The sequence below is a fragment of the Nothobranchius furzeri genome, chromosome 5 (assembly GCF_043380555.1).
Source record: "Nothobranchius furzeri strain GRZ-AD chromosome 5, NfurGRZ-RIMD1, whole genome shotgun sequence".
Taxonomy (NCBI): domain Eukaryota; kingdom Metazoa; phylum Chordata; class Actinopteri; order Cyprinodontiformes; family Nothobranchiidae; genus Nothobranchius; species Nothobranchius furzeri.
The window spans coordinates 29,010,475-29,073,723 of record NC_091745.1 but is presented as its reverse complement, the minus strand read 5'-3'; the positions used below and the strand labels follow the sequence as shown (position 1 = coordinate 29,073,723).

Below are 63,249 nucleotides of genomic sequence, written 5' to 3'. Positions count from 1 at the left end.
GAAAAGGGACCTAACTACGGTCACTAGTGGATTGCCCAATTGAGAGTAAGTTAGTCTTTGAGTAGGCTGACTACTTCGTTCAGATCTCCTGACATACATCTCTGGTTGCACAGTATCATGCTCATCCGTTTCGGTTTGATTCTCAACTGAGACAGGACGAAGTGAGCTCTCTGTTTCCGACAGAGCTGATGAGCTATTCTCTAAGACTTTGGTCTTTTCAGATGTATGTGTCTGATCGTGTATGATGGGTTCAAAACTTACATCACGTTGCTGCGACTTTAGGACACCATCCAATTGAGGTAGGTTTGTGTTAGTTTCATCCCCCGTTTCTACGTCAAGTAAGTATACTTCGTTTTTTTTCGTTTTTTCAGGTAAGTATGTTGCTGCTTCTTTCACTCTTTCAGGTAAGAATGTCGCAGTTTCACTCATTCTGTCAGGTAAGAATGTTTCGGTGTTGATGCCTTTGTCAAGTAAGGACAATTCAGCATTTTCATTACCAGCTAAGGTTGGTTCCTTGCGATCCCCTGTGTGTAAGGATAGTGTGTTTTGTTGTTGAATATTATTTACCGGTCCTGAATCTGCTATGAGTTCCCTATTTGGCAAGGTGACCGCTATTTGATAGGATGGTCGGTTTAGCACTTGTGGAAGATCAGAGTAATAAAACTCATCTACCTCTTCGTCAAGTGGCTCATCTGGGTCAGGTTCTAAGGCTGAACTCTGTCTTGTATGAGGTCTGCTAGGTTTCGTAACGCATTCTGTTTCATTTTCTAATGAAGAGAGAAAACCACAAGGCAGTAAAAGATCTCTGTGGAGTGTTCTGTTGGGTCCTTCTCCGTTCTCTGGTTTTACAGTGTATACTGGCAAGTTTTCCATCTGTTTGAGAACTATATACACTGTTTGCTCCCATTTGTCTGCTAATTTATGCTTTTCTCTTAAGCGAAGATTTCGGACTAAAACACGATCTCCCACACCTAGTGTGGACTCACGAATGTTTCTGTCGAACCGTTCTTTGTTCTTCCTCGCTGTTTTTTGAGAGTTTTTTATGACAATGTCATAACTCTGTTCCAGATGACTCTTCAGTTCTTTAACATACTGAGAATGAGTTATAGAGGGCTTGTTCAAATGCGGTAACCCAAAGGCAATATCTATAGGCAACCGAGGCTGCCTACCGAACATTAGCTCGTAGGGAGAGTATCCCGTCACGTCATTTTTTGTACAATTGTACGAGTGAGTAAGTGGTTTTACAAAATCGCGCCAGTGATGTTTCTCAGTGGCTTGTAAAGTTCCCAACATGCTGAGTAATGTACGATTGTACAGTTCAACGGGGTTGCCACGAGGGTGATAAGGGCTCGTTCTGACTTTACGGATACCAAGTAAAGAACAAAGTTCCTTGATTGTACGTGATTCGAAATCCCGTCCCTGATCACTATGAAGACGCTCAGGAAACCCGTAGTGGACTAAAAAATGTTCCCACAGGTTCTTCGCGACGGTGGTGGCTTTCTGATCTTTGGTTGGGATGGACACTGCATACTTTGTAAAATGGTCTGTAATCACTAAGACATCTTTAGTGTTCTTACTGTCTGGTTCTATGGAGAGAAAATCCATGCAAACTAACTCCATAGGTCTGGTGGTGGTAATACTCACCATTGGAGCAGCTTTGTCAGGGAGGGCCTTCCGACGGATACATCTTTCGCAAGTTTTAACTTTGATTTCGATATCACTAGCCATTCTTGGCCAGTAAAAACGGGACCGAATGAGATCTGTCGTACGTTCAACCCCAAGATGCCCCATATCATCATGTAGGCTTTGCATGACTGTTGAACGTAATGAATCAGGCAAGACTAACTGCAATGATGTCTCTGGTCCTAATTGGCGTCTCCGGTACAGTAAATCATTTTGAAACTCAAACCGTTTCCACTCTCTCAAAAGGTTAAGAACCACCGGGGGTTCTGCAATAGTATCAGTTGGCGGTTTATTGTCAGTCATAAGCAGCTGAATGACTCGGCCAATGGTTGGATCTTTCCTCTGCAAGGAGACAAGGTCAGCATGGTTATACTTGGGCACAGCAAAGAAACTGTCACTATTGTCTTCCAACTGGAATAGGTCTGGAATGGCCGCTGCAGACATGGCAAGTGACTGAACTAAACCACAAGGAGAATCAGTCTCATCCAAGACCATGTGCTTTTGGCATGTTGCCTTCACTGCTTCGGCTTGAAGTTGAAGCTCGACTTCTTTGACAGAGGATAAAAGATGAGATCGGAACTCATCTAGTCGTTGGCATTCCTCAGTGAATTTTGAGTTGTCTTCAGGTTTATCATGCAGCCTCCTAGACAGGCCATCCGCGTCAACGTTCTGTGTACCTGCACGGTATCTGATGTCAAAATTATAGGTGGACAACGCAGCTAGCCAACGATAGCTCGTTGCATCGAGTTTTGCCGTTGTTAAGAGGTAAGTTAACGGATTATTATCAGTAATGACAGTGAATGTGTTCCCATACAAATAGTCATGAAACTTATCTGTTATGGCCCACTTTAAGGCTAGAAACTCCAACTTGTGCGCAGGGTACCTAGTTTCACTAGAGCTTAAACCGCGACTTGCATAAGCGATTACCTGTGTGACACCGTTTTGCACTTGGTATAGCGCTGCACCGAGTCCGGTCGTACTAGCATCTGTGTGTACTAGATATGGGAGTTTTGCGTCAGCGTAGCCAAGAACTGGCGAAGTGGTAAGTTTTTCAATAATAGTTTGAAAGGACTTCTCACAGTCTTGGCTCCAACGATTCCCAAAGGGTTCTTTGGGGTTCAAGTACTTTGATCTACATGGTGGCGTTTTAAAGTTTTTCCGTTTGGGTGGATAACCAGCCGTGAGAGATGTTAGTGGCTTGACAATATTTGAGTAATCTTTAACGAAGCGTCGGTAATAACCGGTAAATCCTAAGAAAGATTGGAGTTCCTTCAAAGTCTGAGGCTTCGGCCATGTTTTGAGTGCTTCCACCTTATCTGGATCGGTTTTTATGCCATCTCGAGATACTATATGTCCAAGATAACGCACAGATGTCTGGAAAAAACGACACTTATCTGGTGATAGCTTGAGTCCGTATTCTCTAAGCCGTTCAAGAACGTGAGAAAGTCTGGTTTCGTGTTCTTCCAAGGAGTTGGAAAAGACGATCAAGTCGTCTAGGAAAACTAACACTTCCTTCAGATTAATGTCCTTCATACACTTTTCCATAACCCGTTGGAAAGTGCTTGGAGCATTTGTTATTCCTTGTGGCATACGGTTAAATTCATAAAACCCAAACGGGCAAACAAAAGCAGTTTTAGGTTTATCCTTTTCACACATCTCTATTTGATAGTAACCTGACTTGAGGTCCATCACAGAAAACCACTGTGATCCAGCGAGAGCAGAAAAGGACTCCTCCAAGTTAGGCAGGGCATATGCGTCGCGAATGGTTTGCAGATTAAGCTTTCTATAGTCTATACATAGACGTACCTCACCATTCTTTTTCCGAACTACCACTATTGGTGAGGCAAATGGAGACTCCGACTCTCTTATTATACCGGTTTCCAAGAGGGCTTCCAAATGTTTTCTCACGGCTTCATAATCATGTGGATGGGTCGGCCGAGATTTCTGTTTGAATGGGGTCTCGTCTTTTAAGTTGATGTGATGTCTTATCTGTTGTGTATGACCAAAATCAAGATCGTGGTGCGAAAACACATCGGAGTAAGTGTTAAGTTTGTTGGTGATCCTCCCTTTCCATTCTTCGGACAAGGGCGAAGTACCGAAGTCAAAACTGAGAGGAGGGTTTGAAGGTGAAGTCTGTTGCTGCGAACTACACGCCGCAAGTACTTTCTGATCACTTTTGTCAGGTTCTGGATATGGCATAACACGATCGGCTTTAACTAACTCAGCGATCACACAGTTAGTGGGTAATGTGATGTCATGGTTAGTTTCGTTTCTTAGTACAACAGGTACTTTGTATGGACCATGTGAAGGTAAGGAAATGAGGCAACAGTCTACAATTATACCCCCTGGCAGAGAACCATTGGTGGGTTGTTCAATGAGTGCATAAGGCTCATGCTTGTTTTGGCTGGGTTGCATAAACCCTTCTAGTAACAGTTTTTTATTTGCAGGGAGAACTTCTTGGGTTCTCCCTCGAAGCTTCACCACACCAACTCGTCCATCTTTGCTTTGTTTTTTTCTGACTGCTAAGGCTTTTAGCACGTGTTGGTACCCATAAGAGAGTGCCTTGGAATCAGGTAAGTTATTGGCAGACAATTGCTCATACAAAGGATCGAGTGTGTTTGTGCCAATGAGTAGTGGTGTATCAGAGTTTGAGCTTATATCCGGAACCACTAACGCAAGGGTAGGTAACTCAAGTCCAGACTGATCGAGCTCTTTTGGAAATGTGACACTTATCTCTATGTATCCTAAATAAGGAACTGCTTGACCGTTTGCGCCCTCGACTTCTAACAGATTACTGATGGGTTTAATTGAGAGGTCAGGTAAGTGTTCTTGGTAAAAAGAATTGGCAATGGTGGTTACCTGGGACCCTGAATCCAGTAAACAATTACATTCAACACTGTTAACTGAGACTGTAGCTGTGCATCGCCCACCCACTAATCTTTTGGGAAGTTTTGGCACTGAATGAGCATGAACTGGCTTGCAAAAAAGTCTCTCTGTCCTTTCCTTAGAGGGACTTGGTTCTACTTTAGCACCTATCTGTCCCACGATAGGAGCTTCTACCGGTTTAAAGGAGGAGACTGAGCAATTGGCTTTGACATCTCCCACTCGCGCTGCTTCTGTCTAAGAGCAAGTCTTTTAGTTGCAACTAGTGCTGGATTTGGCTCGTTGCTACAGCTAGAAGCTATGTGCCCATCTTCTCCGCACTTAAAACAGTATCCAGGCTTTGGTCTGGGCACCACTGCTGTTATCTGCTGAATCTGTTTGGGCTCATCTGGAATTTTAGTCCCCACACGGGGTTTTGACTCTTTTTGAGTTTTCTTTGCCTTTTTATCTGTGTTGTTAACCTTAAGCTGTGCAATTTGGCTCCTGAGCTCAGCGATTTGTTTGCGTAAGTCATCACAGTTATCATCTATTTCCAGTTCACAAGTGTTTTTACTCTGAGAGCATGTTGTTTGCACATTTGAATACACTCTAGTTCGTTGTGCCCCTAAGTGTTGTTTCATGCGTGCTGCTTTAGTAGCCTGTTTGTCTTCTTCAGTGCGCAGTTTGAGGAGAAGTGCTGTAAAATGAGGCGGGTTGTCTTTCTTTTGTTCGAGTTGCAGGTTTGAAATCAGCGAGCTGTCCCAACAGCCTCTGCAAAACTGCTTGAGCAGCTGCTGGTCGGCGTCACTGGAGGAAATTCCATTCCTCTGAATAACTAGGTTTAACAAGGTGTATAACCTCTGAAAGTAATCGGAAGGTTTTTCACCACTGTCCTGGTTTGTGTTTAAGAAGCGAGCAAAGAGCTCGTCGCCGTCTTCGACAGCTGCGTAAGCTGAATCGAGATGTTCAAGGTACGTTTCCGGGTCGGATTTTGGACTAAGAGCTTTAACGATGCTCGCTGCTGGGGCTGACAGACTCTCCACGATTCTTCGTACAATTTGGGACTTGGTGAGTGAAGGATCATTTATGCATAACACTACACTACTACGCCAAGTATCATAGTCAGTTTCAAAAGAAGGGTGTGGAACTCGCCCTGAGAACGGTTTTAGTCTGTATTGTGAAGTAGGCGGAGGGATAACCTCACTGCTTTTAACAATGTGTTCCACAATAACTCGCTGAACCTCAGGTGTGTTTAAAAGATTTGGTGGAATGCAAGGGTTTTGTTTTCCAGTCTCTGTAGGTGGACAATTGTCCTTTGAGTTGTTCATATAGTTAACTTCTGGTGTTAAAGGCAGGGAATATGTAACTTGGTCACTATGGAGCATTGGCTCTGGTTCAGTGACTGGTTCAGATGCATGGGTATCCCTTCCTAAAGATTCCCCAATTTTTGCCAGTTCCTCCATTAGAAGGTCTTTAAATGATTGATTGCTACGCGCAGCTATGTCCCTGAGCTCTGACAGATAGGCATCAGTGGCAGATGTGCTAGTTTCTAGACTGTACGCGCTGGCTAGGTCTTGAATATGAAAGAAAACATCTGGGTTCCTAGTACAAGGTTTGTCATAGGGTAAACATTGTTTCTTTAATTCCTTAACAGTGGCTTCATGTTGAAACTCCACAATAATCTGATCACAGTTTGGTAACTTAATGCGCCTGTTAACTGGTCCGAATCCTTCCATAAACCCAAAGACTTCGTTATCAAGGTCTGTATCAGTTAACCCACTGATTAAAACAGCATTTGAAACTTTGACCTTTTCTGTTTTCACAACTTCCATTTTAAAACACTCAAAAGTACCAATAATGCCAAAATGGCAAACCACTGTGACCTCCAGGCACTCTTATGATGTCAGTCAATGGTTAGCTAAGGTAACAACTCTACAATTCTCCTGGCTGGCTCGCCAAGTTTTATGTAACCGGATTACAGGATACAATAAGATAATTAAAAGAAAAAATAAACAAATGGGCCAATAATTAGGTTCAGGGAGAATTGGAGGTTGTTTAAGAATGACTGGAGTCACGGGTATAGCATGAAACGGTTTATATACTAAATTTTAATAATAATGGGAAATATAACACATAAAGATAACACACAAAAACAGATGAAAACAATCGACAATAGTAAAATGCTCGGTATGAGATTTGATCATATGAGTCACAAGTCAGCCGGCGTCAAGTCAAATCCCCACGCTTGGGGTGAAAGTCAGAGTCCGGTGGTGCGATTTTTTCCTACCGCACCGTTGAGATTGTTCACAGAAGAGAGCAGTCTGCTCTTCAGTTACTTTAGATGTCCTGGTTCGTTCAGTGGTTAAGGCTCGCCATCTCCCTCGTCAGGAAGAAATCCAGTTCTCGTTCCAAGTGAGTGATCATAGGAGTCGGGATCAAACCCAAGGAAAAAAAAACCCAGCCTGTAAACAACAGGACTGTTAGCGAGTTGGCATCGACCCTTCTCGTCACATCACAGCATAAAGTCTTACAGACTTAAACAAATGCTTCACTCTATTGGCATAGCCAATCATGTTTGGGTTCACAGTTCAACTAACATAACATCAATTTGATTGTCTATTAAAATAATTCTCAGTAGCTCTGGAAATATAATTACATATGACAACAATTGTTCAGCTCAATAGGCTCAGTTAGATTCTATTACTCTACACTATTCAACAAGAAATACATTCATGACAACAAGGATACATTTAGTTGTGTTTCTATACAGCATTGTGACACCTTGTATATCTGTAACACAATAAATAAATAAACAAATAAATAAATAAATAAATAAATAAAATTTTCTATAACAAAATTAAACAAAATATAAATTCTGGTCCTTTGGTCCACCTTTGTAAAATAATTCCTCCCTAATCAGTTAGCTTTTATTTATTGTTATTTATCTATTTTTTTTATTATTAAATGTTTGGTTAAGGGACGCATTGCTAATTCTATGGCGTTAGCTATAACGCCCCTGAGGACCTTGTACATCTAGGCCGTACCACCATTAACTGGCGGTTTGAGCCGTTAACTCCTGGGAATCCCATATGCCCTACCGCCGTTAACTGGCGGTTTGAGCCGTTAACTCCTATATGCCCTACCACCGTTAACTGGTAGTTTGAGATGTTAACTCCTGGGATCTAACGTCTAGCAGCCCACTGCTGTCACCTCGGTTGCTGTAATTAGCTTTTTGAATTTAATAATTTACTGAATTTAATCTCATTCACTCACCAACGCGCTCCAACGGTTCCCTCCTACAGAGGATTGGTTCACTCTGTCGTCTCCACACAAATCTATAAGAATGGAATTAATTTGATAAGCTATTTAAGTTTCCTTTTTTTTTTTAAGTTGCATCGTTAGCCTTTTCTCTTCTTTTTTCTTTACTCACCGCGTTGGTTCCAAGTTCCTAGCTCTTATTAGAAGGAGTCAAGTCCGCCTCTCCCTCTATCTATGCGGCACCCAAATTAGGGTTCTTCACGGCCTCGACCGTTGTTTTTTTTTCTCTCTCTCTCTCTCTCTAACCGCTCAGTCTTTGCTTTCTGTATCTGCGTGCTGCACAGCCGTTTGTCTCTCCTCTCGCTCAGCTGCGTCGCACGGTTTTATTTCGCGGAGGCGGGACTTATTTCTCTCAGCCAATGAAATTTCAGATTCCCACCTGGACCAATAGTATACAGCTTTCCTCTTCTGTTTCTGTTAGTGATGTTCAAGATTCTTGTTTTAACCGATGTTTAATATTAAACTCGTTATTTTAGTTATTCACCCTTCCAATAATTCATTATGAAATTATCTATTAGTTAATTAGATATCTATTAATTAGTATTGTTAATTTCCTTAATTTATATTTTATATTTTATCTAAATTGAGGATGGATCATATTAGTAAGCCAATTAGTTAATACCTCATTAAGGTTCTAGCTTCTGGGTTACAGATAGATGGATAGATTGATAGATAGATAGACGATAGATAGATAGATAGATAGATAGATAGATAGATAGATAGATAGATAGATAGATAGATAGATAGACAGATAGATAGACAGACAGACAGACAGACAGATAGAAGGACAGATAGATAGATGATAGATAGATAGATAGATAGATAGATAGATAGATAGATAGATAGATAGATAGATAGATAGATGATAGATAGATAGATAGATAGATAGATAGATAGATAGATAGATAGATAGATAGATAGATAGATAGATAGATAGATAGATAGATAGATAGAGAGATAGAGAGATGATAGATAGATAGACAGACAGACAGAAAGACAGATGGATAGATGGATAGATGGATAGATGGATAGATAGATAGATAGATAGATAGATAGATAGATAGATAGATAGATAGATAGATAGATAGATAGATAGATAGATAGATAGACTGACAGACAGACAGATAGCTAGATAGATAGATAGATAGATAGATAGATAGATAGATAGATAGATAGATAGATAGATAGATAGATAGATAGATAGATAGATGATAGATAGATAGATAGATAGATAGATAGATAGATAGATAGATAGATAGATAGATAGATAGATAGATAGATAGATAGATGATAGACAGATAGATAGATAGATAGATAGATAGATAGATAGATAGATGATAGATAGATAGATAGATAGATAGATAGATAGATAGATAGATAGATAGATGATAGATAGATAGATAGATAGATAGATAGATAGATAGATAGATAGATAGATAGATAGATAGATAGATAGATAGATAGATAGATATAGATAGATAGATAGATAGATAGATAGATAGATAGATAGATAGATAGATAGATAGATAGATAGATAGATAGATAGATAGATAGATAGATAGATAGATAGATAGATAGATAGAGAGATAGATAGATAGATAGATAGATAGATAGATAGATACATTTGTTAATACATTTGCTGTGGTATCTAGTAGGAATGAATGCCTTGTTAGTCGTAACCTGGGGAAACAAAGCACTGGTGCACCATTTTCAGAGACTAGATGTGAACCACATCAGAGCAGAGCTTCAGGCGCATGAGTTGGAGTCTTATTTCCTGATATTTGGACATCTTGCCTCGGATTGGCTAACAGCAATGTGACTTTTCCGCTGACTCTTTTTGCTCTGCAACATTGATGTTTTATCTCCACAAATAACACAAGCATGGAGGAGTTCTGCTGTATGGTGGAGTTGCTAATGCTAATGGTTAGCTTCTCCTAGCCAAGATGTTTGCTTCTGTTTCCTGGACGCTAAAACAACACCTGACTCTCCCCTCGTGAGTCAAGATGAGTCAATGAATGTTAAATGACTGTGTGATGTAGATCTGGGATTTATAAATCCTAGAGGTTCACCATCAATTTTCAATCAGAAGCTAATGACTTATATCTTAAGCTTTTATTGTTGAAATATTACTATCTATTTAGTAAACATCCTTGTGAATTCTTACAGGAATATGTCAGCCAACATGTGTTGTTCAGTAGCGTATAACTGAACAGCCTCTGTCCTGATAAACCGAATTGATGTTTTTTAGAAAGCTAGCTAAAGGCTAGCTGGAGGAAGGACTAAAGTGATGTCTTTCAACAGTTCACATTTCCTAAAATCAATTTGATTTTACATCACTGTCATCTTCACATCATTCTGTGGTTATTTACCTGGGATTCTCAGCCTGTTTACATGTGATTCTGTGATTTGTACATGAAAATGTATGGTCATTTGAATTAAATGAAGTGGTTTTTAAATGGAATTTTATGGTTTTACATGGAATTTCTAAGATTATAAAAATGGAATTGTATGTTATTTACCTGGTATTCAATTCAATTCTTTAGCTTTTTACATGGAACTGTGTGACTATTATCTGTGATAGTTCCCATTGAATTCTATGGTTTTTGCATGAAATTCTTTCCACTTACTGGAAAGTCTTTGGTTATTTAGCACTCGCTGAAGATAAATGTGTCTCTTGATTCCAGTGGGATGTTCTTGTTATTCCTGCTGACATAATCATTATGTTATGTGAGATTGATGGAGGTGTAAAGGTTTGAAAAATATCACATGATTCTCTGTGTCACGTGTTGATTATCCTTACCGTCTGAGATGAAGAGAAACTATCGTCTCCTTGGTGATTTATGCAGGACATAAAATCATTCTTCATCAGCTCAATGCGCTCCAGTTTCATCACGTCATTATCTTTCCTATCAGAAGTTCTTGTTTCCCTAAAACTTAGAATCTTTATGTTGCAGTCAGTATTTAACTGGGTTTCTGTGTGGAAAGCATTGTAATATTTTATAATTCATGAGCAGGAATTAAACTGTACCGATTACAGTTGCTTTGGGGGAAAATAACAGCAGCAGCATAATGTTTCATTTCATGAAAGCCTGTTTAGATCTCATCAAACCGTTGGCTGGAAAAACAAATTTCACTCTAATTTCTGCCTTTCGTAACAATAATAAAAAGACGGGAGAAGATGACAAAGCTCTGAGAGAAAAATGGGTCTGTTACAAAACTCAATCTATTTGTTTACTGGAAACCTTGTGAGTGTTGTTATGAATCTAAAATGGACAATGATTCACACTCAGTAATTACAAAAAACATCACAAGGCTGAGTGTTTTGTGAGAGGTTTTACTCAATGCAGAAGATGCAAACAGTTGGTTAAAACTACAGAACAGGTTGGATTTTATTAGAGTTTTGAATCTGGAGGAGCATCAATCTCTTATTGCAACAATGAAATGAATGCATTAGCAGCTGACCACTTATTTATGCATCCAGCATTTGAACAGTTTTGTCATTTTGTGTGCTGTAGTGCCAGTTGATCTTAAATCACACTTTTGAGACTGTTTGGCTTTTAAATCTGGATGAAAACACACGGACGGCTGATATCATTCAGTTTCTTCTCTTTCTTTTTCCTGTGAAAAAACGTCAGAGTTTAAAGCCTTTATCCTCTGTTGCATCAGCTGAAGGACAACTGATTTCTATTCAAACCATGCAGATCTCTGGGCAGCTCAAGTTGAACGTTTCACCAGAAAATAGTAATCCAGTTACTCTTCTCTATAAAATATATCTGATCAATCAAATAATTTCTGTTTAACCAGATTTTGATTGATTGATTTTGAATTTGCCTTAACCCTCGCAGGCTCAAAAATAAGTTCTGATAAAAGGACGAACAACTAAGTACATCTGAGTTAAAACATGCTCATGAATACGTGTGTGGAGCAACCAGGTAGATAGGTTTTAACGTTGCTAAGCTGCAATGCCTGCCTCCAGACAGTTAAATCAGCTGGATTGACTCAGGTTTGAAATCAGCTCCTATTGTCATTATTTTTAAATCACAGTTGGTACAGACAGTTTATTCAAATTGTGGATTATTGGAGTCAAGATGGTTCAACAAAGGTCCAGTCTCCACAAATCAGACCCAGATATGCTTTAAATGTCTAGTCCGACATGTTTATCACTGGTTCATGACATCACAGAGGCTGGAACTGGAATAAGCAAATGAACAAATGTGTGAGATAAATGATGGTAATAACTGAAAGAGGGTGGAATTCTCCCTCCAGAATCGAGTCTCTGGCTCAGATGGAGGAGTTCTAGTATCATTGTTTCTCCTGTCTCTGAGTGATGGCGGGATAGAGGAGAGTTGGACCAATGGATCAGTTATGAAGGTGCTGAGCTGGATTCATCTGTCCTTCTAAACCCTCTCCTGGGCAGGAGTAGGAGCTCCTAAATCCAAACACCTGAAATGCTCTTTCTCAGAAGGGTGGTCAGGCAGAGCTTCATCGTCTGGGGCAAGCTGCTGCTCCTTACTAAACAGAACCAGATGAAGTGGTTTAGGTTTGGATCTCCTTGGTCTCTTCCATCGGGAGGCTTTGTTAGTGCTGAGAGGAGAACCCAGGGATCGGAGCCAGTACCCCTGGAGGGATTGTAGACCCCCTCTAGTCTGGGAACACTCTGGGATCCTCTAGGACAGAGATCACTAATAGGCGGACCTGGGTCCGGATCCGGACCGAAATGCTGTCTGGTGTGGACCCGAGCCTAATGCCAAAATAAAGTTCGCCTAATTTTATAACCGCTTCTGGCCGTTGCAGCTATTGCATTCTTTACGGTAGTATTCTAGCATCCACGAACACCCACAGGCCAATTGTGCGCGAGTTTAGCCAGACCACGTGACACCAACAAGCCAATAACATGTTGCATTCCTGCCAGAAAATACAGGCGATACGTAGCGAAAATAAACTGTTCAGACGCCGGAGAGAAGGAGAGCAGCGAAGAGCAGAAATTCGAACAGAGAAAACGAGAGATTCAGGCGGAGAGTGGTGGAAAGAAGAAGACATTCAGGCAAAGAACAGGAGAGCAGCGACAAGGAGAGATTCAGGTGGAAAGGAGGAGGGATTCAGGCAGAGAAAAGGAGAGCGGCGACAGGCGACAAGGAGAGATTCAGGCGGGTGAGACGGAGAGAAGTAAAAAAAGCAGAAATGGCAGCCTCTAAAAAACAGAAAGTGGACAGCGAAAATAGAGCATTTAATCCAGAATGGACAGAGTCATTTCTCTTTGTTCTTCCCACTGGTGGCACAAAACCTGTTTGTCTAATATGTTCAGAAACAGTGGCACTTAAGCCGGGCGTACACTGTGCGACTTTTTCACTTTTTTGAGCCGATTTTCCAGTCGTGCGAGAAGCCACGACATCGGGGCGAGTTTTGCGCCGAGCGGTCGTGTAGTGTACAGGGGGTTACGAGAGGCGATTAACACCACGTGACCAGCCGCCGATCAGCAGTCGTGAGGTCGCAGGGACTTCTGGTGTGTTTAATATTTCGCTCGTCCCTCGTGAGGGTATCGCACTGTTGAAGCGGCGCTGCGAGCAGCTACGATCCAAAAAGTATCAGAACCGCTCACGGCGCATGCGCAATCCTGCATCAACGCCGGCCGGCCGCTCGCTATTTCCCTAATAACACACGTTGTTCGTTTTTGTTTCTACACGTTTTTTTTACTCACAAAGATTGTCAAGAAAGCGTGTTTGTCGTGTTCATGTCAAATTAAACTGATCACAAAACACAGATTCACTTTCTTTATTTCGTTTCCTCATCCAACCCCCATAAATCCCTGTGTGTCTTCCTGCAGCACTCCCGAAGGACAACAGGCAAGACAAAAAAGTCTGACGTGTTGAGTAAAAACTGCTATTTTTAGCACATTTTTAGGGCCGACGTGTTGCTACCAGACGTACAGTGTGAGCAGTCAGGTCGCATGCGAGAACTGGGTCGTACAGTGTGAGCACACGACTTGTGAGATCTGCTCTGCGAGGAAGTCGTACAGTTTGAGCTGAAGCAGAACGCTGCGAGTGAAAAAGTCGCACAGTGTACGCCCGGCTTTATTAAAAGTGGCAATGTGAAACGCCATTATGAGACAAAACACAAATGTCTTGAAGAAACATATCCCCTCAGATCAGAAGTAAGATCAGAGAAAATACGTAGTCTCAAAGCCCAATATGAACAGTCCACCAGGATCCTGAGCCACACGTTCACTGCTCAGCAACGAGCCCATGAGAGTTCCCTCAGAGTTTCTTGGATTTTGGGTCAGCACAAAAAACCATTTACTGATGGAGAGGTTGTCAAAGAGTGTATGACAGCAGTTGCTGAAACACTTTTTGAAGGAAAAGAAAAACAAGAAGTTTGTGAAAAAATAAAGCAAATCCCCATATCAGCATCATCTGCTACAAAGAAAAGTGAAATACTGACTCAGGATGTTGTAGCCCAGCTAGATGAAGCCATACGGAAGGCACCATGTGTAGGTTTGGCGGTGGATCAGTCCACTGACGTGTGTGATAATGCTCAGCTGATGGTTTATGTGAGGTTTTATTACGCAGAGCAGAAAGCATTCTATGAAGACCTGCTGGGTATTACTCCTCTTCAGACCAGCACAACAGGAGAGGACATCTACCTGGCCATTATGGAGACGTTGGCAAAGAGAGGAATTGAGCCTACAAAAGTGATTTCAATAACTACAGATGGAGCCCCTGCTATGATAGGGAGAGAAAAGGGAGCTGTAACAAGAATGAAGAAAGACAACCCTGACCTCTTAACCTACCATTGCATTATTCATCAATCTGTCCTCTGTGCCTCCCTGTCAGATGAGCATGCTGAGGTGATGACTTCAGTGATGAAAATGATCAACTTTCTTAGAGCGTCCTCTTCCTACCAGCATTGCATGCTTAGAGAATTCCTCAAAGAAGTTGATGCCAATGCTGATGATCTTCTGCTGCACAACAATGTGAGATGGCTCAGCAAAGGCAGAGTTTTAGCACACTTTTGGGCCATTAGGAGGGAAGTAGCATCTTTTTTGGCAGAGCTAAAACATCATAAGGCAACACAGTTTTCTACATTTCTAGAAAATGAGAAGCAGATGGACAATGTTGCCTTTTTGGTTGATATAACTTCACATCTAAACGAACTGAACTTGAGGCTACAGGGCAAGGACAATTCCATTTTTGAACTAATGACAGCTGTCCGTGCCTTTCAGAGAAAACTTGAAATGTTCAAGGAGGACTTGCAGGAAGACTGTGTCCACTTCCCAGCAGTGCAGGAACAGGTTCAGGGACAGCAAGATGTCTCTTCGTTTGTTGACTTCATTGATAAGCTTATTGCTAACTTCAGCAATCGTTTTGATAGCTTCAGCATTGGCCAGCAGCTCACCATGTTCATTCAGAACCCATTCCTCATCACAGATGTCAGGAGCTTCTCAAAGGAAGCCACACAGCATTTTAAATGGGTCAATGTCAGGGATCTTCAGATGGAGTTAGTTGACCTCCAAGCAAACTTGGCCATGAATAAACTGTCTGCCAGGACTGACCCTTCCTCATTCTGGCTCCAAATGGTTCCTGAGACAGCTTTCTCAAGTCTAAAGAAAGTAGCCCTGTACATCCTGACCATGTTTGGTTCCACCACAACTGTGAGGCAGCGTTCTCCACAATGAATATTATAAAAAACAAATATCGGTCCAGGCTCACCAATGAGCATCTCCACACATGCATGAGGATGGCTCTGTCTCCATTCAAGCCCAGGTTCAAAATGTTGGCAGGACAAGCAAGAGCTCACTTCTCTCACTAAGTAAAAATGTGGAAAACATTAACCTAAATATATGTTCAGTTATTACATGTGTGCAGAGTCACATTTTTTAAAATCATTTCAAGACTTTTTAGTTCGCACGTGAAGAGGAAAAATGTAAAAAATTAAGCTTTTTCTACATTTATTCTGAAGTTAGTAGTTTGTGAAGATTCAGTTGCCATGTGTTATTTTCTTGTTGACACTTTTCTACTTTTATTTAGTAAATGAGAGAACATTCCAAATAAATCATTTACATGTTCAACACTTTAAGTGACAATAAATGTCATAAGTATTTGAATTACACTGAAGTATTTCTGATTTGATATGCAAATTAATAATGCAGATGTTGATAAAACTGCTAGGATACTTAAATACATGTCACACTATTGTAGGTCGGACATAATGATCTTTCGGACCTCGGGCTAAAAAAATTCTTTCTGACTGGACCTTTTTAAATAGTATTTCTATACCCCTGCTCTAGGAAGACCTGGTCTGGGTTTCCTACAAACCTGGTACTTCTACAACCTGACCTTGGAGGATGGATGAGGATTTACATTACTGTTGTTGCACCAGTGGAACCAGTGGAACTGAAACCAAAACTCTGATTTCCTCAACGCAGATTTAGCTGAGATTAAAGTTTTTGTCTTACTCTGAAATCCTAAAACTGATCATGATGGTACAATTTTAAACATGCACCTGCACCATAATAAAAAAAACACATTTAAGGATCATTTCTTTACCTCATCCCCTCTTTCGTTCCAACCAGCAGTAACATTTTTATTTTATTTGACTTGGAAGAGAAAACAAAAGCTGCCTCAAAGACAAACCTGCTAAAGTAGGATAAAATATTTCCTCTCTCTCCTCTGCTGTCTGTCATCACCTGCTGATGAAAGGTGTAAACCAGATTGTTCTTCTTACCCTGCAGCCTGCTGCGGAGGTTTATCAGCATCCCAGGGCTCATAAAGCAAATGTATCTCTGAGGATCTCTGATGCAACACATCAGTTGGCCGTTCTCCCGAAATGTGCCAAAGCAACGCTTTTCTGTCATGCCATTATCACTCCTCTCATGCTTTCTGAGTGATGCTGCCGTCAGTCTGGTGTAGTCTTTTCTCTCTCTGAAGGCTGCAAAGATGCAGCTCTCTGTCACTGAAATGACCTCAGCAACAGCAATAATGAAGCCATCTGCTGCCGCAGCACCAGCCAAGAAGACGTTCATGTTTCACAATCTGCTGTGAATTTAGTTAGCATAAAACAACCATGTTTTGTTTTGTTTTGTTCTTCGTGTCCAAACAAGAATGTAGACATTACAGAGATGCTGTGCATTGTGGATGCTTGAGAAGAATATACTGAGAGTCTCACTGGGCTGTGAAGGCTGGTGGCTCATAGGAAACACAAAAATTCAACTGGAATCAGACTCATTTATGTGCTAACAGTTGTGCAATTTAGTTGTATTTAATTTGTTTCTTAATTTCTTCATACCTGGATGTTTAACTCCAAATTGTAATCATTCATCACCAAAGCTCCTCATTTAGGCTGCGGGTAGCAAATTGAATAATTGAACTTTCTGTTGTCAAATGATTGCTTTTGCCTTTGTTGACTGATCACTTTGTCTGGTCATGACTGCCTCTGACTATTGACTCTGATGAAGAAATTCACTCATCCAGCCGGGAAGATTGACGCTGCTGCAGGATCAGACAGCTGGTGCTGCACGAGAGGTGTGTGGAGTTTGCGAGCTCCAAACGTTGGGTTTGATGTTGGTTTAACCTTCTCTGGGACGTGATGGATGTAGAAATGATGGTAAACACCGCTAACGTGACAGACGTAGCGACAATGTAAAAAAAAAAAAGCTGTAAAAAAGAGGCAGATGCCGATGCGTTCTGTATGGAAGTCAAGTGTGCCACATAATCATAAAAAAAGTCAAATATAAAATTTTAAAGGAGATTTATATATTTATGTATAAATTAAAACTTTCCAAATATAATGAAAATTTATAAATAACGTAAAAATACAAAGGCACATCTGTTGGTCAGGCTGAAAAGTTTGGGAACTACTGCTCTAAGTGATAAGTGAATATTATTTTTTAAATATATTTTATGTGCAGTTTTTTAGGGCTTTTATGTTTTCTGTAAAGATCGGTACGCTGAAAATCATTTGATGTTTTGCATGAAGCATGAGGTTTTGGTTAGTACTTGATTGGAAGAATAACAAATGACTGAATTAAATAGTGGGGCGCCTCTGTCAGTGTGCCCCAGGGCAGCTGTGGCTACATTGTAGCTCATCACCATCAGTGTGTGAACGTGTGTGTGAATGGATGAATGATACACTGTAGTGTAAAGCGCTTTGGAGTCCTTACTCTGAGAGGCGCTACACAAGTGGGGATCATTTATCATTTATAGTGTTGATCAGGCAGAGCTTTGTTGCCAGCGTTCCGCTGCATAATGGCTTCAGACACGTATATAAAAGTTTAGTTTTTACGTAAACCATTGAAATTTCACAAACTGACTGAGCCCTAGTTAAGGCGCTTGCAATAGTTTGTGTATGTGTGTGTGTGTGTGTGTGTGTGTGTGTGTGTGTGTGTGTGTGTGTGTGTGTGTGTGTGTGTGTGTGTGTGTGTGTGTGTGTGTGTGTGTGTGTGTGTATGTGTTTGGGGGAGGGTACACTGGAACTTTGCCCTCCCCCCCCCAAATCCTATCTGCGCCCCTGGGTCTGAGTGACCCATGAAGTACAACATTAACCCTGTAAAGGGTTGTTTTAGCACATACTGGCTCAAGGAAATGATTTAAAAATATGAAAAATTGGCATAGTATGGCTTTAAATGAGTCGTGCACTCATTACTTTATTACATCTGATGGTCTCTAGTATAAATTAGTACCTTGTGATTCATTTTCCGCAGAAAAATAGCTCTGGTGCTCCTGTAGAAGTAGAAGTTAACCAGAGGAGTTAAGGAGCAGAAAATGGAAAGATATGGAGTCTTAATCATTAATATTCATAATAGGGAGCCTAAGTCTCCTCACTTTCTGGTAACGGGTCCCCAGAAGAACGAAAAAATCAATGCAAGTCAATGGGGCTAAAAATATTATTTTCTAATCCGCTTTGCCTTATGCCCTGGATCACACACATGTTGTACTGCAATTTAAATGAAAAGTAATGATGGGTGTTCTGACCACGTCAGTCACGTACTTTGAGATTTATTAGCTTGTAAAAGTTCGTAATTAGCGTGACTACACCCCAGAAATTGGCACGTCGCATATGTAAGTAAGTAAGTAAAAGTAAGTAAAAGTGTATTTATATAGCGCCTTTCACAGATATAAATCACAAAGCGCTGTACAACATGATAAAGATCAGGGCAAAGACCTCTAACCAATAAAAACATCAGAAAAACAATAGCAGTGATAAACGTAGAAAATAAAATCATGAGTATAAACAAAGTGAAGGTGTGAACCCGAACAAAGCCATCATTCTGAAACATTTAGGGAGGGAACGCCTGGATGAAAAGGTGAGTTTTTAGATGATTTTTAAAGACCTCTACGGTGTTAGAGAGACGGAGATTTGAAGGTAGACTGTTCCAAAGTCTGGGTGCAATAGTCTGAAAGGCCCTGTCCCCTTTGGTTTTCAGTCTGGTTCGAGGAACAGCCAGGAGGTTTTCAGATGTGGATCTAAGGTTCCGAGAGGTGGTGTGTGGGGATAAAAGCTCAGATAAGTAGCTTGGAGCCTGGTTGTTAAGAGCTCTATAGGTCAGGACTAAAACTTTAAACTGAATTCTATATTCTACCGGGAGCCAGTGGAGGGACTCAGGGCTGGACTGGGACAAAAATTCAGCCCGGGCATTTTGATTGGAGACCGGCCCATCACCTGGGTTTTTGGAAAAGACATTAAGCCTTACGCTGTTTCTGACACACACCAACGTACACTTTCTTATTGGTAATATTTATGTATCAATCTAATAAACGTAAACCTACACCATCCTTCCTATCCTGGTATTCTAAAAAAGTAGGGTTGGGGGCAAATGATTATTTTTAAAGTGATTATTCTGACGATTATTTTATCGAATAGTCAACTATTCTAATGACTATTTAGATGATTAATTTAGCGATTATTTTTCTATTGCACAATTAATAAAAACCAAAAAATCTCAAATAAATTCCTCCAAAAAATTGATAAGTTGTTACTGTAAGAGAATAAACACTACAGGCCTTCCATTTTGTATAACACTGCTTTTATTGTGTTGCGGTTGTTTATATTCTGGTGACGTGTAGATCATGCAGGCTGCTGCCTGAGAGGTGGTTGGAGACGGAGTGTCTCCATGCTGCTTTGTTTTGGTCACTTATGTGCATGAGGCAAGTGGTGTTACGACCCTTCCTGGGGAGTCACGTGTAAAGGGTTAAATTTACCTAAATATTACCTTATTTATTATCTCTTGATGTTATTAGTCCCTATTTCTGTGGTTAATTGACAATAGTTTCCTGAAATGTTTCTCCTATTTTAACTGTAAATCCTTCTAGCTGTTATATTTATAACAAGAAACAGATATTCGGACGGAATATTTTCATGTTTATTCGAATATGATTGTGGAACACACCCAGCATCATAATAAATGAAGTCATATTTATGCCAATTTAAGCCTTTATGGGTGACCAGGACACTGTAATCAATTTTTGGCAAGGGAAATTATCTTTTTTTTTTGTTGCCATTTTTGGGGTGTTTATGATGATACAGTAGACAGTATGAGTACAGTAACATCAACAGATAATACATAAAACCCTTATTTGGTCAATTTTAGCCTCCATGAAAATCTGAGCGATTCAATCACTTTTTGGCAAGTAAAATGCCATTTTAGTTGTCTACAATTAAATCATCAATAAAGAATTTAAAGACATTTTGAGGCGTTTCTTATAGGTAAACAGGAGGGTGTAGTCTCTATTTGGCAAGTGACAATCTTAATTGTATGTGCTGATGTGCTTTTATCTTGTTACTTTTAAATAGAGCAACGTAATGTATAGATAGTAACCTACACAGTGTCATTAAAGCCAAAGCTTGATCATTTTAAATACTTTTTTTCAAGTAAAAATGTGCCCCAAACTAGTTAACCGTGGCTCCATGTCAAGTGGACTAAAGAAAGGAAGGGGAAAAAATTAAATCGCTGGAGAATTGTTTATTTACATTTATTCAACGTTTACATTCAATACATGGTGCCATTTTACATTGTTTATTTATTTTTTTAGTATCAAGGCTGTAACATAAAGAAAGCCAGTTCTTACCACAAACCATCTTTCAATCGCAAATATTGCAAAAAGGATTAATATATCCTCATTGTGAACGTTTAAGACAAATAGCAACACTTAAAACAACTTCCGAACTGGAAAAACTTATGTGGCAAGGTGGAGAAACAATGCCCGAGCGGGATTCGATCCCCAGACCTCTGGGGAGAGAGTCATACGCTCTAACCACTCAGCCAAAGGGACATCCCCTACGCGAGTAGCCAGGGCGCAAGATCAATCGGGACATTGTGACAGGATGCTCACACTGTCACATCTTCCTCCCTCTTTCCACAAGCACGTCCTCGAGCGCCCGCGCAGGGTGCCACAAACACTGCCACACTAATATCCGCGATAAACATCTGTTTAAGTACCGGAAGAGGTTATCTTTGCTTTCTGAATGTCCATATTGCTAGATATGCCGAGTTTTAGGGCGAAATCCTGGGGAATTTTGTCTAGAAATGCAATTACCTAACCGTGCGCGATCCCGCGGTGGCTAATCATTTTTTGGCAGCGAGTCGATTAATGGCACAACACCGGCTCGGGTTTCTCCTCCTCCCTCTTTTCTTCTCCAACCTGTCGCTGGGCTGAGGCTCCATCACTTCCTAAATTGATTTTACTTGAACCTTCACTACCAAACAACTGCGATATTTTAACACATGTGCCAGCATCAGCCTGAAGGGCCAGTTTCTTTTTTAGTCAAATTTTCTCCGCTCCTGCTTTCCGTTTTTTGTTCTCCATTTTGTAAAGCTCGTCTGTCTGTTTACTGAGATTCACAAACAACTGGCGGGTGCATCAGACCTCTGGCTATTGGTCCAGCCCAGAGTGTATTGTTACCAATTGGCCAATCCACCAACTTTTACGAGGCATCGCGTGGGGCGGCGCGGACAAGTTGTCAGCAACAACTAGAGGCCAGAAAAAAAAAAAAAAAAAAAAAACAGACACCGGCCCATAAAAGATGAAAGGGTCGGCCCAGCGGGCAATTGCCCGCTATGCCCTATGGTCAGTCCAGCAGTGGAGGGACTGTAAAACTGGGGTGATGTGAGCTCGTCTGCTGGATTTGGTTAGGAGTCTGGCTGCTGCATTTTGGATGGCTTGAAGGCGTGAGAGGGAGGTTTTGCTGAGACCAGTAAAAAGAGCCTTACAGTAGTCTAAGCGTGATGACACAAAGGCATGGATGATTTTTTACAGATCTGCAGTAGAAACCAGTTTACGGACTTTTGAAATGTTTCTCAGTTGGAAGAAACAAGAGCGGGAGATGGTTTTGACGTGTGAGTCTAAACTTAAAGCTGGATCAAAAATAACTCATAGATTTCTAATGTTGGCCTTGGCTGATGGGCAAAAAGAGGCAATTTCTTGCTCGATTTTTGGCTGAAGTTCCGGGGGTGCAGAGATCAGGGTCTCTGTCTTGTTAGCATTGAGGACAAGAAAGTTGCTGGACAGCCAGCTACTGATCTGGGTCAGGCAGAGTACAAGTGTGGCCAGCCTGTCCAACTGGTGTGGCATAAAGGACATTTAGAGCTGAATATCATCAGCGTAGATGTGGTAGGAGATGTCTGGGAAAGACTGAATGATGCCAGCTAAAGGAAGAATATAGAATGCGAATAGTAGAGGCCCTAGAACTGAACCTTGTGGGACCCCGCATGTTAGAGAGGCAGTATCTGAAGAGAAGGTTTCGGACTTCACTGTGAATGTTCTGTTGGTGAGATAAGAAGAGAGCCAGTCTAGAGCAGAACCTGAAATCCCAGCCAGGGCCTTTAACCTGTTTAGTAGAACGTTGTGGTCTACAGTGTCAAAAGCTGCACTGAGGTCAAGCAGGACCATGACAGAGCATCTCCTTGCATCAGCAGCCACCAGGAGGTCATTATGCACCCTTACTAGAGCAGTCTCAGTTGAGTGCTGCTTCAGAAAGCCAGATTGGAAGGGGTCAGAGATCTTTGACTTAGAAAACCAGGATCTGAGTTGGGTTTCATCAACCTTCTCAAGTACTTTGCTGATGAAAGGTAGCTTAGAAATGGGCCTAAAGTTACTGGTGGAGCTGGTGTCAAGGTTGGGTTTCTTTAAGAGAGGAGTCACTACTGCATTTTTAAAGTAAGATGGAACACAGCCTTGGCTCAGTGAGCTGTTGATTATAGTCAACAGAGATGGACTGATAGAGGCAAGGGACCCGGCTAAAACAGAGGGAGTTAAGATATCTGATGAGCATGATGAGAGTTTCATCTGACTGATTATTGAGGTTAAGTCATTTAGTGTAATTGGGGAGAAGGAGGTGAAAGACTTGGAGCACTGGGGGGCCTCCCCTCCTGAGGGGGCGAGGGCTGGTGGAATGCTGGATCTCAGATTCAGCACCTTGTTTTCAAAAAAGTGGAGAAATCTGTTACAGTCATCAGCTGAAGATAGCTGAGCCTGCTGCAGAGGAGAAGACACGATGCTGGAGATGGTATCAAACAAAACCTTAGGATTGTTCTTATTTTGACATATGAGGTTGCTAAAGAAAGAAGACCTGGCATTTTCTACAGCTTCGTTGTATGACTCGAGAAGTTCTTTAAAATATTCTCGATGAACAACCAGACCTGTCCTCTTCCACCGTAGTTCCACTTTTCTACAGGAGCGTCTAAGATCAAGAATCTGGTTGTTCAGCCAGGGTGAACTAGAGGCACTGGAACTGCGGCTGGTTTTGTAAGGGGCGACCTGATCTAGAATTTTGAGGCAGTGATCATTAAATGAGTTGGTAAGGAGCTATACATCATCAGAGGAATTAGGTACAAAGTCAAAGAGGGAGGAGAAATTTAAAATGGTAGAACTGTTGATAATACAGTGGGGCAAAAAAGTATTTAGTCAGCCACCGATTGTGCAAGTTCTCCCACTTAAAATGATGACAGAGGTCAGTAATTTTCATCATAGGTACACTTCAACTGTGAGAGACAGAATGTGGAAAAAAAATCCATGAATTCACATGGCAGGATTTTTAAATAATTTATTTGTAAATCAGGGTGGAAAATAAGAATTTGGTCAATAACAAAACTTCAACTCAATACTTTGTAACATAACCTTTGTTGGCAATAACAGAGGTCAAACCATTACTATAGGTCTTTACCAGGTTTGCACACACAGTTGCTGGTATTTTGGCCCATTCCTCCATGCAGATCTTCTCGAGAGCAGTGATGTTTTGGGGCTGTCGCCGAGCAACACGGACTTTCAACTCCCTCCACAGATTTTCTATGGGGTTGAGGTCTGGAGACTGGCTAGGCCACTCCAGGACTTTCAAATGCTTCTTACAGAGCCACTCCTTTGTTGCCCGGGCGGTGTGTTTGGGATCATTGTCGTGTTGGAAGACCCAGCCACGTTTCATCTTCAAAGCTCTCACTGATGGAAGGAGGTTTTGGCACAAAATCTCACGATACATGGCCCCATTCATTCTGTCCTTAACAGGGATCAGTCGTCCTGTCCCCTTAGCAGAAAAACAGCCCCAAAGCATGATGTTCCCACCCCCCCATGCTTCACAGTAGGTATGGTGTTCTTGGGATGGAACTCAGTATTCTTCTTCCTCCAAACACGACGAGTTGAGTTTATACCATAAAATTCTACTTTGGTTTCATGTGACCACATGACATTCTCCCAATCCTCTGCTGTATCATCCATGTGCTCTCTGGCAAACTTCAGACGGGCCTGGACATGCACTGGCTTCAGCAGCAGAACACGTCTGGCACTGCAGGATTTGATTCCCTGCCATTGTAGTGTGTTACTGATTGTGACCTTTGTTACTGTGGTCCCAGCTCTCTGCAGGTCATTCACCAGGTCCCCCCGTGTGGTTCTGGGATTCTTGCTTAACGTTCTCATGATCATTTTGACCCCACGGGATGAGATCTTGCGTGGAGCCCCAGATCGAGGGAGATTATCAGTGGTCTTGTATCAATCAATCAATCAAACTTTATTTCAGACAAGGGATATGTCCATAACAAGAATAAAAAATAAAAACACATTCTAATTACAAACCGTATAGGCAGTTGCTCCAATGTTTAAAAAGGACTGAGGAGTACCTCGTGTCACTGTAAGATAAAGATGACAGAGCTCTAACAACCGCGTTAGCTGACAAACTCAGTCGGATGAATTTGTACATGAAGAGCCTCAGAAGCGCATGAAAAGTAGGGATGTTACTCGTAACAAACATGTGACTTGCCGAAGTCCATCTAGGGAGCTTCATGAGGATTCTAAAAGCATCCTGATAAGTCACTTGAAGCTTCTTCATTACTACCTTACTATAGTTGCACCACAAGTGGGCTGTATAGAGAGGAGTACAAAAGGAACGAAAGAGGGACACTTTAACAGGATCTGAGCACATGCCAAAGTTACGTGCCAGAGTGTTAGCCTGCATGTACAGCTTACCGCATTGCCTCTTAATGTCCTCGTCATCACAGAGGTCACTTCTTAAAATGTGCCCCAAATATTTTACTTTGCTTACCACTTCCAGGACCTGATTTGTTAAGTTAAAAGATGGAAAATTAAGCATCAGGTCCCCTTTAGTAGCAGCAATCATAACCACACTCTTTTTAGGGTTAAACAGGATGTCAAATTGCTCACCATACTTAGCTCATGCCCTGAGCAGCTGCTGCAGGCCTGCGCTATAGGGAGACATGAGGACTAGGTCATCTGCATATATTAAATGATTTACCAGTCAGTCACCCACCAAGCATCCAGTCTTACTAGCATTCAGAGTAACAGACAACTCGTCAAGGTCCAGGTTAAAAAGGACAGGAGACAGAATCCCGCCTTGCCTGACTCCATTTGATACGGAGAAAGGATCCGACACTTCTGTCCCCCCACTTTACCTGCATCAGTTGATGAGAGTACCAGAAGTGCAAAATCCTAACTAGGTAAGAAGGGACCCCTCTGTTTTGTAGCTTGATGAATAATTTCTGATGATTGACTCTGTCAAAGGCCTTAGAGGCATCTAAAAAACACATAAAAACAGAAGTATTATGCCTCATGTATTTGCTTACAGTTTCTTTTAAAGCATAGATACACAAGTCAGTACTAAGTTTACCTTTAAAACCAAACTGATTCTCTGTCGTAGTTATAAAATTCTGCAGTCTTTCCAGCAAAATATGCTCAAACACCTTGGACAACACACTAGCCATAGCAATAGGCCTGTAGTTATCAATACAGGAGATTTTTCCAGTTTTCTCTTTGACTATAGGGACTAAGAGAACAGATAACATATGGTCAGGCAAGATTCCATGCTTCAAAAAGCCGGTAAAGCACAATGAGAGTAACACCTGAGCTCTACAGCTAGCGTACTTCATGTGCTCTGCTGATAGTTGATCCGGGCCGCAAGCTTTGTTTAACGACATTTTCTCTATAGCGAGACGGACTTCATCAGCTCTGACAATCATACCATGATTGTAGTTAATGTTGCCAAGATTGAACCTTTCACTATTTACACAGTTAAAAATTCTGCTAAAGTGATTCCTCCAGGCTTCAACAATGTTCTTGTCTCCTGATACCCCATTTATAGATGCAGGTAGCAGCTGCTTACTGATACAGGAGCGTTTTAACTCCTTCCAGAACTCCGAAACATCATTATTCTTTAGTTTGTTCGCTAAGGAGTTTGCCCGCATTGTTTGCTCATTTCTTTTAATATAGCGAACAGCATTCTTGAACTTAACGTTCGCAGCTTCCTTAGACTCCAATACTGAACCGGATTTTGGTTTACCAGCAGCTGCCCAGGCTTTATATGCTGCTCTGGACTCAGCATGTAACGCATAAGCATGCTCACTCCATCCTGGAAGCGGTTTAAATTTTGTTGCTCCTTTTTGGCAGAGGAACTCGCTGGCAATAATCAAGCTGTCCACAATATTTGTATGTCTTCCATTTTCTGATAATTGCTCCCACAGTTGATTTTTTCACACCAAGCTGCTTGCCTATTGTAGATTCACTCCTCCCAGTCTGGTGCAGGTCTACAATTCTTTTCCTGGTGTCCTTTGAAAGCTCTTGGGTCTTGGCCATAGTGGAGTTTGGAGTTTGACTGTTTGAGGCTGTGGACAGGTGTCTTTTTAACAGATAATGAGTTCAAACAGGTGCCATTAATACAGGTAACGAGTGGAGGACAGTAAAGCTTCTTAAAGAAGACGTTACAGGTCTGTGAGAGCCAGAGATGTTCCTTGTTTGAAGTGACCAAATACTTATTTTCCACCCTGATTTACAAATAAATTCTTTAAAAATCCTGCCATGTGAATTCATGGATTCTTTTTTACATTCTGTCTCTCACAGTTGAAGTGTACCTATGATGTAAATTACTGACCTCTGTTCATTTTAAGTGGGAGAACTTGCACAATCGGTGGCTGACTAAATACTTTTTTGCCCCACTGTACGTCTTTGCTTAGCAGAGACTGGTAAAAGAGATTCAGAATTTAGGTTAATATGAAAAGAAACTGACTTATGGTCACTGAACACAACATCATTTATCTGCAGCTTATCAACAAGAAGTCCGTAGGAAAAGACCAGATCCAGGGTGTGGCCTGCTCTGTGAGTGGGACCAGACACGTGTTGAGAGAAATTAAAATAGTTCATCATGTTTAGGAACTTCCTAGTGGAGCAGTTAGATAGATCCTCAGCATAGATGTTGAAATCTCCAACAATGATTGTCCTGTCTAGTTTAATAGTTGAAGATAGGAGATCCTGAAAGTCAGACAGGAAGGATGAAGTAGATCCAGGTGGGCAATAGACCAGAATTCCATAAACTGGTTGAACTTGACCAATTTTAATCACGATCATCTCGAATGAGCTGTAGGAGTTTGAGGATATAATTTGGCACGAAAAGTGTTTCTTAAAGATAACAGCTGTTCCTCCACCGCTGCCTGTGGTTCGTGGAGCAGAGAAGAAAGAGTAGTCTTGAGGACAGAACTCACGGAGATGAGTGACGTCATTTTCGCGCTGCCACGACTCGGAAATCCACAAAAAGTTTAATTTTTTGGTCCGGAACAGATCGTTGAGAATGTGAGACTTGTTGGCGATGGAGCGCGCGTTAATCAAAATCATTTTCGCGGAGGAATCTGGCGATGTGTGTGCCGCAGGCTCGATAATGGCGGGCGGCTGGCGGGCTAAGCTACGTAGCGACTCCAGGCTACGCCCGCGGAGGTTCTTTGTCTCCCACGCCTTCAGGTAGCGTCCCGCATCAGGGGCTCCATTTAGCAGCGAGATCAGCCCAACTCCGTTAAGTTTCTGTTGGATCTGCCACAACACAGCCGCGGAGCAGCGATCAGGCAGAGCTTCGCCTCTCAGGATCTTTCGAAGCTGAACGAAGAAGCCGGCTCTCTTCCCCCGTTTCCTCTTCCATGGCCTCCTGGGCAGCGGCAAGCCGACAGGTAACAGAGGGCCGAGATCTGGGTTAACGCCAGGTTCCAGAGGCGGTGGGAAAGCGGGTCCGGTATCGGAGTTCTGGAGATTGATCATCTCGGACCTGATCGACAACAGTAAGTCTCGATCATATGTTAGCAGGGACTCCGCACCAGATAGACAAAAAACAATAAAAAACAACAAATAACCAAAACAGGCCAGGAGCCTAGCAGACGCACAGCCACTCATGGGCGTCATCTTGCTTGAAGGACCAATGTGACGTCACCACACAATCTCCTCTCCACAAAGAAGCTGCTACTCACCAAATGACCAGATTTATGGTGGTTCTTTCCTCCTGTGGGAAATTTGTTGAACTTACAGCCCTTTCCCCCCAGTTTTCTCCGTGTCTGGTTCGATGACGTCACTTTCATGAAGCACATTTGTAGTCCTGGACTTATTTTCACACAAAACTTAAAATATTGTTCCCCTCCGTTCGAAAATAAGTGCGTTTTTGTATCAAAATGTGTCTTTAAAATTCACGGACATCATATGTGAAATCCATTACACAAAACAAGCAGAATTAGAAAATAGCATTTTTAGCCCCATTGACTTGCATTCATTTTTTTTGTTCTTCTGGGGACCCATGATGCGGAAGTAGATGGGCATGACTTAGGGTGTGTCTCAATGTCAAGGACTACTTACAAGGACACTGCCTTTCCTTGGTCAAAGAAAACAGTTAAATGGAACAGACTTGCATCATGTGACCACGGCTTCCACTGCGGTCACGTAACATCATGTGACACGGGAGAAAATGTTATATTTTATACGTATTAGTTTCAATATAAATATATAATGAGCCTTTTAGTTTTAAAATTGTGTATATATTTGTTAAATTAAATACATAAGCGAGTTACTACCCACTAGCCACCGAAGCTGCAACTCCTAAGCTAACTAACCAACAATAGATAACATCTTTGGATCTAAAAAAACATTTTATATTAGTTGACTTAGGCCCTGTCCACACGTAGCCGAGGATCTGCCAAAACGTAGATATTTTTCTACGTTTTGGCCGGTCATCCACACGAAAACGGAGTTTTTTCACACGAAAACGGATCTTTTTAAAAACTCCGGCCAAAGTGAAGATCTGCGTTTTCTCCGTTTTGGGTGTCTGCGTGTGGACGGACAAAACCGGAGTTTTAAGGTCTGCAACGTCTCTTTCCGCGACAAAAAAATGCTGACATCATGTGTGCGACCTGTGTTTACACTAGCCGGCATCAGCTGCGCTCTGTCACTACCCGATCTATCAATTGTCTAAGCGCTTTTTGCTTGTTTGTTTTTGCAAGCGGAATTACTGCTCCTTGCGGAAGACCACAGACGAAGGACGAGGTTAAGAACGGGGGAAGTACTGCCGCCTACAGGTCTGGCATGTCCTTATCAACGTATTTATCCGGGTACGTGTGGACAGAGTTTGTTTTTAAAACGCTGTGGTGTGGATGCAAGTTTTTGGAGGGGCGGATATTCGTTTTTAAAAAACCCCGGCTAAGTGTGGACTAGGCCTTACTTTTACACTTGAAATTTGCCCCCGTAGTAGCTGCCGGCTTCTGATCTGCCATCCTTTTGAAAATACACATGCAGCTGTGTATTCTGGGTCATTTTTGACCAAGGCTAGGCTACAAGACACCTCATGTGAATCCTTGCTCAGCTAGCTAAAAGGCTAACAAATGGAGAACACACGCCTCAGTAGAACATGAACATTGGAACACGTCTTGGCGGCTCCTGATGACGTATCTCCTAGGCAACTGGGGCAGAACCAAGACATCAAGGTGAGGTTCCTTGGCATTGAGAAACACCCTTAGGCTCCCTATGAGTAAATGTCTCACATTTGATTGGCTGATAGCAACAAAACTCCTCCACTTGCCCCAGAAGCTAAGGAACACTATCATTACGTTTTGTGTCTATTTTTGACTCACTACGTTTCCAAAATACGTTAAACTCCGCAGTTTAGATCGAGTCAGACAGGAAGTCAAACACAAAAGCAGTGTAGAACATTCGAAACTTTCATAAAAAAGGTCATGTGCAGTATGTAATTTCCTGTGAACTTGTGTAAACGATGTAAACAAAACAGAAAATAACCCACTGAACCTTTTTTACACATGCAGCTGTTTTTCTTCTTGTTAATAATTGTGTGTGGACGAGAGAAATCACAAGCGATTTTGCAATTCTCTCGTGATTTTGTGAAGTCACGGGATCAGCTGTGTGGAACGCTTTCACTCCCTTTTCTCATCAGAATGGCTCCTGGTTGGGAATGAGCTCGCGGGTGGAATGTCGCTATTACATTACACCACTGCTTTCACAGCCAGTGGAAAGCCGGGGTTACTCACTTTTTAGAGTGACACCTAAATCAACATGTGTAGTCACTAGTTTGGCATCTTAGAGCATTTTGTTTACAATTTAAAAATTCTGCCCCAAACTGTAATTATATCGCCATCTTCAGGTTAAAACTCTGTTCCACATTGATTTAGAATTAGCCACAGCTGATGGCTAAGAGGTGTCAGGTGACAAAGTCGGTCCCATACCATGTGGCTGCACTGAACTGGACTCCAGCTGAGTCTCGGCCGCACCTCCAGCTGACTCAGCCACTCATCAGTCGATAAAAAAACGTTATGGCTGCCAGGCAACGCCTCCTATAGGCAAATTTTTCTAACAGGAAGAGTGGGTAAAGTAAGACTCCCCCAGGGTGTGACTTACCCTTTAAATAGACTGTGTAGATTTTACCATTAATCTCTGGAAATATCCATTGCAACATTGGTGAAAATGAACAAAATGTTTTCTAAATTTTGGCGGCTTTGTACCATATAGCCATAAAAATCATGTCTAAAGTACATCGTGCATGGGTCTAGTGTCTTTAGGGGACTCCACGTTTACTTCTGGCTGGCTCGGGTCCTGCGCGTATCGATAACGTCAGACTAGATGATTTGCTGGATATACGACTTACGGAAGTTACGTTACCACGTTCAAATACATTTAGGCAGGAAGAAACACAAATTTAAGAACAAAACTGCTAAACGCTTTACTAAACATGTGTGAAAGAACAGAATCAGAAAAGAGATGCAATATATTTTGGCTGAGTAGAATTGCTTAAGTATGATGATGTCATCTGCATATGCAGGCACAGACATATTAGATGCCCCGTGGACTACACACTGTCACTTTAAGCAAAAAATTATGTTTTATTTCCACAAATAAAGGGTAAATAGCGAGATTGTGCCTTCTAGAGTCGTAGAACCCCCTAAGGCACTTTACAGCATAATCAGTCACCTCACACATGCATTCACACACTGGTGGTAATGAGCTACAGTGTAGCCACAGCTGACCTGGGGCACACTGACAGAAGTGAGGCTGAACATGTTCCGCCATGTTGTGGAGTTGCTAATGCTAACGGTTAGCTTCTACTAGATGAGATGTGCTCTCAACACTTAATTCAACAGCCTTTCATGGTTGCAAGCTAAGGTGGGTGAGTCTATGAATGTTAATTTTACAGAATGACGTCAACCTGTGTGGCTTTGTTCTTACCTGAGGAAAGTTGCAGTTTAGTAAGAGGGAAGAGTTATTTAATTGATTAATGGTTATGTGTCTTTCAGTCCTTTTTATTAAAACAATAACTGGAAATAGTTTCAGTCTCCACTGAATTGATTATCAGACCAACAATACCAACACAAATGGAAAGCTCCTTCTACCATTTTGATTCAGGTTTTACTTTGAAGCCTTCAGAGCTGACTGGACAAAGGAGAAGGCTTTATAAAATGATGAACATAATAGAGAACCCTGATCATCCTCTTCACAAAATGGTTATTCAGCAACAGTGTCCTCAGTCAAAGGCTTCAGATCTGCAGCAACAAGATCTTCCTACTCACAGCTAGAACCAGACATGATCAGGCTTTGCAGAAATCCAATCATAAGTTGCTGCAACAGGAAATTTACAGAATTAAAAATCAGTCAAACATTCACATGTTTACAGCATTTGAAACAGGCTATTAATAACAAATCAATGTTATACTTCTATTTTTCAGTTTTACAAAAACAGATTTTGAAATCACTCTCCATGTCGTACAGCATCTATTTGCAGAGTGGAAGTGTCACAGCACCTTTGGGACCCCTACAGAGTCACAAAGGTCACAAACACTGCCCACATCTTTCCTGCCTGCCTCAGATAGCATCAGTTTACAGGGACAAACGTCACTCTCATAAAAGAAACAAGAACCAACTAGGAGCATTACAAAAGAGTCAGTAAGACTGTGAAAATCAAACATCCTAAGAACAGTTTATGAGCAGCTCATTATTAGAGATGCTTGATATACTGTGGGGTAAAAAAGTATTTAGTCAGCCACCGATTGTGCAAGTTCTCCCACTTAAAATGATGACAGAGGTCAGTAATTTACATCATAGGTACACTTCAACTGTGAGAGAGAGAATGTGAAAAAGAATCCATGAATTCACATGGCAGGATTTTTAAAGAATTTATTTGTAAATCAGGGTGGAAAATAAGTATTTGGTCACTTCAAACAAGGAAAATCTCTGGCTCTCACAGACCTGTAACGTCTTCTTTAAGAAGCTTTTCTGTCCTCCACTCGTTACCTGTATTAATGGCACCTGTTTGAACTCATTATCTGTATAAAAGACACCTTTCCACAGCCTCAAACAGTCAGACTCCAAACTCCACTATGGCCAAGACCAAAGAGCTTTCAAAGGACACCAGGAAAAGAATTGTAGACCTGCACCAGCCTGGGAAGAGTGAATCTACAATAGGCAAGCAGCTTGGTGTGAAAAAATCAACTGTGGGAGCAATTATCAGAAAATGGAAGACATACAAGACCACTGATAATCTCCCTCGATCTGGGGCTCCACGCAAGATCTCATCCCGTGGGGTCAAAATGATCATGAGAACGTTAAGCAAGAATCCCAGAACCACACGGGGGGACCTGTTGAATGACCTGCAGAGAGCTGGGACCACAGTAACAAAGGTCACCATCAGTAACACACTACAACGGCAGGGAATCAAATCCTGCAGTGCCAAACGTGTTCCGCTGCTGAAGCCAGTGCATGTCCAGGCCCGTTTGAAGTTTGCCAGAGAGCACATGGATGATACAGCAGAGGATTGGGAGAATGTCATGTGGTCAGATGAAACCAAAGTAGAACTTTTTGGTATAAACTCAACTCGTCGTGTTTGGAGGGAGAACACCAAGAACACCATACCTACTGTGAAGCATGGGGGTGGGAACATCATGCTTTGGGGCTGTTTTTCTGCTAAGGGGACAGGACGACTGATCCGTGTTAAGGACAGAATGAATGGGGCCATGTATCATGAGATTCTGAGCCAAAACCTCCTTCCATCAGTGAGAGCTTTGAAGATGAAACGTGGCTGGGTCTTCCAACACGACAATGATCCCAAACACACCACCCGGGCAACAAAGGAGTGGCTCCGTAAGAAGCATTTGAAAGTCCTGGAGTGGCCTGGCCAGTCTCCAGACCTCAACCCCATAGAAAATCTGTGGAGGGAGTTGAAAGTCCGTGTTGCTCGGCGACAGCCCCAAAACATCACTGCTCTCGAGAAGATCTGCATGGAGGAATGGGCCAAAATTCCAGCTACTGTGTGTGCAAACCTGGTAAAGACCTATAGTAATGGTTTGACCTCTGTTATTGCCAACAAAGGTTATGTTACAAAGTATTGAGTTGAAGTTTTGTTATTGACCAAATTCTTATTTTCCACCCTGATTTACAAATAAATTCTTTAAAAATCCTGCCATGTGAATTCATGGATTGTTCTTCACATTCTGTCTCTCACAGTTGAAGTGTACCTATGATGTAAATTACTGACCTCTGTCATCATTTTAAGTGGGAGAACTTGCACAATCGGTGGCTGACTAAATACTTTTTGCCCCACTGTAGGCTTGTTTTTACCGATATCCGATACTGTCTAACTCTTTACTGTCTAACTCTTAATTTTCGATACCGATATAAACCGATACCAATAGATGTTGGGCCCCCCCAAATAAAAAAATCATTTAGGTTGCTAACGTCACATATCTCCATGGACAGAATTTCTAGGCGCAGCCGTGGTGTGGAGTGTGTCGAGTTTGGTGGCAGGAGAATCTCGTCTGCTTTTTGCGGATGATGTGGTCCTCCTAGCTTCATCTAGCTCTGACCTTCAGCTCTTGCTGGGTAGGTTCGCGGCCGAGTGTGAAGCAGCTGGGATGAGCATCAGCACCCCCAAATCTGAGACCATGGTTCTCGACCGGAAAAGGTGGCTTGCCAACTTTCGGGTCGGGGGAGAGGTCCTACCTCAAGTGGAGGAGTTTAACGCCGGGGACACACCGGCCGCGGAAGCGCCACGAAGTGCCGCGAAAATGGGACCGCCTTCATTCGGCGCCCTTGATAAGCTATTCTATAGACCACATGGGCCGCCGAAGCGCCGCAAATCGCTTCGCGCTGGCGCTCCAGCCCGCGCCGTGCAGTGATCATTTCGGCGTTGGCTATATTTTTTTCGCGAGCCGCGGGTGAATCGCGTCAATTCTTGCAGGAAGTCAAACCTAGACATAAGAGGCAGGCCGGTAAATTTGACAAAATAAAGCATTTCAAAATAAAATTCCACAATAGTCAAATGTGTTCGTAATCAGACACTGCGGAAAAACCACACAAACACACAAACATACACACACATCGAACTTGTGTGCGTGTGTGACCACGTGAAGGGGTGTGTGGTTTTGGGTGTTTTTTCACCGGAGCAAACAGGACAGAGAGGCAGAAAGTCTGAGGCAAGCAGTTAAGATGGATGACTTTAAATTAATCATGGAAGTTGAAGAAGAAAATATCATTTCTATAGCGCCTCTCAAGATAAAAATCACGAGGCGCTTAAAGCTCAGAGTTGAGAAACACAAGGAGCTGTACGACTCCCGAAAAACATGGTTATTTACGTACCCATTTCGGAAGAAACTGCTAGGACACAGCTGCAGAATTGGAGCGGGTTCCAAGAGATTCAACTGGCAGAAACAACTCATTCCATAGGTACACACACACACACACACACACGCACACACATACACACACGCACGCACGCACGCACACACACACACACACATACACACACACACACGCACGCACGCACACACACACTCAAACGTAGAGGAAAAGAGCTGAGAAAAAGCAGAGGAAATGGAGGACACCAAGTGTTTAAAAGAAAAACTACAGCTGAGCCGAGGCGCGCCTCGACTGGGGCGCGTCTGATCTGAACTGAGGAGCGGCGAGCAGCGGTCCAATTTTGTGAGCGATTCGCTTCTCTGCGCTGCCGCGGCCGGTGTGTCCCCGGCGTAAGTGTCTCGGGGTCTTGTTCACGAGTGAGGGTAGGAGGGATCGGGAGATCGGCAGGCGGACCCAGATAAGCGGAGGAAGACGACGACGACGACATATCTCCATATCTTCATGCATGCTTAAACTTTAAACATTATCAGTGCAAAATGACAACTACTTAGATTTAAGTTAGTAACAGAAACAAATGTCATGTTTAATTTGTCTCCAACAGCAGCTGAACGACATTCTCCTTCAGATAATCCTGACTAATGCTCTGTGCTGCCTTTAGGCCTCAGATAATTATTAAGTTCATGATGGGAATATGTTCAATTAACAAGTTAATAAATAGTACAACGGAATTCATGATAAAAAGGTTAAAATGCTTAACTGATCAAAGTGAGTTGTCCCTGTTTTAAACAATCTTTGTTGTATACTGTCTGTGTTAACTTAGATTGGTCACTGACGTCGGTCCGTTTTCTCTGCTGGACCTCCGTTCCAAGTGTTTACATTTTACATTTAGGCAAAATGAGAATAAATGGATCAGTAACACGCTGATTTTGCTTTGTTCTTTTGTACCTTGGAGAACATTTGTCTTTGTAAGTATTGATTTGTTTAGGGAAAGGTTGGGCGTTTGCTAAAGTTACTTAGCTGACAAAATACAGGGCTGCCTCAGACCATTGCCCCTCCTTTCCATTTCACGTGAAAGCGTTGCTAAACAGCCGCAAAACGAACTAGGTGGCAATTAGCCGTCGTTATAATGGATGAGATCCTTTCCATCGGCAGCAAAGTGTGACATTTTGGATGCGCCCCAGAGGCGAGGGCACACTATCATTACGTTCTGTGTCTATTTTAGATGCACTATGCTTCCAAAACATGTCAAACTCTGCAGTTTGGATCGAGCTAGACAGCAAGTCAAACACAAAAACAATGTAGAACGTCCAGAAACGTTCCCAATAAAGGTCACGTGCAGTATGTCATTTTCTGTGAACTTCTGTAACCGATGTAAACGGAACAGAAAATAACCCACAGGACTTTTTTATGCATGCAGCTGTCTTTCTTCTTGTTAGTTATTGTGTATGTGAAATCAAGAGTGGTGTTGCAATTCTCCCATGATTTCGTGACATCTGAGGATCAGCCGCGTGGAACGCTTTCACTCCCTTTTCGCATCAGAATGGCTCCCAGTTGGGAATGAGTTCATAGGTGGAACTCCGCTATTATGCTACGCAACTGCTTTCACGCCAGTGGAAAGCCGGGATTACTTCATATTTGTCCACCATGAGAGTGAGTGGTGCGCGGATCGCTGGGGTTGCGCAAACCTTATGCATGCTGAACGTCAGAGCTGGGGGAGAAGGGGGTGGGGTGGGGGGGTTGGATGGGGGTGGGGGTGGGGGAGTGGGGGTTAGATTGTTCAGCGTGATATATTAGAGGTGTGGCATGAGAGCGTGTGAAGAAGGTCAATACGTGTGTCTCACCCTCAATGCGTGAGAGTTGGCAGCCCTGAGCAATGCAAGTGTTCACATGCTAAGCTAAGCTAAATGCTAAGCGTAATGCTAAGACGTCTGTAAAAGTCAGTAATGCATTTTTTATGTTTCTGTTTATTGTCGTTAAGGTGATAAAACGTTAATAAAGATATTAATTTAAGAAACGCAAGCCTTGGGCGTAGATTCTTGTGCTTGTTTTTTTTTATTTGCTGGCTAGCTACACACAGTTATGTGCTCTAAGAACAACAGATCCTCACTACACAAGGCAAATTCCTCATTATTCACTAGTTGTGCTAAATAAAACAAACATGTCTTCAAAACCTCGGATCTGCTGTATTTTGGCATTTTGAGAGAGAGGAGATTAAGTGTTTGAAGAGTTTGATGGGAAATATGTGTACGGTATGTAAAAGTTGGGTCACTAAGAAGTAAAATCCGATACTAAAATTTTTCTATATTACATTTCGAGGGCAACATCATCAGATAATATCGGACATCCCTACTAATTATGTTTGACCTGGAACTTGTTACTCACTAATGCCAATTACACACTAGCATCGGCTCCGCTCCGCCTACCCCAGCCTGGCTGAGTTTGTTTCACACTGCCTTAGGAAAGCGAATGTGATTGAGCAAATGGGCATTCACAAATGTCCAAAATTGGCAGAAAAAAAATATCAGCGATGTCATGAGCACATCTCCGAGCTCGTGGACGGGGCAAAAAAGCACGGAGAAGTCTGCGGTGTCTCCATTATTGAACAACAATGGCCTGACCAGTGTTGCTTTTGGAGACTCAAACTCTGAGATTTCATCCTGCTTCTCTGTGTTTGGCATCCTGGGAGCACTCTGTGTGTGTGTGTGTGTGTGTGTGTGTGTGTGTGTGTGTGTGTGTGTGTGTGTGTGTGTGTGTGTGTGTGTGTGTGTGTGTGTGTGTGTGTGTGTGTGTGTGTGCTCCTCACAGCAGTGAGAGAGAGAGAAAAACAGCTTCTGTCAAAGGCTCGTTAACTCCACAGAATCCAGAATGATGATGAATGTAGGAAGACCCTGCCAATCGGAAGCTCCCCTAATGGTAGGGATCAATTTTGAGCCAATCAGTCAGCAGTTGGTGTGTTGGACCAGTTCGGCTCCAGGCAGAACGCCTCAAGAAGAGGACTGAAAAGATGTCCGGTTGCACGTTGTCATGTTGTGGGCAAGGTGCTTAACCCAGGACATGAAGAACCACACGTGAAAACCAGGTAAGTAAAAAGAGTAAAATATTTTATTAAATGAAGCTAAGGAAAAACTAAGGGTACTGCTCCAGAAAAGCAGGAACAGGAACGGACTGGAAATGGTCTTAAACCAGTTCTTAGCGGTGGTGGGCTGGTGAAGTTCAGTGGAGGAGAAGCGGCAGGTCCGAGGGTTGTAGAGGAGGTGGACAGGAGAAGGTTTTGTGAGTCCAGGGTGTAGGTTGGCAGGCAGAGCGTCGGAGAGTGGAGGCCAGAGGATCCTGAGCAATGGGACGAGGAAAACAACTCCAGGTGTGGTTAGAGGATGTGAGGGGCGATACTAGAAACAAGAGCATACAGGATCTCATAGAACAAGTTCGTTGGAAGATCAGGTAATGTACTGGGCTAGAAGCTACCCTGGTGAGAGTATCAACCGGCCCTGAAGTTGTGTCACACCGCTCCTTAAATCACCTGGCCCTCTGATTAGCGGAATCAGGATAACGCCGGGGACACACCGGCCGCGGAAGCGCCGCAAAGCGAATCGCTCACGAAATTGGGCCGCTGCTCGCCGCTCCTCAGTTCAGATCAGATGCGCCCCAGTCGAGGCGCGCCTCGGCTCAGCGGTAGTTTTTCTTTTAAATACTTGGTGTCCTCCATTTCCTCTCTGCCTTTTCCTCTACGTTTGAGTGTGTGTGCGTGTGTATGTGTGTGTGCGTGTGTGTGTGTGTGTGTGTGTGTGTGTGTGTGTGTGTGTGTGTGTGTGTGTGTGTGTGTGTGTGTGTGTGTGTGTGTGTGTGAACCTATGGTATGAGTTGTTTCTGCCAGCTGAATCTCTTGGAACCCGCTCCAATTCTGCAGCTGTATCCTAGCAGTTTCTTCCGAAATGGGTACGTAAATAACCATGTTTTTCGGGGGTCGTACAGCTCCTTGTGTTTCTCAACTTCCATAATTAATTTAAAGTCATCCATCTTAACTGCTTGCCTCAGACTTTCTGCCTCTCTGTCCTGTTTGCTCCGGTGAAAAGACACCCAAAACCACACCCCCTTCACGTGGTCACACACGCACACAAGTTCGATGTGTGTGTATGTGTGTGCGTGTTCGTGTGGTTTTTCTGCAGTGTCTGTTTACGAACACATTTGACTATTGCGGAATTTTATTTTGAAATGCTTTATTTTGTTAACTTTACCGGCCTGCCTGCGGTGCTTCGGCGGCCCATGTGGTGTATAGAATAGCTTAACAAGGGTGCCGAATGAAGGCGGTCCCATTTTCGCGGCGCTTCCGCGGCCAGTGTGTCCCCGGCGTAAGCTGGAGCTTGTGCCACGCCCACCTGCAAAACAAACAGCTGACTGCCAGGTTTCCTCACCTGCTGATAGAGGCAGACCATGACACACATGGGAAAATCTAAGGCTGCCCAAATGAAAACACTCCACACCTGGTCCAGGCGGAGTGGAGCCGTTGCTAGTGTGCAAGCCATAAGAGACTTTACAGTGATTTATAGAAACTTCCTGCTGCCCGTATGTGGAGTAATGTTAGAACTAACAGGCGCTGCTGAGGACTCATCCAGCAGCAGCAAACATCCCCCGACAGAGACGGCATCATGTATACAAGTGGGAGGGGCTTCTGCTTCCCCAGCATTTGTTAAATTGTTCTGCAGTGACTTTGATGAGTCAGACATGAACGAGGAGATGAAGGTGAATGCACAGCCAAAATATAAAGACCCTCCTAATGACATCTGCGTGCTGCATTCAGCTGTTTAATGGCTTTCAAGGCTCTACAATCTGGATTTGTTATGAAACAGAAACAAAGATAAACAGAAACACATCTCAGATAAACACACTACAGCTAAAGTAGCATCAAATCAGAACAACAACTTCATGTGATGAAAAAGTTTTCATGGCTGTTCTCGAGGTCTGCCTGTATCTGTTTCGTCTACGTGTGTGTGTGTGTGTGTGTAACCTTGGTCAGGCTGTGTGTCACGAACTCCTCCAGCTAACTACATTTCCCAGCATTCTCGCCACCACTTCCCAACATTCCCGCCACCATTGTGGCTTGCTGACGTCATCACGCCGACACTATATACGGAAGTGCCGGCATTCATTCATTACTCAGTCATCGTTCCTAACAGACTTTGAATCGAGTTCTCAGGCTTACCAGCCTTCAAACCCAACCCAAGGACTTATCCACGCTGTTTACTACCAGTAAGCCAGCTACCTTATTCTTCCGGAACTGCTACTCAGTCTCGGCTCTCTCTCCGAGCGCTGTCGCCGTTCCCAGAGTAAATCTGCGTGCTCTGTCTAACCCAACGCTAGCCACTCCACGTCTGGGTCGCACAGTAACGCCACATTCCATCTCTGCTACACTTCAGCTCAGCCGTGAGACCTGACAGGATGACTGAGTCTAAAGTTGACCCAGCGGAGTTCTCTCACCTGCGTGTCAAAGTGGCAAAACTACGCACGACTCTGAACCAACAGAGGGCAGAAATGAACCAGTTCCGTGCCGTAGCCACGCCAAGCCACGAAGCTCGAGTCCCTCACCGAGCTAGCTCTCCAGCTTTCCACTGCTCTGCAACGACAGACCGCAGCCATCACAGACAAGATGGAACCCCGTCTCAGCCTTCCAGAGAAGTGGGACGGGACCAGGGGGTCCCCGGAAGGCATGCTGGCGACCCTAGCAATGACTTTTGAGTGCCAGCCGGCACGCTACCCCACGTCCTGTTCTCGTGTCGCCCTGCTGACCTCACTGCTGATGGGTCGAGTCGGTGAATGGGCAGCGGCTCTTTATAACCAAAAATCTCCTGCCTGCAATGACTATGAGTGTCACGGTGTGTGGCTGGAGATGGTGGACCATGTGTGGTGGTGGGTTCCGGAGGCAGAAGAGCAGGCACGGAGAACGTAAAAACGAATTTAATTACTGAACGTGAACGGCAGAAACAAACACAACGGTGACAACAAACAACACTCGGGACTCGAAGACTAGACGGGGGACTCGAAGACTTGACAGGGGACTCGAAGACTTGACGGGGGACTCGAAGACTTGACGGGGGACTCGAAGACTTGACTGGGGACTCGAAGACTTGACTCAGGAGACTCGGATACACTCGGACTCGGGACACTTGGACTTGGAGGACTCGGGGAACTGGGAACACTTGGACTCGGAGGACTCGGGGGAACTGGGACACTTGGACTCGGAGGACTCGGGGGAACTGGGACACTTGGACTCGGAGGACTCGGGGGAACTGGGACACTTGGACTCGGAGGACTCGGGGGAACTGGGACACTTGGACTCGGAGGACTCGGGGGAACTGGGACACTTGGACTCGGAGGACTCGGGGGAACTGGACACTTGGACTCGGAGGACTCGGGGAACTGGACACTTGGAATCGGGACACAGGAACACTTGACTTGGGACTGACTGAAACACGGGGCACAGGAACACTTGACTCGGGGCTGACTGGAACACGGGGCACAGGAACACTTGAATCGGGGCTGACTGGAACACGGGGCACAGGAACACTTGACTCGGGGCTGACTGGAACACGGGGCACAGGAACACTTGACTCGGAGCTGACTGGAACACGGGGCACAGGAACACTTGACTTGGGGCTGACTGGAACACGGGGCACAGGAACATTTGACTCGGGGCTGACTGGAACACGGGGCACAGTAACACTTGACTCGGGACACGTAGACTCAGGAACTCGGACACTTGGATACTGGAAACTCGAGCACTGGGTCGGCAGAGCAGGGGCCTCTGATATAGGCGGCTCAACTCTGGCTTCTGAGGGCTCTTTGAGTTCAGTCCTGGATGGCAGAGCAGGGGCCTCTGAATTAGGCGGCACAACTCTGGTCCTTGTGAGTTCATGAGCTCTGGTTTGGGCTGCAGTAGCAGGATGCAGAAAAAGCTGCAGCCAGAAGGACCTGCAGGCGTAGGCCCCGCAGGAGTGGACCAGGAAGTGGGTGGGACTGCAGGAGCGACGTGAGGAAGCCCAGCTCGGCGGCAGGTACTCGACAACTGGTCGGAGCAGGTGCACTTCCCGATTTGCTGGGTCATCGGCAGAGGCTCGGGTGAAGGGAAGCAGGAAAGGAGCAGGAAGACCAGCCCTACCACTCCGAAGAACGCTGGCGTGCGCAGGGGTGTTTGTCTCACCAAAACTCCAGGATCCGCAGCTTCCGTGGGAAAAAAAAGGACGGGGCGAAACAGCAGGAGAGGAGAAATGATTCTGACCACCCCGAGAACAGGTAGGATGCGCCAAAATCTCCCAAACGGGCTCGACCACCCCGAAAACCTGTAGGATGCGCCGAAACCCCTCAGGCCGGAATCTCCCTCCACTGAAAAAGAGAAAAAGAAAAAATAATCCTCCAAAAAACAGATGGTAGCTCACCACAGGTCCAGGTTGGTCGGTCCATTCTGTCACGATTTGGTGTAGTAGGATGTTTAGGACCCAAAATGCAGAAAACCAGATGAACCAGGCAGGAGGTAGAGGATGAAAACAAATCCTTTATTTAGGAGTAGTCCAAAGGCAGGGAGCCAAAACCAAAAATCCAAATGACTAAACCAGAGATCCAAAAACACTAGAAGCTAGAGAGCAGACGAGACTGACAAGAAACAATGGACCGACAAGAACACAGAGACAGACAGGGCTTAAATACACTGGGAGGAGCAATCAGGGAAACAGAAAGCAGGTGTGTGGGGTGAGCTGCTGGAGGGAAGGCAGGTGACACTAATCAACTCAATGGGGAAAACAGAAACAGAGGATGGAGGACACCAGGAGGCACATAAAGGAGGGGGGCAGATGCAGACAATGACAATGAGACTTTTGTGAAGGAGATGAAAAAGACATTTGTTCATCCCAGCAGCCAGGTCTCGGACGAGACTCGGCTGCTTCAGCTTCGTCAGGGCTCCCAGACGGTGGCTCAGTACACCTCCCGCTTCCGGACGACAGCCGCTCGGTTGACGTGGGAATGACGCTGCTCTAAAGGCCGTTTACCTGGAGGGGTTGTCCTCCCGAGTCCGGGAGGGCATGATTGGACATGAGGCCCCGACCTCCCTGGACTTGGCAGTGGTTCTGGCCCTCCAGTTGGACCGCTGCATCCTGAACAGGCCAAGCACCACCTCGGCTTCCATCCACACCAGAACGTCACCCCGTCGTCCAGCCCACCCACCGACGGAGGAACCAATGCAGCTCGGACATCTCCCCCCTCAGGAATGGGCACGGCGAAATCAGGAGGGACGATGCGCTTACTGTGGGGATTTGGGTCACCACCGTGGCACGTGCCCAAGAAGACCGGGAAACGGTCCCTCTGGGTCGGAGTAGGGGCTGTCCCGCCCGGAGTCACCACTTTTCCGGCCCCACACCGCACCACTCTCCAGGTCTCCCTCCACCTGGACCAAGGCCCGACCAGACTGGAGGCTCTTTTAGACACTGGGGCCGCGGAGTGTTTTATCGACCAAGGACTGGTCACTCAGCTCAAAATACCTCTCACTGTTCTCGACCGACCCATTCCTGTGACCTCTGTGGACGGCCGGCCAATCATGCTGTACCCTCTCACCCACCGAACCCAGGGTCTCCACATGACCATTGACCAACACTTGGAGACCCTCCACTTCCTGGTCATCCAGGCTCCGGCTACACCTCTCATCCTGGGTCACTCCTGGTTCTGCCGCCATGAGCCTCACATCTCCTGGTCCACCAGTAAGGTCCTGGCCTGGGGCACGGGTTGCCAGAACCACCGGGGCTCCCCTACACCTCGGACTGGAGCAGCTCCCCCCAAAGACATAGACCTGACGCTCGTTCCTCCTCAATACCACGACCTCGCTCAGGTCTTCGCTAAAGAACCCACTACCAGGCTACCTCCTCATCGACCCTATGGCCTGGAGATCAGGCTCCAGCCTGCAATCCCCCACCCCCACCCCCCTCGGGGTCGCCTGTACTCCCTCTCTCTGGCGGAGACCCGGGCAATGGACAATTACATAACTGATGCCCTCCAGAAGGGGTTCATCCATCCCTCAACATCCCCCGGTGCCGCAGGGTTTTTCTTTGTAAAAAAGAAGGAGGGAGATCTCCGGCCCTGTATTGACTATCGAGGGTTAAATAAAATAACGATCCGGGACCATCGCCCTCTTCCTCTCATGGGCACCTCCCTGGACGCCATCACCCAAGCCTCTGTATTCACCAAACTGGACCTGCGCAGTGCTTACAACCTGATCCGTATTAAGGAGAGTGAGGAGTGGAAGACCGCTTTTATCACGCCCACCGGCCACTATGAATACTTAGTGATGCCTTTTGTCCTCTGCAACAGCCCCGCCGTCTTCCAGCGATTCATTACGGATGTACTAAGAGACATGTTGGGCCGCTGGGTCTTTGTATATCTGGATGATATCCTCATCTACTCCCGCACGGCCGAGGAGCACATCCGGCATGTTCGGGCTGTTCTGTTCCGCCTCCTGGATCATGAACTGTACTGTAAACTGGAGAAGTGTGCGTTTCACCAGGAATCCACCTCCTTCCTGGGTTTTACCATCTCCTCCCGGGGTCTGAAGATGGACCCTCAGAAGGTCCAGGCAGTAGCTCAGTGGCCTCTACCCACGACCCTGAAGCAGTTGCAAAGCTTCCTGGGCTTCTCGAACTTTTACCGGAGGTTTATACGCAACTTCAGTTCCCTCGCAGCTCCTCTGACCGCCCTCACCAAAGACACCAACCAGCCTCGTCCTTTTCGCCTAACTCCAGAGGCTGTCCGTGCTTTCCATGATCTGGTCGGGTGCTTTATTAAGGAACCCATCCTCCTCCACCCGGACCTGGCCCGGCCCTTCTTCGTGGAGGTGGACGCCTCTGATGTGGGAGCGGGGGCCGTCCTCTCGCAACGGGGTCCGGACTCTAAGCTCCACCCATGCGCCTACTTCTCCCGGAAGATCTCCCCCACAAAACAGAACTATGGGGTCGGCGACAGAGAACTGCTGGCAATAAAATGGACTCTGGAGGAATGGCGGCAGTGGCTCTTGGGGACCACCGACCCTTTTCTGATCTGGACCAACCACCAGAATCTCATCCACCTTCAGACCGCCCGTCAGCTCAATCCTCGTCAGGCCCGGTGGGCCCTCTTTTTCGAGCCGTACAACTTTCATATCGCCTACCGGCCCGGCTCCAAGAGCCTCAAGGCGGATGCTCTCTCTCGGCGTTTCCCACCAGATTCAAGCCCCCCGGAGCCTCTGACCATTCTGCCGGCTCAAAGCTTCCTGGCCTCCCTCCAATGGCCGTTGGAGCAATCCATACGGGCCGCACTTCCTGGCGATCCGGCACCCCCGGAGACTCCACCGGACCGTCTCTACGTTCCAACCTCCTGCCAACAAGAGGCACTCACGTGGGGGCACTGTACACGGCTCGCGGGACATCAAGGACAAGCCCGTACCCTCCAGTTCCTCTGTCGGGCTCTCTGGTGGCCGTCCATGAGGAGGGATGTCCGCAAGTTCACTGCTGCATGTGATGTGTGTGCTCGATCCAAGTCATCTAACCAACCCGGCGCTGGAGATTTAAAACCTCTCCCTGTGCCCAAGCGGCCGTGGTCACACATGGGGCTGGACTTTGTCACGGGACTCCCGGCCGGCGACCACCTGGACACCATACTGACTATCACGGACCGTTTCTCCAAGGCCGTGCACTTAGTGGCCCTGGCCGGTCTCCCCACTGCCAACAAACGGCCGAACTGCTCCTCAAACAGGTGGTGCGACTCCATGATGTCCCCCAGGACGTGGTTTCCGATCGGGGACCTCAGTTCGTCTCATGCTTCTGGAAGGCTTTCTGTCGCCTGGTCGGCACTTCCACCAGCCTGTCCTCTGGGTACCATCCGCAGACGATCGGTCAGACTGAGAGGGCTAACCAGCAGCTTGGCCGCTACTTGCGCTGCTTCGCTTCGTCCCAGCCGACCACCTGGCCCTGCTTCCTCCTATGGGCGGAACTATCACACAACCTCCAGACCTCCTCTGCCACGAGTCTGTCTCCCTTCAAGACCTGTTATGGGTAACAGCGCCCTCTGTTCGACCATCAGGTGCCTGAGGTGGAGGTCCCTGCTGCCCAGACGCTGGTCCGCCGCTGTCGGCTCGCCTGGATCCGGGCTCGTGCGGCCATCAACCGGACCAACACGGAGTACGCACGTCAACATCGCCGCCGCCACCGGCCTGGCCCCGTCTTCCGGTCTGGCGACCAGGTGTGGCTCTCCTCCGCTAATCTGAGGATGCCGGCTGGCTCCCGGAAGCTCACTCCTCGCTTCCTGGGCCCGTTCCCTGTCCTCAGGGTCATCAACCCGGTCACTTACCGTCTGCGCCACCCGGCTGCTCTCCGGATCCACCCGGTCTTTCACGTCTCCCAGCTGAAGCCGGTGGTCTCCTCTCCGAGCGCTGTCGCCGTTCCCAGAGTAAAGCTGCGTGCTCTGTCTAACCCAACGCTAAAAACTCCACGTCTGGGTCACACAGTAACGCCACATTCCATCTCCGCTACGCTTCAGCTCAGCCGTGAGACCTGACACTGTGCTGCGGAGTCAAATTCCTATGCTTCGGGACGCTGGAGCACTGGCAATAAAGCTTTTCTGATTCTGAAAATGAATATCTGCAAATTAGTTTAGAGAAGGTCATCCATGTAAACAACCACTCAATTTGTTTTAAAATACATTTTATTTGCAGTTAGTTTTCTACCCACACAGTTTGTAAAAGATCATATTTTCTGATTTTATATGACATCCATAACTTAGATCAAACTGGTTTATTATACTGGTTTATTTTATCATGTTGATGCATAAAGCATCACCAATTATCAACTAATAGTATTCTGTTCATCATTCTGTCATTTGACTGTTTTCACACTTTGCAAAACATAATGGTTAAATCGGGAATAGGGAAATGTCTCAATAGAAAACAATGGGATGTAGGAGAATCAGGAGAGCTCTGCCCACATATGACTCAGTTAAACTCAGTAGAAATGTCATTCAGAGTTTAAACTGGACGCAGAAAGTCAGATTTGATATCTGAAGGTTTTTTACTGTTGAGTACCTTTGTGTGTATGTGTGTGTGTGACTCACTATTAGTTTTAGAGTTATGACCACTTCTGTGGAAACATTCCAGTGTTTATTTCAGTGTTATGTGTTTAAAGGAGTAGATCACCCGGTGTAGCGCCCAGAAATGGTCATTTTTCATGTACAGTTTGACCTCTTCAGTATCCGGTCAGCTGCAGACATAAGTCTGCATCTGGTGCCTTTAAAGGGGCATTATAATAATAATAATAATACATTTTATTTAAAAGCGCCTTTCAGGACACCCAAGGTCACTTGACAGAAAATACTTAATAAAATACAATAAAACAATAATAAAACCCAAAGAAGAAAAAACAAAGAGAGAAACAGTTCAATAAAATCAGAGGTTGTAGGCAGATTTAAACATGTGTGTTTTGAGTTTTGTTTTGAAAAGGGTAAAACTGTCGATGTGCCTGATGTCTGGGGGAAGTGAGTTCCAGAGTCGAGGAGCAGAGCGGCTGAAAGCTCTGCTCCCCATGGTAGCGAGACGGGTAGAAGGAACCGCAAGATGGATGGAAGAAGAAGATCTGAGTGAACGGGATGGGGTGTGAATACTTATAAGGTCTGAGATATATGGAGGAGAGAGGTTGTGGATTGCTTTGAAGGTATGAAGGAGAATTTTGAAGATGGACCTGAATTTAACTGGGAGCCAGTGAAGCTGCTGGAGAACCGGGGTGATGTGGTGAAAGGAAGGGGTTCTGGTGATAATACGGGCTGCTGAATTCTGGACCAGTTGCAGTTTATGAAGGAGTTTGTTGGGGAGACCATAAAGTGAATTGAAATAGTCGATACGGGAGGTGAAGAGGCTGTGAATGAGAATGGCGGCAGTGTGAGGGGTCAGTGAGGGACGGAGACGGTTTATGGAACGTAGATGGAAGTATGCTGACCGAATTAAGTTATTAATGTGAGCCTGAAAAGAAAGTGAGCTGTCGAGAATGACACCCAGACTCTTGACGTGAGGTGAGGGGGAGACTATGGCGCTGTCAATAGTTAAAGAAAAGCTGTCAGATGTTGAAAGGGTGGAGTTAGTGCCAACTAGAAGAAGTTCAGTTTTATTGCTGTTGAGTTTGAGGAAATTAGAGGTGAACCATGATTTGATTTCAGAGAGGCAGAGTGTAAGGGAGGATGGTGGGAGAGTTGAGTGGGCTTACTGGAAATGTAGAGCTGGGTGTCATCTACAAAGCAGTGAAACTGGATATTGAATTTGCGGAAGATTTTGCCGATAGGGAGGAGATATATTATGAAGAGGAGGGGCCCCAGGACAGAGCCCTGGGGCACACCTGACTTGACTGGGGAGGGTTCTGAGGTAAAGGATTTTAACTGGATGAACTGAGTGCGGCCAGTAAGGTAAGATTGAAACCAGCGGAGGGGGGTGTGAGTGATGCCTAAGGAAGAGAGTCTATTAAGGAGGATGGGATGAGAAATGGTGTCAAAGGCCGCACTCAGATCGAGGAGAATAAGAATAGAGATTAAACCAGAATCAGCAGCAATGAGTAGGTCGTTAGTGATCTTGATGAGAGTTGTTTCTGTGCTGTGGTGGGGACGGAAGCCAGACTGAAACTGTTCATAAAGGTTATTGCGGGTGAGATGGGACTGGAGCTGAGATGCAACAGTTTTCTCTAGGACTTTGGAAATGAAGGGAAGATGGGAAATGGGACGGAGGTTATTGAAATCATTGGGATCTAAACCAGGTTTTTTTAGAATAGGGCTGACTGAAGCGGATTTGAATAGGGAGGGGACCGTACCAGAGGATAGTGAGGAATGAATAATGGCTGTTATAAAAGGGAGCAGAGAGGAAAGGCAGGATTTAACTAAAACTGTTGGAAGGGGGTCTAGTTGACAGGTGGAAGGTTTGGATTTGGTGATGTAATCTAATAGTTCTGAGGGATGGGGAAGTTCAAAGGAGGAGAACTGAATGGAGGGTTCAAATAAATCAGGAGAGGGAGGGGAGGAATGAGGTAAAGAGAGATGGATTCTATTGACCTTATCATTAAAAAACTGAAGGAGAGAGTTACAGGTTTCTGAAGAGTAAAGATAGATGGGTAAGGAGTCGGGAGGCTGAAAAATGCTGTTCATGATGGAAAATAATGTCTTAGTGTTGCTGGAGTTGGACGAGATGAGACCGGAGTAATACTGAGATTTGGACTCCTTGTAGAGAGAAATCTGAGCAGAATATAAGTCTTTATGGATGGAGAGACCGGTTTTCTTGTAGAGTCTTTCAAGCCTCCGATTGGTAGCTTTCAAGGAGCGTAGGGCAGGGGTGAACCATGGAGCAGACCGAGTAAAATATACAGAGCGGGATTTGATGGGAGCAAATGAATTGAGGATAGAAACCAGACCGTTATTGTACTGAATGACAAGATCATTGGGAGTAGAGGACAAATTAGGGGTCAAGGTGGCAAAACTGGAGGACAGGGAGGCTAGATCAATGTCCTTAATATTACGAAAAGAAATGATACGTGGTGACTTGATGATGGAGAGACGGAGGGGAACAGAAAAGGAGATGAGGAAGTGGTCCGTGAAAGGGAGCGGGTCAGCTGTACAGTTGGAGGGGGTCAGGCCGGAGCAGCAGATTAAATCCAGGGTGTGACCTTTAATGTGAGTGGGAAAATTGGCATATTGATGAAAACTGAGGCTGTCCAAAGATGAAGAGAAGTCTTTGCTGAGGGGGAGGGCCATATTGTCCATATGAATATTAAATCACCAAGTAAAATTACATTTGGGGAAAGGGCGGACAGATGGGATAAAAGAGCAGAGAGTTCATTTAAAAACGCAGGGCTGAACTTGGGGGGACGATAAACAGTGACAATTATTGTGGGTGTCGGGCCGGAGAGTTGACAGGCGAGGCATTCGAGAGTGGTGAGAGGAGGAAGGCTTACGGGAAGGACCTTCCAAGTTTCGCGGTAGAGTATCGCGAGACCACCGCCGCAGCCCGACCCACGTGGTTTGGAGAGATGAACAAATCCGGGAGGAGTACAGTCATTGAGTTGTGAGAAATCGCTGGGTTGTTGCCATGTTTCGTTCAGACAAAGAAAGTCTAGCTTATGGTGACTGATGGTATCTTGGAGGAGATGTCCTTTACCAGAGAGGGAGCGAATGTTGAGAAGACCAAAATTAGCAGTGCGGAAGTCCCTGGCGACAGGAGCATTAGCCCGACTAGCCAGCCGGGCTAACACGCTGGAGTCGACAGCTCGGCAGGTATTCCTTGGTAGTCGCCGGCTAGTCGTGGACCAGAAGGAGGGTATTCCTTTGGAGCCGTCGAGATGGAGGTTCCGCCGGGACCCCCGATGGATATACCGACGGCGAGGCTGGAAGGTGATGCCGGGGAAGAGGCACAGAGCTGGTGGTGGAGATCCGGAGTAGTGAAAGCGGAGGTTGAAGAGCTCCACCGCCGAGTACTGGAGAAGGCCATCCACGGACAGAAGAATGAGCGACAGGATGATCCAGGTCAGTGAGAGGCACAGAGAAATCCTGCTGGACCACATTATGAAGTGGAGCAGGGAGGTGGTGATGTGGAACCAGAACGCAAGCTGAGCAGGTAGGTGAAAACTCATTTTCACAGACACAGGGATATGACTCGGGTGAAAAAGAAGAAAAAAAACACAAAAAGTTTGTTTGCCGGTGAGCAGCGGCAGCGAGACGCGCCAGCGTTCACTCAAACGGAACCGGAAGTTTGACAGCCAAAACGTTGGATGTGCTACTACTAGTTTATCCGTTTAATTATAGATCCACTAGGATAAATACAATAAAGTTTATCTCTCACCAAATAGAATATTTACTAACACATCACAATATAACTATAGACACATTACTTTGTCTTGTGTGTGTGTGTGTGTGTGTGTGTGTGTGTGTGTGTGTGTGCGTGCGTGCGTGCGTGCGTGCGTGCGTGTGTGTGTGTGTGTGCGTGCGTGCGTGCGTGCGTGCGTGTGTGTGTGTGTGTGTGTGTGTGTGTGTGTGTGTGTGTGTGTGCCTGCTCTGTCTTCTCGATCCCCAGTGAGTCGTGGAGGATGGCTGCTTATACTGAGCCAGGATTCTCTGGAGGTTTCTTTCTATTAAAAGGGAGTTTTCCTCTCCACTGTCACTTTATGCTTGCTTAGTATGAGGATTGCTGTATAGTCACTGACACTAGTCAGTGACTCGATGCAACCTGCTGGGTTCCTTATATAGGAAACATTATTTCTGATTGGCTTAATGAACTGACCTGAAGTGGAATCTTTATTATGTGAAGTGCCTTGAGACGACTCTTGTTGTGATTTGGCGCTTTATAAATAAACTTGAATTGAATTGAAAACATGTATAGAAATAATAAATGTCTTCTTCATACATTCTCCTGCAATGCCCTGGTCCTGTAGAATGAGCCCTGGCATTTTTACGGTGATTGCCTGTTTTTCTGTAAAATCACAGAAAAAGAGAAATGCTCGGGTCGAGCAGGGTGCTTCATGCGCGTTCACGCTCAGGCATAGCCCGTAGCATTTGCTATCCATAGCTTTAGCAGCATAGAGAGAGGCAGTGCCAACTCAGCGACTTTGTCGCTGTTCCTAAGGCCTAGTGATGAACCTAGCTACATTTCTGAGGACCCTTAGCTACTTTCTTCTAGATATTTCCTGCAAATTAGCAACAAAATAGCCATTTTCGCTCCGAACCGTTCTTTGAACGTTGTTTCAGCTGTCATCAAGGATATAAATGTTACAGATACTGTGAATGTTACTGGTGCTTTAGCTCACCTAGTAAGATGTCTGACTTTTGCGCAGAAGACCTGTGTTCGATTCTGGATGTGAACATAGTTTATTTAGAGTTTGCGTTTTTACATTAATGGTATTTTTTTTACAGTAAGATGCCCAAATTCTTATTTGAGACTCGCCGAACGGCATTGAATTCACAGATAAAAAAGATGTGGGTTCAAATTTCATTTTGGAACAATTTTTCAAGCAAGGGAAGGGAATGATCTGAGCATGCAGGAGGACTGACCCATCATAAACATTTGTCGGTTGTGCTGAAGAGAAAGGTACAGAACCAAATTATTTAATTAATTAGCTGCGCGTTCTCCTGTCCTCTGTCCTCCAGGCCGCACATACACACACACACACACACACACCCACACACACACACACACACACACACACACACACACACACACACACACACACACACACACACACACACACGGGACGGTTTCAGCTGTTATTTTCGTGAAGGATTGTGCACATACAGCATGCGCGCCTCGTGCACGAGCCTACTATTCAAGCTGCCGTTACGCTTTTGGCCTGAGGGGCAATCGCGAGCATAAAAATTCAAAACTCTGTAAAGTCCCTTTAATCTTCCGAGCTGCAAGGAAGATTCTGCTGTGCCTTGGCACACTCGATAACATATTGTCAACAAACTGTTGCTTCATCGAAGTTTCTCTTAAAGCTTTCGTCTTATCTCAGACTGCAGTGCTTCACAGAACAAACGATGAACTTTTATAATGAAATCATATAATGAAATGAACAATACGGCTAATGAAATCAGGTTATGAATGTACAAGGTGTTGAATTAAATGTTTTGATTAATCTGTGCTTAAATTAATAAAGATGAAATGAATGTGTCCTTGCAATGTCCATTTGTCTGATAATAAGCGTACGTGACTTGACAAGCACACACTCATACACATGACAAGATGACAAGGTTAAAGTAACCTCATGACACATTGCTTTCTTATCCACAAATCAGAGCCTCCTGTATCTCCGAGAAAGGTGTAGTTTCTGAGGTTTGTTGGTAAAACCTCCTTAACATGTCAGTTAGTCATAACATAGGATTAATAAAACCAGAACCACTTCCCGAGTTGACTCAGTTTGAGCAGGGCTTCGGATCGGCCAACCGGAGCAAAACTCTTTGAACCATCGCATCTTTTGACAAGCGGTCAAAACCTGTTTGCATGCTGCTGCTGACACAGCAAACGGTTCCTTCAGAACAAAGCTGACACAAGTCTGACTCCTTCACAATCCATTCTTAGACGCAACCAACCTTCATGATGTTTTGATCCTGGAGACAACTTTGGACTGATTTGGTCGCATTGCGGTTAATCTATGAACTTCAGTGCCTTGGGGTCACCCAACCCCCCCGACACCTTGGATCCAAACAAGAGTCTCCAAGAAAAGGGTACATAGACACGACACGATTGCGTCTGATGCTGTTTTATTAGAAATCAACTTTCTAGTTTAATGCAGACCAAATTCAGTCACACTCAGAACTCAGTGTCTTCTAGATACGAGGGTTCTGATAAACATCACATTCACACATCACATTACACTACGTCATACATCATAAAACATCACGTATCATTGTTTCCTAGTTGTCATGTCTTATAATTTGTTTAGAAAATAAATTTCTTACTTTTTACAAGCTTGACTTTGAATTAATACGAAGTGTACCTACGGTCCCTGAATAAACAAAGAATCCTAATCCTTCCGGTTAAACCGTCTAAGACCAATCAGGTTGGATTTCCATATTTATATAGAAATTCACATCTTATTGGTCAAATGTAGTGTAGTATATTGAGCTTAAAAAGCACCCAAAATACAGACATATGCTAACACTACACCAGTTAATCAGTACATTTGCAGTGGTCTCTTGTAGGAATGAATGCTTTGTAAGTCGTTCTCAGTCTGAAAAATATACCAGTGCATCATTTCTTGGAACTAAAAGTGGCTCACATCACAGCTGAGCTGCATACGGCAGGTATTAGTCTTGTTTCCTGATGTTAGCACATCTGTCCCCAACAGGGGCGCATTTAGGACTGAAGAAGATCCGGGGCTTAACACACACACACACACACGCGCACGCACTCACGCGCACACGCGTGACACGCACTAGTCAACATCACATATGTCTTGTTCCACATAATTTTTAATCTGAAGCTACATATTAAGCATATTCAGGGCAGAGTATTGTTCCTGTTAGTGTTTAGTGTGAGATGATAGTAAATATTCCCTTTCTTTCTCCAACAACTTTACCTGATAGTAAGCTAACTTTAGGTAAACCATCAGCACAACAAATATTTTCAAATAAGACTCACAAACCTGAGTCAACACCAGTCTCATCAAAGCTGGGGTTCTGTCGTTGTACTTTTTGTCTAAAAAACGTCCTTATGTCCATCTTCACTCATGCGTTTCAGGCAGAGAGTGTAGAAGAAGCCGGCTGCTGAAGGGCTTCTTCTTCAGTGGTGGAGGCTCAGGCAGGCTGTATACAAACTACTGCCAGCTGCTCCCTCTCTGTTGGACTTTGGTACTGCATGTTACTTTCACGTTTGAGATCCAGGGCTTTTCATTAAACATTCGGGGCTTGAGCCCAAGTAGCCGGGCCTAACGCCGCCCCTGCTCCCCAATGAGATAACAGCAATGTGCCTCTAACGCTCACTTGCAACACTGATGTTTCATCTACACTAATAACACAAGCCTGAAGGAACTCTGCTGTGTGGTGATGTTGCTAATGCTAACGGTTAGCTTCTACTAGCCAAGACGTTCACTGCTGTTTCCTGGAGACTAAACCAACAACAGCCTTCCCTGTCGTGTGTCAAGATGGGTGAGTCCATGAATGTTAAGTGACAGTGTGACTCATTTTTCCTGTAAAGAAATTATAAAAATGCTCATAAAATGTTTTATTATTATTAATAAACCAAAACAAGAAAACAAAAGAAATGTAGGAAATATTGTTAACTTGTCTTTTTAACTTTCCAAAGCCGTGTTTAACATTTGCTGTTAAATTAGCACACGTAGCGTTTGGGTTTAGCTCAGGTTCTTTTGAGAATCTGAGTAAGTCCAGGAACAACTGTTTAGTTTTAAAGTTTTAAAAACTATTAGTCTTCTTTGCTTCATTTGGAACCAAACTGAAATAACAAAGTGCCTGCATTCAAGCTGACTAAGGCAGAACAGGAAGATGCTTGCATCTTATGAGGGAAGGATGCTGAGATGTTCTGAATGGACGTCCAGATAGCTGGTTGTCTTCTCTTCGTGTCTCAGAATAAATCCTCCATTTAAACAAACACTAAGTGAGTAAATTATACTGACAGAGAGGAGGAAATTCATTTCCCTCTCTCCCAGAGAGGAATAATAGAGATGGAGACGAACAGAGAGCAGGTTTCTGTTCGTCTGACTTTTTCCATCTGCTCATTTAATGGATTTCACGATAACAATAACAGGAAGAAATCCTTTAAGGAGGAAACAAATGCAGCCTGGAACCCCCACAGACCTCACATCATTCATCCCAAACACTGTTTTCATTTTGCTGTGCAGCAACCCCTCAACTGTAAAAATTAGCACATTTCTTGTGCTGTTTGTAAAAGGAAAAGTTAGAAACTAAGGGGAAAAGTTTTGCAAGACTGTGTTGCAGCAGAGATTTGGGGCTTATTGAGCTTTGGTCAATGTCACGGACGTTCCTGTTTCCATCCAGTAGATAGTGCAAAAAGGGCTCTGCAGCACCAAACGCTGGTCTCCCTGTCTCAGCAGCAGCTGATCAACCTAATGACACCTCCCAGTTAAAAAGGCTGCAGCTGAAGCGCTCAGAGACTCAGGCCTAGTCCACACGTAGCCGGGGCTTTTTAAGAACGAATACCTGCCCCTCCAGAAACTTGCATCCACACCACCTACGTTGTTAAGGACATGCCAGACCTGTAGGCGGCAGTACTTCCCCCGTTCTTAACCTCGTCCTTCGTCTGTGGTCTTCTGCAAGGAGCAGTAATTCCGCTTGCAAAAACAAACAAGCAAAAAGCGCTTGGACAATTGATAAAGCGAGCGCAGCTCTGAGGGCATCCATGCTGTCGGCTAGTGTAAACACAGGTTGCACACGTGATGTCAGCATTTTTCTGTCGTGGAAAGTGACGTTGCGGACCTTAAAACTCCGGTTTTGTCCGTCCACACGCAGACACCCAAAACGGAGAAAACGCAGATCTTCACTTTGGCCGGAGTTTTTAAAAAGATCCGTTTACGTGTGAAAAAACTCCGTTTTCATGTGGATGACAGGCAAAAACGTGGAAAAATATCTACGTTTTGGCAGATCCCCGGCTACGTGTGGACGGGGCCTCAGACAGAGTGGAAACATGGAAGTGGATTCTCTCTCTCTCTCTCTCTCTCTCTCTCTCTCTCTCTCTCTCTCTCTCTCTCTCTCTCTCTCTCTCTCTCACCTATGCTTGATTACATACAATCTGTGTCCATTTATTTACTCTTATTTTCATGGATTTGTTTACTTGCATGGAATTCTGTAGTGATTTATTTGGGATGCTGTATTTATGAAATCTTTTTATTTAGAACTCTGTGCTCTTTACATGGATTTCTGTTATTTTCACACTAAGCTGCTGTTATTTACTCATTTACATGGAATTCTGTGGTGTTTTCTATAACTTCTGATGTAAAAGTATTTTTATTTATGCATTTACACTCATTTAATTATTTTTGTACACATAACTTTACACTGCTTGTTCATCTGTACTTGCACTACTTCTACTACACTTTGGTACAGCAAAGAGTTTTTGTGAATCTAGAATTTTACATAACCATGGGATTTGTTGTGTTTAAACGTTTATTTATCTCCAGAAGCAGTAACATTTTGCACTTCATCCAAGGCCTCAATCATAGGAATTTATTCAACAAAACGTAACTTTGGATAGCCTCCCCACATTAAAATCTTAGATGGAGTTTTAAATGGGAGCTTTATAGATGGAGCCTACAGAAATAAGATGTAGTCCAGTTATAAATCAAATTTCAGGTGGTGCTTACTGCATCAGAACATCCCAGTAGCATTTCAGTTCAGCCAGAAAACATAAACCCAGCAAATCCACTCTTAGTTCTCCTTCCCAGCATCTCCTCAGTTACCTGTAACTTCAAGTGTTCCTTGTGTTCGTCTTTTTTTTTTTTAATCATTTTGTTTTTACCTGACAAAAGACCCCCCAACACCACCATCAGGTTCACATTACAGAGTTATTTCTGCCTGGATAAAGAACTGCTGACATTTACACTAAATCATGGACGTAATTGTTGGGGGGACATGTCCCCCCACTTTTTCCAAAGTCAAGTTTTGACCCCTTCACTTTTTACCATCCAAAAACAATATTACGCTATATTAAATTGACACTGGTTGAGCTCTAGGAACAAGCAGAAAACAACCGTTTGTGTTGAAGCCTGCTTCCCATTAGAGCATACTGTAAAGATACCCCCCCCCCCCCCCCCCACACACACACACACTTCTAAAGTCAAAATTACATCCATGCACTAAATAACCACAGAATTCCATGTTAGCTTGGACTAGCTGTTACCTCCACAGCATGAAGGATTTTAAACATCATTCAGCTATTCATGAAGCTGTCTAACTGGTAAGATTATGTAAATTTTTAACATTTTTGATACAAGAAAATCACTTTCAATCTTGTTTTGAATGTTTAAAGGGAAATACTATGCAGTACTTCCTTTTCATATCTTTTGTGTGTCAATGTGGGTTTCTACTACCACTACCAATACTCCAGACGTAAAAAATAACATCCATCAATTTTCTGTCAGTGTTTGGTTTAAGGAATTGTATCCCTATTTGCAATGTCACAAAACCCCTCTCATCTCTCCAAGCCCCTTCCAAATATCGGAGTATAGTGTATATAGTATATAGTATAGTAGGGAGCCTAAATCTCTGGTCAGCTCACGGGAAGAACGAAAAAAATGAATGCAAGTCAACGGGGCTAAAAACGTTATTTTCTAATCCGCTTTGCTTTAAGCCCTGGATCAAACGTATGTTGTCATTCAATTTAAATGAAAGTAATGATGGGTGTTTAGACCACGCCTGTCACGTACTTTGAGATTTATCAGCTTGTAAAAGTTCATAATTAGCATGACTATAAATCAGACGTCGCATGACGGCACCACAGAATCTCATCTCCCCTAAAGGAGCTGCTACTTACCACATGACCAGATTTATGGTGGTTCTTTCCTCCTGAAGGCAGGATTTGGTTTGCTGAACTTACAGCCATTTTTCCTCTGTTCTTCTTCGTGTCTGGTTCGATGAAGTCACTGTGGTGAAGTGCATTTGTAGTCCTGGACTTATTTTCACACAAAACCTAAAATAATGTTTCTCCCTGTTAAAAATAAGAGCCAAGACAAAATGTGTCTTTAAAATTAACGGACATCATTTGTGAAATCCATGGCACATAACAATTGGAATTAGAAAATAACGTTTTTAACCCCTGACTTGCAGTCATTTTTTCATTCTTCCAAGGATCCGTGGTCTGGAAGTAGATGGGTGTGACAAACCCCTTCTTTCCACCGGAGCCGTCAGCAGCACGTTACTGCAGCAGCACGTCGTAGCTGCTGATAGGAACCGCTGTGGTCAACAAAACCTTTTCCACTGGAGCCGTCAGCAGCGCGAGTCGGCCGCGTCTCAGGAGCAGCATGGTTCTTACGCGCCGGTTCTATTTTCTACGCGCGACGCCTCTGAAACGGGTCAAGTTCGACATTTTTGGGGAAGGAAAGACAGGAAATCAGACGCAGAAACGGAGCGAAGATTCCCAAAATTTTCAGGATAAAGAAACGTACTGCCTTCCGGTTGCTTTACTTTTAAAAAAGGTTACTAACTGTGCGGCCCCGTGAGAAGTTATCACCTAGCTAGCGGTCTCCTTTGTTTTTCAGGTCTGTATTGGCGATTATAACACGGACAGAACATAAAACACAAACCATGTTGTAGTTTTCTCCTGCTTGTTATTGTGTTTACTGACGAAGTCACTCGTGTGACTTCGTGCTCTGTCGGTGACAGCTGCTCCCCTGCTGCTTCGCGTCTCGTGGGAAGGGCCAAGCAGCAGCTTACGCGAGCAAGACGTGCTGCTGCAGTAATGTGCTGCTGACGGCTCCGGTGGAAAGCAGGGGTTAGGCTCCGTGTAGCAGCAGCCGTGTTCAAGTTGAGCAGCGCCTCGCCTAGAAAACAGACGAGAGCAGACTGACGCAGCAGGGGGAGTGGTTGAAAGTCGGTGTTTAAGTCGGATGGATTTCCCTACATGTGTAGCTCATGGGTGACGATGGATGAAGATATCACGTTAGAGTTCATACTTGTTTAATTATTTATTTTAATTCTGGTGCCTGTTAGCAGCTGAAACACATCTTTACGTGCTTGTGGATATCATATTTTGTATATGAAGACATGACCGTAATAATAAGTAAAGGTTATCAGCTGTAGGTTTAATGTGTTCATAGGAAACGTGACAAAAAAAACACAAAACACATTTCTCTTTATGGCCTATATAGTTGTCATCAACATAACATGATTTGCAGAATACATGTGACCAACTAACATTTCATGTTCTACCACCGGATGTTCGGATCAAAATGTGAACCAATCAGATCTTTGATCAGGTGAGAGCCAGGCGTTTCCCGTCATCCTCTAGGTTTTGCAGCCGGTGGAGAGCAACTGCAGCGCCTTGCTCCAAAATCTGCGGCCGCCTTGATCCCACGAGGTTATCGTTGCCCACGTATGCATGACATCAGAGCAAGTCGGCGTCAAGTCGGACACAAATCTAACCGGCATACACTGCGCGCCGATCACCGGTGATCTAATCTGTGCTGAAATGGCTTATCTCGAACACGCCCAGCCTGATGGGTGGGTGTGGCCAGTTTCAGCATGTTTTCTTAAAGTGATAAAGCCCTGAAACGGTTCATTCAGGAAGGTACTGAAACTGTCAAGAATACAGCTGCTGAAATCACTTTTTGTGAGAGGGATTTAGTGCAGACATTCAAAAACATGTTTTCTATAGACAATAAAACTATGATTTCATTTTTAAGTCATAATATATCTCCTTTAAATCTATTTCTTACATTTATTTCATGCCAAATTGCAATTCTGCTTTCAGGCCACTTTAGTTCAAAACCTGAATAGATTGGAAATAGAAACATGAATATTTCATGGAGAGGCGATGCTAGCGGGCTGGGTGTCCCGGTGGTGGGTCCTAGATTTTCCATTTACGTTAGAGCGCCTCAAACCTTCATTCTAAACACAAGGATCCTTGTTTATCCCTGCTGTTGAGAACATCAGTACAACTAGAGCATTTCCAAAGGAGTCTCCTGGTATCTGTGTGATGGATTTGAGAGTTTCACAGGTGTTCTAGGTGAAGTGGTGCTTGAAGCACAAACAGTTTTTAGAGACATAATTGGTTTCTGCCTGTCGAATTAAGAATCTTTCGTATCAAATCAAATCTGGCCTGTGCTGTCGTTACTGAGTGCTGATCTCTCTCTCACTCTCTCTTCTGAATGAAAAGGTAGAGCTGTTTCTCAGGCTCCTTTTATTGCCGCTGACAGCTACCAGCTGCTCCTCTGATTAGATAAGTGCTATCTTCTCAGGCTGTCACCTTCACAGCGGTTTCATTTCATTTCTGCCTTCATGGTAATTTCTCTTTGGACCAACGTCCTGTTCTTCCAGCAGCTCAGAAGGGCTTAAGGTGTCAAGTTGAAATTTCAGAGAGAAAATTAAGGGGAGCAACAACTCTCTATCTGTAATTAGATCTATGTGCTTCTGTTTTTTCTCTTTCATGCACAGAAGCTGATTTCTGCTTTCAGAGACTCTTATAAGTCAGAAGAATGAAGTCACACAAAGTCCTTCACTTAAATAACAGAAACGTTCATGCAGCAAAGGTTTAAAGTGACTTTATCTTCTAAAAGGCCTTTGGTAAGTTAATTTAGCAACGACATAGCAGCCTAGTCCAGTCAGAAAAGAAAAGTAAGTCAAATATTTAAAAAGATGTTCCAGAATGACAAGAAGAAGAGAGTTGGCATGAAAGTTTTCTGGAATATATTTTAAAAAGACTGAATTCACTCAGAACTGGTAACTGCTGCTAGCGTGGGTGATCATTTCAGTCGTTTATAATCTGTTATTCTGCGATGGACCGGCTCTCTGTCCAGGGTGTACCCCACCTGATTGCCCATTGACCGCTGGAGAAAGGCTCCAGCCCCCCCCCCCCCCCCCCCCCCCCCCCCCCGCAACCCTACGTGGACAAAGCGGGTTCAGACAATGGGTGGCTGGATGGATAATCGTCTTCATACTCCAGGGTTACTTGTGGAGTACAACAGGGTTCAGTGCTTGGACCAATTCTTTTTACTATATATGCTCGCAATTGGTAAAATTATTAGACAGCATGGGATAAACTTTCACTGTTATGCTGACGATACTCAGTTACATTTATCCATTAACCCTGATGAACCTAATCGGTTGGGTAGATTACAGGCTTGTCTTGAGGACATAAAAAATTGGATGACTCTAAACTTTTTGCTTTTAAATCAAGACAAGACAGAAGTGACTTGATGCAATTTGCTGGGTTCCTTATATAGGAAACATTATTTCTGATTGGCTTAATGAACTGACCTGAATTGGAATGTTTATTATGTGAAGTGCCTTGAGACGACTCTTGTCGTGATTTGGCGCTTTATAAATAAACTTGAATTGAATTGAATTGAACACCCATCGACCTGAAGCTCACACGAAGTTTAGATGGAGGTTTGCAGTGCTTTTTTGTGAAAAGTACCTTTCTGTGACTAAAAAAGTATTAAATCGGTAAGTTTATAATTTATTTCAATCAATCAATCAATCAATCAATCAAATTTTATTGTATTGCACCTTCTACAACATTATCGGAAGCCCAAGGTGCTGTACAACATCATTAAAAGAAAAACATTCCCAGTACATGGGCATAAAAGCAGGATAAAAACATAAAATCACAAAATATCAAGCAAACGCTATTACAGATAAAGAGAGATATCGGAATAAGACTAATCTATAAAAAACAAATGTTGGACAAAATAAAATCAAGCATCTGGGTTAAAAAGAATAGTTAAAACCATAATGTTAGGGCAATTCAAGTGCTAAAACGCAATCAAATAAAAATGAGTCTTTAAATGAGACAAAGACTTGAAGGGATGGTGCCTGCCTAATGCTCAGTGGCAATTCGTTCCACAGAGTTGGAGCCAAAATAGAAAAAGCACGACAACCCCTCGATTGATATTTCGACCGGGGGACCACCAGAAGTTCCTGCTCGGCTGAGCGAAGAAACCGAGATGGAGCATACCTGTTCAAAAGCGCAGTAATGTACGAGGGGGCACTACCCTGGAGGGCCTTATAAACGAGAGTTAAGATTTTAAACTTAGCTCGATATTTTACCGGGAGCCAGTGCAGTGTATCCAGCACTGGGGTAATGTGCTCTCGACATCTAGTGCCTGTCAGGAACCTAGCCACAGAGTTCTGCACAAACTGGAGCCGTGCAACCGTGCACTGGGCCAGACCAGAAATGAAAATATATTTTGCTTTGAGCAAGTTTTCAATATAATTAACGTACCGTATTTTCTGGACTATAAGTCGCTCCGGAGTCACACCAGCCATAAAATGTATAATGAAGAAGAAAAAAACATATATAAGTCGTATTTTGGCGGGACATTTTATTATTTTTCTTACAAAATCTGAGACCAAGCGTTTCACATTGCAATACAAGCACCGGTAACAGTAACAGAATAAACAACGCAGGCGCAGCAGCACGCTACGGTCTCCAGTAGAGGAAGGCGGTGTTTGAAACCCTCCCAGCGGGACAGGGGAACTCATTCTTGGGTCGGAGTCGGCCCGCAGCAGCACGAAGTAGCCTACATATTTTGTTATATAAGTCGCTCCGTAGTAGCAGGACCGGCCAGACTATGAAAAAAAGTGTGATTTATAGTCCAGATAATACGGTAGTTATTAGTGTTTGAGATAAATTAGCAGGCTAAATACATTTCATATATTTCCAAAACGTAATACTTGTTTGTATCTTGTACAGCCAAGTAGCCTTTATTCTGGACTCAGTACAATCCATCAAAAGTAAAGAGACATTATACAGATGAAGTAAGCACAAGATAACTTACTGGAAGAAACAGAATTATTATCATGAGAA

General features: G+C 44.0%; 2 protein-coding genes across 2 annotated transcripts; both read right to left on the bottom strand.

The window, feature by feature from the left end:
* Nucleotides 1-4,044: 4,044 nt before the first annotated feature.
* LOC139070084 (zinc finger CCHC domain-containing protein 12-like) lies at nucleotides 4,045-8,511 on the bottom strand. Its single transcript, XM_070551727.1, has 2 exons — nucleotides 7,819-8,511; nucleotides 4,045-7,007 (listed from the first exon to the last, which is right to left on the bottom strand). The coding sequence occupies exon 2, from the start codon at nucleotides 6,375-6,377 to the stop codon at nucleotides 4,740-4,742; it is 1,638 nt and encodes a 545-aa protein (XP_070407828.1). The 5' UTR covers nucleotides 6,378-7,007; nucleotides 7,819-8,511; the 3' UTR covers nucleotides 4,045-4,739.
* Nucleotides 8,512-41,252: 32,741 nt separating this feature from the next.
* Nucleotides 41,253-42,686, bottom strand: LOC139070175 (putative keratin-associated protein 4-16). Its single transcript, XM_070551904.1, has 6 exons — nucleotides 42,662-42,686; nucleotides 42,585-42,608; nucleotides 42,256-42,398; nucleotides 41,927-42,156; nucleotides 41,591-41,730; nucleotides 41,253-41,482 (listed from the first exon to the last, which is right to left on the bottom strand). Exons 1-6 carry the CDS (start codon nucleotides 42,684-42,686, stop codon nucleotides 41,253-41,255), a joined length of 792 nt encoding a protein of 263 aa, XP_070408005.1.
* Nucleotides 42,687-63,249: the final 20,563 nt, after the last annotated feature.

Coding starts and splice junctions, on each gene's coding strand:
- LOC139070084 (XM_070551727.1), bottom strand. CDS start 6,377: ATGGAAGTTGTGAAAACAGAAAAGGTCAAAGTTTCAAATGCTGTTTTA.
- LOC139070175 (XM_070551904.1), bottom strand. CDS start 42,686: ATGGACCGACCAACCTGGACCTGTG. Junction 42,609..42,661: donor CCGACCAACCTGGACCTGTG/GTGAGCTACCAT, acceptor TCTCTTTTTCAG/TGGAGGGAGATTCCGGCCTG. Junction 42,399..42,584: donor GGGAGATTCCGGCCTGAGGG/GTTTCGGCGCAT, acceptor TGCGCACGCCAG/CGTTCTTCGGAGTGGTAGGG.